General features: G+C 34.8%; 1 protein-coding gene across 6 annotated transcripts; it reads right to left on the bottom strand.

The window, feature by feature from the left end:
- Window positions 1-26361: 26361 nt before the first annotated feature.
- Window positions 26362-62856, bottom strand: RBBP6 (RB binding protein 6, ubiquitin ligase). Of its 6 annotated transcripts, XM_051967421.1 has the most exons (19): window positions 62591-62856; window positions 55100-55199; window positions 53543-53581; window positions 52610-52646; window positions 48249-48293; window positions 45977-46065; window positions 45720-45816; window positions 42790-42929; window positions 40769-40882; window positions 39493-39665; window positions 36960-37063; window positions 36490-36830; window positions 34436-34532; window positions 34245-34323; window positions 34101-34155; window positions 32640-33002; window positions 32255-32356; window positions 29585-31339; window positions 26362-28361 (listed from the first exon to the last, which is right to left on the bottom strand). In XM_051967421.1, the coding sequence occupies exons 1-19, from the start codon at window positions 62754-62756 to the stop codon at window positions 26783-26785; spliced, it is 5475 nt and encodes a 1824-aa protein (XP_051823381.1). In that variant the 5' UTR covers window positions 62757-62856; the 3' UTR covers window positions 26362-26782. The 6 variants fall into 6 exon arrangements, with proteins under 6 accessions (XP_051823381.1, XP_051823397.1, XP_051823405.1 ...); XM_051967437.1 differs by lacking the exon at window positions 32255-32356; XM_051967445.1 differs by lacking the exon at window positions 40769-40882.
- Window positions 62857-72089: the final 9233 nt, after the last annotated feature.

The raw sequence follows: 72089 nt of genomic DNA, 5'->3' as shown, positions 1-72089 counted from the left end.
AAACACCTTTATCTTGCCACCACTTCCAAACAGAAGTCATTATACTACCCTTTAATTTTGGAAATTTGTCCACAATAGTGCAAATATGAAAACAATATACAACAACCTAGTTTTGAAGAGACTACTCCTGCTCTTTTATTTTCATAGACTGTGGATTGGTTGGTTCAGAAACAAACATATATAGTACATGATTTTTTTTCTCACTTAATAGTATTTTGTTTTTTCCAATTTTATGTAAAGATAGTTTTCAACACTCACTTTTATAAGATTTTGATTTCCATTTTTTCCTTCTTTCTTTTCCCTTTCCCTCCCCAAGATGGCAAGTAATTTGATACAGCTCATACATTTACAATATATTAAAAAAAAATAAGCCTTTCCTCACTTTCAGAGATTGACATTGTCTAAAATGACTTTTAAATGTGGGTTGAAGTGGGCATAAGATATAGAAAGGAGGAGAAAGGAAAGAGGAATCAAAAGAAGATAAGGTAAAAGGAAAAGATAAAGAGAAAAAACCTCAGAGAATACCTTTCCCAGATATGTTTGCCTTTGAGTTCTATCTGTCCCTTTATGGGGTGGCTGTGGGGAGCAAGAGAGCTTTCTGAAGAAGGGGACACTGCTTTTTCCCAAAGAAGTCTCCCCTTTGGGGGATGGCCTACTTCACTCTGAAGCAATTTCATTGGTTTGGTGTCCCCCATAGATATCCTTAGACCTACTCCCTTCCTCATGTTCCCAACTAATCATAACTTCCCATATGTCCAGAGATTTTGATCAAATCTCAATATGACCCTGATACTTTAGTTTATGGGGCCATGTATATTCAGTTAGTGGGACATAGTTTCTGCTCCTGTCTTTTTGGACTGGGAATCTGAGGGTGAGTTTGGTGAATGAGTCACAGATAATGAGTCTCTACTTGGTAGCTGCATGCACTTTGCCTTTGTATCATTGATTTGTCTTTCAGAGCAGGGGCAAAATGAAAGCTGAACAGATACTAAAGACAAAACACATACTTTGGCACTATTTGCTCCGGACAGAGTTGTTAAGCTGGTTGCATTGTTACCTACTGACAAGGCTAGCTTTGGGAAAAAAAACTCCTGAATGTGGTGATAACAAAGTATCTCTTCATTAAAGAACTGGATTGGGCTATATCAGTTTTATTCCTGAGTCAAGTTAAAGGGAGGCAGTCCTTTGGGCTTTCCTGGCCCTTAAAATTTTAATATGTCTGTCAAATTATGAGGAGTGGAGGATGGGGGTGGAGGTGGAGTGGTGCTGTTATTCTTGAAGTTATTCTTTGCTGCATGACAAAGAACTAAAAATCTCCCCTTTCTCCCATTTTGACCTTGTCCTTGAAATCTCAATCCCTAGCTCTAAGCTAGGGAGAAACTTCTCAGAGCTTCCTTTGAAGCTAACCATACAGAAAATCCTGACACAATTCATAAGAATACTCTATCTCTCTCTGGCAATTGGAGTTAAATGACTTCTCTAGGGTCACATTGATAGTAAGTGGTTGAAGGCAGATTTGAACTCAGATTCTCCTGACTCTGGGCCATGCTTTAACCACTGAACCATCCAGCTATCCCTATCAGCACACTCTCTGCCCACTGCGGGTCCTTGGTGAAGATGTCACCAAAAGCAGAGACCTTTAGAACTGGAAGGAATCTTAGAGATTGCCAGGTCTAAACTCCTCATTTTACAGATGAAGAATTAAAGGCTCAGAGATGATGAGTGGTGAGGAGTAAATGGCAGCTAAGGTGATACAGTAGATAGAGTGCTGGGCTTGGAATCAGGAAGATTGATCTTCCTGAATTCAGATCTGGCCTCACAGCTTCCTAGCTGTATGACCCTCGGCGATTTACTTTACCCTATTTATCTGTTTCCTCATCTATAAAATGAGCTGGAGAAGAAAATGGTAAACCCCTCCAGCAGCTTTGCCAAGAAAACCCCAAATAGTGTCATGAAGAGTTGGACATGACAATTGAATGACAACAATTAAGTAATGTTTAAGATCTTATAGCTAAATAGTGATACAATAAAAGGTAGAGAAGGTTATTGACACCAGATCTGGGGATTCCAAGCCAAAGAAGAATAATTTCTCTTTTCTCCTTCCTGAAGAATAGAAAAAAATAGTTCTTCAATGGAAAAGGAAAAATTGGGGAAGGAAGAGGGAAAGAGATTTATGTGAAGAATTAATAGGCTCTCTGGAGCAAATCTGTACTCCCAATTCCTATTTCTTTGAGTATTTCTCATGCATTTAAATTTGTACCTATTTGCAATATAAATCTTTGAGACATAAGAGAAAACATCCTTGTTGAAATTTCCAGATGCTACCAGAGGCAACTACAACACGGGTACCATGTTGTCAGGACATTTGCTATACTGCAGTCAGAGGTACTTGGGTGTTAGTATTGGACTTGGAATCAGAAAGACTTGAATTCAAATCTTGCTTTGGTCACTTAGCTGTGACGTGGGACAAATAATATACTCTCTTTCATCCTCTCCCCATCTGCAAAATGGAATTAATAATAGACCCCATCAACTTAGATAATATTTGTAAAAGGCTTTGAGAATATTAAAGTGCTATTTTAATGATCACTTTTATTGTTATTATTATTAGGAACCCCTTCCTCTGTAACTCCTCATTACCCTGAGCTACAAAGGTGTCCCCAGAATATTCAAAGGCACATTTTAAGTTTATACCTTTTGTTTCCTTTCTTATTCCTTGCTGAGCCAACACTAATCCTGTCTTCTTGCTGCCAGTCTGGGGCCACCAACATAGTTCTCCTTTCAAGTAACTGAAGCTCTATGACAACTGCATTGACCCCACAAATTTGGAAAAGGTGGGTATGGAAAGGTGTTGTAATAGATTTTCAGCCACAAATTAATATACAAATTAATGTAGTCAATAAGCTAAGTAGGTTACTAAGCAGAGTGCCTGCCCTGGAATCAGGAGAACAGGAAGTCAAATCTAGATACTAGCTATGTGATCCAGGGCAAGTTACTTAATCTTTTTTGCCTCAGTTTCCTCATCTATAAAATCAGTTGAAGAAGGGAATGGCAAGTCACTCCAGTATCTCTGCCAAAAAAAAACCTTGAATGGGGTATGAAGAGTAGAAATTGAGTAGTCTACTCAACAACCACCACAATTCAATAATATTCACAGAATGACAGAACTGGGAAGGAACATTAGAGCCAACTTCCTCATTATATAAATAGAGAAACTGAGGCCTGAGGAAATTAAGTGAGAATAATATGGCCAGATAGTTCTCATATAGATTTTGATATTTATTACTTTTGAATGGAAGGAAATAATCATTTATATATTTTCATATTGGATCTTTAAAACAATTTTGCAAGGTTGGTGATGTGATCTCTACTTTACAGTTGAGGAAACTGAGGCAAACAGGAATGAAGTGATTTGTTGTAAGGAATCTTCAGTAAGTATCAGTCATGTCTTTTGTGTAACTTTTTGCTGAGAAAATGAGAATGTGCTTGCAGTTATCTGGTGGAATTCCTGGAAAATCATAAAGGAAGGAAGGCCATCAATGATTATCCTTTATTGCAGGCCTATGTTTATCCTGGAAACCTGTCTAGTTCTTTGAGTAAACACAATTCCCCTAAAGGAATGAACAAATATTCTCTATGGTGGGCCTCTTGTGATGGAGCATCTTATACCTGAAGGGGCTGTTTTGTCTCAAGAGTCACATATCAAATGAGAATACTTAGTATAGTTCCTTCTTTGTTGTCAGCCTATAACAACCCCTGAGTAGAAAGGGAATTTGAGGATTTGGGCTAGGAAGTCTTATACAAACTTGACTAGCAATGGCACCAACTCAAGACTCTGAATAGCTGTGACCATGAGTCCTTCCAGTCAAGGAATTCAGATGATGGTGCTTCCTTAGAGAAGTGATGATGTATGTTGTATGTTGTTGGTTTGCTTGTTTTGTTATATTGGCCACTGTGTTTGTTAATTGTATATTAGTTTTATGCTATGAGTTTCCTCTCAAGGTTCTGAGCAGTAATAAAATTGTACCTACCCTCTTTAAGACTATGCTTATTAAATGCAAATTCTGAACCTAGATTTATCTTATACTTGTTCAGGGTCACACAATTAGTTAAGTCTCTGAGACTGGATTAGAACTCAGGTCCCCTTGATTCCAGACCCATCATTCTAACCACTGATCCACCCAGAAGCCTCACAACTATGTGAATCCTCCATGTTATTTCTTTGGATATTGATTTTCTCAACTGTAAAATGAAGGGCCTAGCCCAAACATGATGGGTACTTAATAAATGTTTATTGACTGACTGATTGACTAATGCCTCTGAAATCTATTCTGCTTTTATTTAGTTCTTTCACCATTTGTAATCCTCCTAGCTCTGAGTCTATGAACTTATAATTTCTTGGTGTAAACCTTCTTGGGCTAACCATTTAGGGAAAACTAATGCAAGTAATCAACTCAAAGATAGAGACTGGAACAGATTTTTGGAATAGCTTTTTTCCTTATTCATTCTCTTAAACAAACCAGAGAATATTCAGAATATACCTTTAATCACTTATTCTTATGGAATTTTCCCTAACTCCTATTGCTGGGGGTGGGGTTCTAAATAAGACTTAAACTTAAACTTAAAAAATATAGTGATATTGATATAGTGATAATGATATTTCAATATAATTGCTTTCCTTATAAATCTACAATGATATTTTCTTCATTTATTTAAGTATTTTATTGTATTTATTTTCTAGTTTTAATTGTATTATATTTTAGATATTTTAATTACATTTTATTTTGTAAATTAGTTGTATTTCATTTTACACATTTAAAAACATGAACCCATAGGTTCATGGGTTTTTCCAAACTGTTCAAGGGGTCCACATCACATAAAAAGACCAGCAACTCCCATTTCAATCATGTTTACTTCAGGAAAGATCTTCCAAACAGAACTCCCATTTTTCTTTTGAATGTCAAAATTTACATTAGATTCCCTTTTATAAAGCTTAGTTCAAAAACATGGCATCCTCAAAAGCTGAGACATGTTTGAGTGGATGACTCTCCCCATCACCATCTAGCCAGGAATATAGAAACACAAAGGAAATAAACCCACAATACTCTCTTAGTCTTTCCTTTCACCAATCAACAGTCAGGGAGCATGACAAATAACTGTTTGCAGCTGTCATTAGCTGAAAACGAGGCGAATCTGCATATGCTTAATTGTAATTAGGCAGACTTGGCAAGGAGCCCTTGCCTGCTACCAAACAACCATCTCTCTTGCAACAGGGCAACAAAAGCAGACATATACACGTCTGTGGGGTGCGTGCATGCGCATACACATGGAGAATACAAAAATTGCCCCCAAACCGAACTGATGACAAATAACTAACCAACAAAGGAAAAGGAAGAATAGCAGGGCCAACAATAAAATAGGCTAGGAAATAAGAAAAATCAAGCAGCTATCAAGGCTGGCCAAGTTCGGCAGAGGAATACTCTATGTCTGTCCCACTGCTTTTGGTTTCTTATGGGAGATGCCTGGGCTAGTAGTGAAGGTGGGGGATGCCAACGGGAATCCTGTGTTAAGGATTTCACAGCTCTTTTGTTTCTCTTTCATATAATTAAGAGCAATGGACTTTGAGAAGACATTTGGGGTAAAGGGGAAAAGGCTTTGGTTTGGGGGTTCAAGTTTTGAAGAGAGGAATGAAAGAGAGAAATGCAGGGAATGAAATTGAATACAATATTATGCCTTTCTTCTCCTCCCCTCCCACTTTCTCAACAGGACTTATTCTTGGGCAAATATTCTGGAGTCATTTGGAGATTGGGAAAACAGTTCATTTTGCCCCATGCTGAGGGGAACAGAGAAACAAGTCTCTTGCTCTGTTCAGTCTGATCCATCTCCATTTTTTTTTTTTTTTTGCATTGGCACTAGCATGACGTCAACAGACACACAATGGAACTTGGGATGAAGCAATGTCTGATTTGACTTTTCGCCGCTTTTTACCCCTTCTGACAAAATTCAAAACCTTGTCAAAGGACATCTCCTGAGCTGCCAAGCTCTGCCCCTCCAGCCTTTTCAGTTGATTGGATGGTTAGTGAGCGGACTTGGGTTTTTTCTCTGTTAGTCCACCTAGTCACGCTCAACAAGACATGCTGTAGTTGTTAACCAGGATTTAAATAAAAGCTACAATGGCTTTGGAAGGCTGCCATTCTCTAACCACTTTGGGGCCACGACCATCTCCAAGGGCTCCCCAGGTCACATAGCATCTGGGCTTCTGGCACATGTACATCTTGCTAGCTTGCCCGACATCCCACTCCCGCCCCTTAGACTCAATCCTCTCTGTTCTCCCTTTCCTTTTACTTCATATCCAATAACACAAATACCCTGCAGCATCCCAATACCCTTAACAATGCTTATGTGTATAAAACAAAATTCTTTCTCTGAGAGCTGCATAGATGCTTATCAAAACCCAAAGAATATTCTATGCCTTACCTGGCAGCTCATAGAGTGGAGATCAGAGTGGAGCATCCGAGAGTCACAATCTCCCGCATCAAAACATATACAGCATAGACAAGGCAGGAATAACTTGTCATGGTGGAAGAAAGCCAAGAGTTGAGGTGATTTAAAATGTCAGCGTGTACTGTCTGGTTGGCCACAAATAAAGGGGGGAGGGAAGAGGAGGAGATTGGATTAGGAAGGAAAAGTGTGGCCATAGCAAAATGACATTCCACAAAGCAATGTTTCTGAAAGACCACATGGGACACAGGCAACATCAGATTACAAATGTTCTGGGTGGTGGTGGTGGAATAGAGGAGGGATGAGATAAAAGGATCATCAGAATATGGGCAACCATAAATAAACCATTACATAAAATGTGAAAATTCAGAGATGGAATGGGGAATTAAACAGCTCAGAAATATGCTAAGTCTTCATTTCAGTTGTGTGTGTGTGTGTGTGTGTGTGTGTGTGTGTGTGTGTGTGTACTTCTTTAGGAATATGGAAGGGGACACTCAATCATTTCTTTCTTTAAAAAAACAAAAACAAAAACTAAGAGATACTACATCCTATCTCGGAGACATTATATCAGTTTCCAGAAAGAAAGTATAAAAGAATAATGCAGATGTATTAATGGGATCACTTACTTGGATGCAGAGGCTGGAAAAACAAAACAAAACAAAACAAAACAAAATCTTTTTGGAAATGAATGATTAAATGAATCCTTTTTCCCCCTTTAGTTAAGCAGGAAAATTAACTTTCTTACATTTCTTTCTTTTCTTTCTTTTTTTTTTTTTGAGAACTTTTCCCCCCAATTGTGAGTATTTATTTTCTCTCACCTATTCTTATCCCTCCTTACATCCCAATCAGAAAGAGGGAAAGGAATAAAATCCTTACAACAAGCAAAAACAAATTCCCTCATTCCCCAGGTTCCCAAAAATATATGACTCCTTCTATACCTTGAAGTAGATGGGTAGTGAAGATCATCAAGAGTTCTTTAGAATAATCGTTGGTAATTGCATTGATCAAAGTTCTTCAGTCTTTCAATGGAGGGTTTTATAGTGTTGTTGTTATTGTATAAATTGTTCTCCTGGTTCTGCTTGTTTCACTCTATTTCAGTACATACCAGTCTGGAATGGTTCTTCCTAGTTCTACTAGTCTTCTCCACTCTTGCATCATTTCTTATGGTACAATAATATTCCATCACATTCATATACTATATTTTATTCAGCTATTCACCAATTGATGGGTTTTATTCCAGTTCTTTGCTACCAGAAAAAGAGCTACTACAAATATTTTTGTACATATACATTATTTTCTCTTTCTTTGGCCATTTTGGAGTGTTATTTCCCCCCTTTTAAAAATGACTAAAACAACATTATAGAAAGAGACTAAACAAATACAGGAGAATTGCTTATACTCCTGAAATAACTATCTAAAACTGCTAGCCTTAGAAGTGGGGTATTTAAAGTAGAATAATAACTCACATTTATATAGTCTTTTAAGATTGCAAAAGAACTTCATACAATCAATTTATCTCTGAACAAGGCAATACCAAGTATGTTTAACTTGGAAGTTATATCAAAATGTTACTTAAATCTTTCTTTTACAGGTAAAAATATGATCATCACAATTATCATTGTGATAACAGTTTATATTTATGTAATTTAACTTTCTAGTTATAAAGCAGTTGATGTGTGTGTGTGTGAGTGTGTGTGTGTGTTCAGGTAATCAAACCAACCAACAATTTTGTGAGGTAGGTGAAGTTTTATTATCTACATTTACAATTAAGGAAACAGAAGTTGAAAAAATGGTTACTTATCCACTTGAATGTCTTCCTTTATAAGTGAAGTTCTTGATCAGAGGAATTCCTTACTCCTTTGGAAGCACTTATAGGTCAGTGATCTGTTGGGGCATCTGATAGACATTTTGGGGGGTGATAATATACCTATCACATGCTCCCTGATATCCAAATGATCAGAAAATTTCCTTGCATTCAGCAAATGTTGTCCTTAGAAATAATCTTTATACTTTGAAGGTGCCTTCTAGAAAGAGTTAGGTGACTTCCAGAGAATAGGACAATTTAATCATTCCTTCTCTGACCTTTCTGATGGGAATGGTTTTTCAGATGCAAAGTTCTCCTATTGCATGTGGTTTATCTTTGACATGGAAGTAACTGTTACTGACTTGAAAAGAAAGAAAAGCAGCATGTGCATTCAGCTTTAAGACATGGTTATTCTACGAACACTTTCAGAAAACTTTTTTTCTTTTTTAATATCATGGGCGTATTTATTACTGAACCAATCAACTCTATTTATAAAAAGACAAAAAGGCAGGAACAGTCTCTTCAATAATAAGTTTTTGGGTTTTAAAGAAAGGTCTGTACCTTTACCAAAAGCTTCCATAATGGGAGGGCATTGGCATTTACTTATCAGAGTTTGTAATATGGTAAAGTGTTTGAACTCACTATGGAAAAAATTGGTACTTCATTATGCTGGCAGTTCTTATAAACTTAGCTTGGTTTTTGGCCTGTCCCCATTTCTTCTTTGAGTTGTAGTTGGTTTTAATGTCATGCAAATCTTATTTTGCTTTAGCTTCTCAAAAGATCTCTTGATTCTGAAAATCTTGGGGGAAGGGTGGTCATCACCACCCTTGTTTTACATTATCTAGATAAAATAAAAAGTTGGTTTTGCTTTTTTCACACAGTCCTTTTATGTGCTTTCTAAAGTCCTAGGACTCCAAGGTTGCATCAGTGGATAATAGATTTTATAAGGCCATGTGAGCAGAGAGCAAATACTAAAGGATTCTACCATGCAGAAAAATAAATGTGTGTTGAGTCTATTTCTTAAATGATTGACAGAAGTTAAAAATCTTAGAGGAAGGCCTCCAACATGTTATGTAGATCTACTGTAGAGCATTTCTAGGTGGCACATGGCCTTAGCATTAGATTGTGTTTCCTTTCTGACAGTTAAACTTGCTAAGTACAAAGAGGTTTATCACTAGTAAACTGATAGTTTGGTGATGGTTTTTTTGGCTATGGCAATCTTTGAAACAAAGAAAAATGCAAAATAACCCTTAGTAATTCCCTTTTTGTTTCTGCAAGGATGATATCAGAATGGTGAAAAAGACGACAGAAGGTATAAGAACTACCCAATTTTGATAGACTTTGACCTGGCATTGGTGCTCTAAATGCAAGATTATTGTCCAAAGACTAATAAGTAATCTATTGGAAGAACTGAATAGTATCATCTTCATATTCTTGATATAAATGAAACTAGAAGAAAGAAATAAGAGGTTGCAAGAAAATGAAAGAAAGGCACACTGGCTCTCTTCTGAGAGAAGACAGGAATTGATAAAAGTTAGTTTCTTTATCTGCCCCAAATAAGACATTTCATTACATGAAATATATGATCATCTTCAATTATGGTGCTTATAAAACAAGTATTTGCAAAAGACCTCTATGAAAATAATTTCCGCTTATGCTCCAACATTGAGTGCTAAAGATGAAAAGGTAGAAAAAATCTATGAAAAGCTTCAAAAAGCTCTCCAGTTTAAAAGAAAACAACTATGATACTTAGTGAAACCAAAGACTTATTATCATGAATAATTTTAGAAAAGAAAATCAGTAGACATTGGACAGATTGAGCTCTAAATCACATCATGAAAATGAAATCAATTCCATATATTTTGATCCATAATTGAAAAACTGATATGCATTATGTTTTTCCTCCTTTTTCATCTTCTCACTCATTGAAAAAGAAAACCATCATAAAAAATATGCACAGTTAAGCAAAACAAATGTTCACATTGGCTACGTCAAAAATATATGAATCATTCTCCATCTTGAATCCATCATCTCTGTCAAGATGTGGGTAGCAATGTTTCATCACCTGTCTAGAAATATGGTTGATAATTGCATTAATGGAGTTCTCAAATTCTTTAATAGTTGTTTGGGACTGACTAATTTCTGTAATTTTACTAAATTGATAGTCATTCCTGAAATAGCTGTTTGTGTACACTAAAACTACCAGCTTGTTGAAACAAAGATCAAAATTAGTACAAAACAAGAATAAGAGAAAAATACAGCATGTAAGAAGAACCATTATTAAAAATTATATACAAAGCTCTGTGCTAAGTGGTGGGGATACAAATAGAAAAGCAAGATATACTTTTTTCTTAAGGAGCTTACATAGGTTTCAGCTTTATGTTTGAAGGAAAAGTTCCAAGGTTCTTAGGATATAGCAGCAAAGTAGTTGATAATATCTCTTCTATAATGTTCCATTGATGGCATGACAGCAGTTTCTGATGCTGCATTATCTTATAATGCTGTGGACTTAAGTGTTAAGAACTTTCTTTTGGGGATCTTTGGTAATACTTGCAAAAGGATTTTCCAGTCTGCATCTCCACAAGGGCTACTTCCTGAATGATGGCTGTAAGGGCTGACCTAGATGTATAATTACTTCTGACGCTACTGGGCTTACCTGTTTATTAGTGATAGTTATTCAGCCATAAATGTTATTGTTTGTAAGGAAGGTGAGATTCTTCTCCACGGTGATTTTTCCTTTTATTAATGATAGCGGGGTTTGAGCTGGGATCTGGGCCCATTGTTCTTTCCTAAGTTATTGAGTTCAGGATCCTGCATCATCTTCATCAGGATTGAAAAGGATGCCACAGTCCGGGTGGTGGTGAGTTTGATTTACCTGGCATATGCTGCCTCGTCTCTCTTTTAGGATGCTTTGTTAATTCAGCTAGGATGACTTGCTACAAGTTGTTGAAAATGGCTGATTGCTTCTCCGTAGGAGTTGCTTCTCTGAATAATGGCTGTGGGGAATAGTTATGAGGGCAGAACCTGAAACAAGACTGGTGATCTGGGGCACATTACTATTCCCAAGTCAGGATCTAGGTTGTTTCCATTTAGATTTCAGAGGCAATGACAGTCAAGATGGTAGAAGTGGTTTGATTCAATTGTAGCAGCTGCTAGCTTTCTCTTAGGAAAAGAGAATAGTAATATCACATACAAGTTCAATCAAAGTAAGTCAATGGTCATAATATGATCAAAAGAGTAAAAGAATATAATTTAAGTGTACATGTAAGCCCTCAAGATTCACCTGTCAGTGTGTGCTTACAGAGAAGCTACCCAATGTTTGAGACACTACATGGGTCAGCATCTACTCAAACTGTAGTTTATAATCCTCCACTGATATGTTTCCTCTTACAAATCAGCCAGAAGATACAATATTTCAAAACAAAAGACATGTAAATCAAATAGCAAAGCAAATAAGTCATGATAACATGAAGCACATCTCCTACAAATTACCACATCATTGGTGAAAGACGCATGTACACACATAGAATGCTTGGGGCCAACATTCATATTTACAAATGTGGTGTTTTTCTTCTTTAAAAATAATATAATGGTTTTCTCTGGGGGAGCAAGCAGGTTTCTCGGGGAGTTTTTCTGGAGGCAGTCTTTGTATCAGTTAAAAGTAAATAATCACCCAAAATGCAGCCAGCTGGTAAAAATGCAAACGTTTATTTTCTCCTTCCAAAATAGCCCGGTTAGTTGAGGCCTATCTCTCTGCTTGGTTCCAAGAGCTCTTGCAGCTTTGTCCTTTGCTTCTGCCTCTGCTTTCTTCAGCCTCCAGCCAGCCAAGTGGAAAATGGAATGAATCTCTATTGCCTCCGAGAAAGGGCTTCTGGCTCCCGATCTCCCAGAGAACTCTGCGTCTGTCCCAGTGTGCTCCTCTTCAATCTAATTCAGCTGAGCTCCCTGACTGGGCTCAATGAAGCTCTATTTATGCTCCTTCTTCGAGAGAGGGATTGTAGGATGCGAGAGAGAGGGATTATGGGTTTTCTCCCATAGTGCTCTCTGGCCCTGAGAGCTTCAAGGGAAGTATGAATTCACAAAGTTACAAAGTTTACTTTGTGAAGCTCCCATACTTGTGAACTCCAATGAGTACTTAAATACTTCTTGCTTATATGAGCTCTCTAAAGATGTGAACACAAGCATTGTATCAATTAGTTCTACTTAGTACCTTGTTTCAAGTTTTGGCCCAAAACATCTCCTTGTAAGATCAGATCAATGATACTGAACCATGCTAAATTAGATAATTATTGTCTCTATCAACTCTAATGACTTAACAATTTGTAAAGATTCCAACATCTCCCGCTTTCGTTTTAGAACATAGGGTGGTCATGACCTCCCTGACTTCTCAAGGAGGTGAGAACCACCCCCAAAAAGGTAATCACGCCTTCCCTGACTGCTCAAAAAAGGAGTGAAAATACCATAAAAAGAAGGTGGTCACGCCCTCCCTGACATCTCAGGAAGGGAGATGAAAACACTAAAGGAAATAGGAAATCAAATCAGAGTAACAGGTTTCTGAAGGAGCTCACTTGAAAGAGGTACACATAAATCCATCAATATGGGAGGCATCACACAAAAAGGCATAAGCACACAGCAATATAACATAGGCTAGTAGTAATGTAATAAATAACATGAATCAACCTGAGAATTTACACATGTCCATAAGTCCTAGAAATAGTCTGAATTCTGTTCTGAATTTTCTCTATACTGACCTTCACCAGCTAGTTGGTCAAAAGCGATTTGTACATTAGCTCCTTCCTGTTTGCCGGTTGAGTTGGGCTTGAATGCTACATAATTCACAATACTCTGAAAGCCACAATAAATTTTGTCCCGGTTCTAGACATGTTCTAGCTATGGATTTCCAATCACTCGGGGTTAAGATTTCATAAGACAAGTTATCTAGTAACATTTTAACATAAGAGGATGTAGCTCCATAAAGAGTGCATCCCTTTTTCAAATCTTTAATTTTTTCCAAATTAAAAGGAGTGTATTTTCTCTCTTTTTTACCTGAAGAGTCAATCTTTTCAATCACAGGATATGCATTTATAAAATCAGATATATTTCTCCTTCCTTTTTTGCCTTAATAAATGCTTTTTCTAATTTTGTCATATTCTGCTTTACAGGAGAAGCTGACTGTGTTTCTGCCTCTCTCCCTCCCCCTTTTTCCTCCACCCAAAAAGGGTTGATGGGGGGGGGGTCTTGAGATGTGGAATGATCTAATTCCTCCTGCTGTGAAGTATCACACTCAGAATTGTACTTAACTCCATTGTTATCTGATTCTTGCTCCTTTTCACCTAGTATAGTTGGCACTTTCTTCTTTTTCTTCTTTCTAACACTTAAATAATTTCCTATAGCCAGTTGTATTAAATTGTATGTATTAAGTATGTCTTTGGAAATTGAGTTAAGTCCATTTTTATTATAGAATTGACAAAGATCCTCTCCTACTAATTTCCATTCGTCTAGATCCAATTCTTTTTCCAAAGAGAAACAAGGACATATGTTCTTTACAGTTTCTAAAAGTTCAGTGATCTGCTCCAAAATTATAACCAAACTTTGGCTTTCCATAACTTTGATAATGCTCGCTAAACATTTTCCTTGAACAGAAACAGAAGGCTGTTTTCTAAATATCTATCTCATCTTAGCTGAAATTCTACTTTAACTCTTTTAACAATATTTCTTTGTTGTATTCACCCTAATTTCTGGGTTGAGGAGACTTTTCCACTGGATCAGGATCAGAGGCTTTTCCACTGAAATCCACTGAGGGGTCTGTCAGTCCCATGTTCAGGGCGCCAAAATGTGGTGTTTTTCTTTTTTAAAATCATAATAATGGTTCTCTCTGGGAGCAGGTTTCTTGGGGAGGTTTTCTGGAGGCAGCCTTATTTTCAGTTGAAAGTAATAATCTCCCGAAATGCAGCCAGGTATTAAAAGTTCAGATCTTTTATTGCCTCCAATATAGCCCGGTTAGCTTAGAGGCCTATCTCTCTGCTTGGTTCCAAGACCTCCCTCTGAATGTCTCCAAATCCAAAGGTTTATCCTTCAGCCTCCAGCCAGCCAAGTGGAAAATGGAATGGATCTCTCTTGCCTTGGAGAGAGGGCTTGTGGGTTTCCTCCCAGAGTGCTCTTCTCCGACCCCAGTCAGTGTTCTGAAGTAACTCTCTCTAACCTGAAGTAACTAACTAACCCAAAGCTAAGAGCCTCTTTATATATGATTTCCCAAAGGTTGACTCCTCCTTCTGGAGGCACACCTAAGGGGGGTGTGAATTCACAAAGTTACAAAGTTTACTTTGTGACTCTCCCATACTTGTGAACTCCAATGAGTACTGGTGGGAACACAAGCATTGTATCAATTAGTTCTACTTAGTACCTTGTTTCAGGTTCTGGCCCAAAACATCTCCTTGTAAGATCAGATCAATAATACTGAACCATGCTAAATTAGATAATTATTGTCTCTATCAACTCTAATGACTTAACAGTTTGTAAAGATTCCAACATCGAATGAAAATGGAGAGTACAAATACTTAATACACATGGCCAGGGAATATGCATGAAGGAGCACATACCAAGAATCCATATGGCTTGAATACTTATATAGCTCCAGGAACTCACACCTTCAACATCCAAGCTCCCAGCATCTTCTGTCCATGTATTGGGCTGTTCTCTGCCAGACAGGTCACCTCTGTTGTGTGTATGGCCTCTGCTAGTTGGAGCTTGCTAAGTAGCTAAGCCACTATCATAGCTAGGATTAGCTGTTCCTCCTATTATCTTCAAGATGTATGGCTATGCGCCAAAGCTACAGTGGGTTTTTTGGTTTGTTTTTAACAGCATAATTGAAGGCTACAAGATATCACATGTGGTTAGATTACAACTGATGCTGATTCAAAGTCCATGGTCCCAGACCACAATCTTACTTCACATTAGGAACTTTCTGTATCTCTTGTTGACTCCCTGTTAGGGATTCTCAAAGACTATTTTGAGAACCCTGCTGAAGAACAATGATAATTGCACAATAGTTAGGTGAAGGCTGGAGCACCAAAGTGGACTTCTAATCATTTCTCTATTCTATCCCATATGTTCTCCTTTGAACCTTTTTGATTAGCATGTAAATAAAGTTAGATTAAGAAGCAGATTAAAGATAGTAGGGTTCTACATCCCTAAGCACTTTGGTCCCCATTTCCTTCTTTATTATGCATATCTAGCACAAACAAAACCTTCTGGTTCCCCTTTTATCAATCTCTATTCAATACCTTATAAAACAGACAATAATAAGCATGGAGGAGTTGTAGTGGAAAGAGTATAAGATTTCAGAGTCATAGAGCCTGAGTTCGAATCTCAGCTTTGCCATTTACTACTTGTATGTCTTAGGATATCCCTTGTCTTGAGCCTTAGTTTTCTCAAGTTTTTTTTTTTTTTTTTAAAGGACTGGATTTGATTTCTAGGATTTCTGCCAGGACTAAAGATAGGATGCTATGAACATTTGAGAACCATGATCCCTATGATCAAAGTCTTCTGAACATGATATCAGCCCTGTAAATCACAATTCTAACAAAAATATCTGGATACACTGGGATAGCAATATTCACCATAACTTCAGCAATTGGTCCTTATGATTAAAGGGCTAGCAAGATAGAGCTCTTGTTTTCAGAAGACCCAAACTCAAAGATTAGTGACAACTGGTTGACATAAATTAGAGTAAAAATAACTGGATATGAGTGAAACATAGAGAAAAGGGCCTTATCTAGGGAAGGGAGGGAATTGGAACACAAGATTTTGAAAGGATTAATGCTGAAAAATTATCCATGCATATATTTTGAAAATAAAAAGCTTTAGGGGCAGCTAGATGGCACTCTGGATAGAGCACCAGCCCAGAAATCAGAGGACCTGAGTTCAGATTTGGTCTCAGACACTTAACATTTCCTAGATGTATGACCCCAATTGCCTCAGGGGAAAAAAATCTTTAATTAAAGAAAAGAAAGAAAAAAAAGGAAGAGGGCCTTGTAGAGATGATTTAACAATCATTGATACAAATTAAATTTAGCCTGACGACTAGTTCATTTTCATTTCCACTCAGGATTGAAGAAATGGGATTAAGTAGAAACAAAATTAAGCTATTCACAAATGAAAAATTTTGTAATATTGAACAAGTGTGGTATATGCAGTTACCTTGATACTATTGCCTTCCATTTAGGAGATGGCTAATAAGGAACATAATTGTGCATCTTCTAAAAAAAGAAGATGGGGATGGCGTGGGGAAGTAGGATTAGCTCCAAGATCTGGTTTAAAAGCTTAGGACCTTGGGAACCAAGATGATGGAACAAAGGAAGCAACCAGATGACCTTTTGGGCCTCTCAGCCCAGAGTGATAAAGGAGTCAGACAACTGGTCAGAAAGAGATTAAAGAACCTTTGCTAGCACTGGCTGCAGCTGGCACGAATTGGCGACTTTATTGCTAAAATGCAGCTCTTGATTGCAGTTGCAGAGCAAAGAGGAGCATTTGTGCTTGCAAACTGCAAGAGGGTAGAGAACCTGGGTACAATTCTAGGTCCAAAAGGAATAGCAGTGCTTGTAACTGCAGGAGAGCAAGGACCCTTTCTTGGTAAAGGTTAAGACCAGAGTATAGACTAGGAGATCAGTGACCACACTTCTTGTTGGATCACACCACTTTGGAAGCACAGAAAACTTGTATATCTCTAGAACTAGCTCTGAAAGCAGCAGCACACAAAGGACTAAAGTTTGAGACAGTATCTTCCCACTCTCAACTAAGCAGAGCTTAACTTTAGCATACATTTCAAAGTAATGACATAGGTTGGGAAAATGAACAAACCATAAAATAACTTGATCATGAAAATCTACTTCAGTGATAGAGAAGACCAAGACACAAACTCAGAATGAAAACAGTTAAAGCAAAGCCTTAAATAAAAATGCTAACTGATCCCAAGCCCAAGAAGAATTTCTGGAAGATTTAAGGAAAGAGATAAGAATGACAGAGGACAAATTGAGAAAAGAAATGAGCAATGCAAGAAAATTCTGAAAAGAGAACTTACAGCTTGGTAAAAGAGGCATAAAGAAATATTAAAGAAAACAGGATTTAAAAAAAATAGATGTAACCTAATAAAAAGAGGCAAAAAATTCACCAAAGAAAAGAATTCCCTAAAAAGAATTGGTCTTTGGAGATTCAAGGCAATTTCAATAGATTTATGATTGCCAATTGCATTCAGAGAGAACTATGGAGACTGAATATGGATTGAAGCATAGTATTTTCATCTTTTTGTTTTTTCCTCCTTTTTTGTTCCATTTTTCTTGTACAAGAGGACAAGTATGGAAATATTTTAAAAGAACTGCACATATTTAATCAATCTTTACATGTATATGGAAAATAAAATACTATTTTTAAAAAGTGGTCAAATGAAAGAGATACACTGAAGAAAATCCTTACAAATTAGAATTGAGCATGTAAAAGTTAATGACTGACTTAAATAAAAAATAAAACAGAATCAAAAGAATGAAAAACAAATAGAAGAAAATGTGAAATATATCATTGGGAAAATAACTGAACTGGGAAAATCAATCAAGGAGTGATAATTTAAGAATTATTGGACTACTTGAAAGCCAAGATAAAAAAAAAAACCCTAGACATTGTATTTCAAGAAATTATAAAGGAAGACTGCTCCAATATTTTAGATCCAAACACTAAAATGGAAATTTAAAGAATCCACTGATCACCTCCTGTGAGGGGTCACCAAAATGAAACTCCCAGAAATATTGTAGCCATATTCCAAAGCTCCCAGGTCAAGGAGAAAATATTACAAACAGCCGGGGGGGGGGGGGGAATAAAACAATTCACAATCAGGATTACACAAGATTTAGCAACTTCCACATTAAAGAAGTAGAGGACTGGCAGTATGATATTCAAGAAGGCAAAGAAGTTAGGATTACAATCAAGAATGATCTAGTCAGCATAATTGAGCATAGTCCTTTAAGGCAAAAATGGCTATTTAATGAAATAAATGATTTTCAAGCATTTCTGATGGGAATACCTGAACTGAATATAAAGTTTGACATTTAAACAGAAAGATTCAAGAGAAGCAGGAAAAGATAAATATGAAAGAATAGTCATAAAAAATTCAATAAAGTAGAACTGTTTACATTTCTATAGGAGAAGATGAAGTTTTATCATTATTAGTGCGGTTAGGAATGTACATAGAGGGCATGAGTCAAATTATGATGAGATGATCTAAAAAAAGGGGGGGATGAGAAAAGGGATGTATTAAGAGAAAGCGGAAGGGAGAGGTGGAAGGGAGAAATTTTATTCCCTAAATAAAGCATGCAAGGAAATACTTATATGGTGAAAGAGAAAATGGGGAGTGGGGATGATATTGGGCAATGCTTGAATCTCACTCTCATTGGAATTTATTCAGAGAGTGAAGAATGCACATACATACTCTCTCTCCCTCTGATACTAGAATCTATCTTAGCCAATAGGGGAAAACGAGGGGAAGGAGATAAGGGATATTGGTGGAGGGAATGGCAAAATGGAGAGTGGGTTTAAGGGAGGTAAGAAGCAAAACAATTTTTGAGGAGGGACAGGATATAAAGAGGGAGAAAAGGATAAACAGAATAACATGGGATAGAAAAAATAAGATTATATAGTAATCATAACTAAATGGAGGGGCAGTTAAGTGGCAAAGAGGAAAGTCTCAAGCCCTAGACTTAAGAAGACCTGAATTCTTAGACCTTAGACTCTAGCTATATGACCCAGGGCAAATGCCTTACCCTGACTGCCTCCCTTCCTAAATGTGAATGGAATGAATTAAACTATAAAGCAGAAGTAGATAGCAGTATTAGAAATCAGAATTTTTTTTGTTTACAAGAATCACACTGTTTATAGTAAACACCTTTACTAGAAAGAAAGACAGAAAAGTAAAACAAAGAGCTGGAGCAGAATCTGTTATGCTTCTTTCAGTAGAAGTGAAAAATAAAGGTAACAATCATGATCTCAGACAAAGCAAAAACAAAAATAGATCTAATTAAGAAATAAAAAGGAAACCACATTTTGGTGAAAGGCACCACAAGACAATGAAGTAATATAAAAAATTTGTTCCAAGAGTATATGGTAAGCTGTCTTATAAAAGTAAGACCCATTTCCTAATAAGAAGTCAGTTTTTAAATCCAAACTGTTTATACTCAAATGAAAACATGCCCTAAATTACTGTCAATTAGAAAAATGCAAATGAAATAATTCTGAGATACCACTTCATACTTATTAGAAATGACATATGCTAGATGGGGATGAAGGAATGAATACAGGTATACTAATAAATTTGGTAGAGGTATGAACTGATCCAACCAATCTGGAGAACAACTTTAATTTTTGCTTACCATTTAGCCCAGAAATAACACCACTAGATCTTTAGTAAAGAGATCAAATAAAAAAAGGGAGGGCTATAGGTTAAAAAAAAAAAAAACCCAAAACAAAAAACATTTAGAGCAGCTCTTTTTGGGTTGGCAAAGAATTGGAAATTGAAGGGATGATTATCAACTGGGGCATGGCTAAACAAATGCCTTATGTTGTGATAGAATACTGTTATGCTGTAATAAATTATCAAGGAAGAGGTTTGGAAAAACATGTATGTAAGATATATAGGAAACTGATGCAAAACAAAGTGATAAGAACCACTTCTCTCTTCCAGAGAGAGAGAGAGAGAGAGAGAGAAACTAATGAACTGAGTGCAAATTGAAATTTAGATTTACCTTGAAGATACTATGAGTTCTGTTCAAGACCACTGCAATAAAGCACATTTTTTTGTTTCCCAGTAAAATTATGTTTACACTATATTGCAGTCTATGTGTGCAATAGTATTGTCTAAAACTCCCCCAATAAATGTATCTTAATTTAAAAAAAATTATTACTTAAAAAATGCTAACCATCACCTGAGCCTTCAGTGAGTCACAATTTTTGCTAGTCAAGCAAGAGTCTTGCCTCCATGTTGATATTTATTGAATAATCATATGATGGTTGATGAAGGTGGCAGTGACTATGGCAATTTCTTAAAATAAGACAAAAAGGAAGATGTTTATATGGATTGACATCTTTTCACTTAGAGGCCATTGTACAATTAGGTGTCCCAATTTTGATATTGTTGTGTTTAAGGGAATTTTTGAAGCCCAAGTTGAGGTATAGAGATGGGGAGCAGCTGGTTGGTAGAAGAGTCAGAACACAAAAATTTATTAAGTGCACCATCTCATGTAGACAATCACAATAGTAACAACAAAGATCACTGATCACCTTAGCAAATATAATGATAATGAAAAAGTTTTAAACATTGTAAGAATTGCCATGTGACACAATTGGAAAAATGGTGCTGATAATCTTCTTGACACAGGATTGCAACAAACCTTCAATTTGTGAGAAAGATGACATCTGCAGAGTATAATAAAGTGAAGAGCAATAAAATGAAGTCTGCCTATATAGTTTTCTCACTTTTTTTTTTTTTGCTTTTTGTGATATATTTAATATGGAAATGTTTTGCATTTCACATATATTATTGACATATGACTTTGCCTTTTCCAGTGGGTGGGAGAGGGGTTTGGGGAAGGGAGAGAATTTGGAACTTAATATTTAAAAAAGAAATATTGAGAACAAATAAATAACAAAAAAAACTCTATAAAATATCAGGACCCTTGGTTTACTTTATTGAATGTGACACAGTATACAAACTCTTTGCCCATTTCTTTTTATCTGCCTGGCAACTCATTGTAAACTCCAAACTCCAATTTTGTTATTCCCTTACCCAAGGAATAAACAACCTCCTTGACTATACAACCTTTTCCTCATTTTTAGTCCTTCATATCGACTGTACAATTCTCCTCTAGCACCACACACCAAGTCTGATGAGACCTCAGCTAGAATCATGATGGACTCCTTCCCACAAGGGAACTAAAACACACTTATTAAGGAGTTGCTGGTGGACATTGCAGATGATTTCCTCCAACCAGTCTTATAATTCTGCTAAGTTGAAGGGAGTGAATACACAAGGAGATAAAGATAAGAATCAGGGATAACAGACCTTTACAGTTGGACTGCAAAGCCATGAGGATGCAAATGCCTTACTTTCCATGGTTATCTTTGTGTTCTGCTGATACACTTCCCACTAGGAGAAGGAATCCAGGTAGTCATAACTTGTATGTATTCCCTTAATGTCTTGTGTTGCCATGTCTTTTTCCACACTAGTGGTTAGCTGCCTGGAAGTCCTAGAAAGTATAAGCACAATGTGAAAAAGGTGCTATGTTGAGAAGTTGGACAGATTTTTTTAATCAATGAGAAACTGGAATTCCCTTATCTGATCATACCCTTCCATGTCACCTCTCTTTACACTTCACTCATGTGTATCCTGGAACATGTTTGCACTGGTTCTGAGAGCTGATGATTAAATTCTCAGTATGAGCATCTTATCAATGAAATTAGCAAATACTACAAATCAGGACCTGATTATTTTGTTGACTGTATAGATATTCAAAAAGGGATGGGAGAAAATATTAGTACAGATTAAATTTACAAGAGTGCTACATTTTTGTTCCCAGAGTCAGATGTTTAAATTTTACTAGCCTACCTTGGTTCACTCCTCTTAAATCTGTTCTTCACTCTTATCAAAACTTCCAGTAATAAAATTAAAGGAACAATCATCTTAGCAAAGAGAATACTTGATTAAAAAAAATTTTTTTTTGGTGGATGCAGGGCCACTTGAGAAGTTCCCTTCAAAAGTCAAATAAGGCTTTTTTTTTGGAGTAGGGCTTTGAGACCTAAGTGAAAGAGCAGATGCTTTATAACTGGAGTTGTCTAAAAAGTTAAGTGTGACTAACACCCCAAATGCTTTCTAGCTCTACCTCATTCTAAAGAAACTAATTCTTCCTTGAAACTCAGCAAATAGAAGTGACTCCAGTGGCACTGAAACAATGGAAGTTCTGATGGAAGAGACAGGAGGTCCAAGGAGTAATAAGGCAGAGGACTTTAATTAAGGAGTTCATTTGGGACATTGTTAACGTACTTTGCTTCATTCAAGGTAGTACTGAATCTTATGAACTAAGTATACCCAGGGGATAGGATTTGTGAGTAGTGAACCACAACTTTTTTCACTATCAAATAGATGGGATAATGACAAAAAATGAGGAGGTAAAAACATTCAAATATTACTCAAGGGCAGTGAAACCAAAGAGAAATGTGGAGATATAAAAAAGCAGTACGCAGATGATTTTGAAAAACTCAAATGTACCAGACCAGAATTATAAAACAAGTGCTCTCTCGTTCAGGTCTCAAAGTCCTGCTCTACAAAACACTTTTATCTGTCTCTTGAGGGGAGCCTCTCAATTGGTCCGGTATCTACCCTTCTCCCCAAAAGTCAAATATTATTTTTACTGGCTAAGATGATTTTCATTCTAGGGTATTTTAAGAATAGACATATGTAAACACTGGGTCTGTCAGTAATTTCTAAAAGATCATGGAGAAAAGGAGATGCCACAGAATAAACTGACAAATTAATTTGGGCAAATGTCAATTTTCAATAAAGCTTGCAAACTACAAGCTAATGAGCTCAACTTTGTACTTCTGAAAGGTTGCAGTGAATGTATTACTAAAGTGGTTAACAAACATCTTAAAAAAGAACAGGTCTTGCTAAGTTAACTTCCATTTTCTTTAACAAGGTTATTAGACTGAAGATAAGGGAAATGTTATATGTAGTATTTAGATTGCAACAAAGTCTTTAACACAAGAACCTCATGCTGTTTTTGCAGTGAAGATGGGAGATAAGAGCTTGAAAATATCACAACTTAGTGGATTCAGGACTCACTGAAATCAAAACTAGTTACAGCAGAATAGTTAAAAGTATCTTGTATTTGAAGTCAAAGGATTTGAGATCAAATACCTGTAGTGTCACTAGTACTACCCATGTAAGCTCTTTGGGGTAGTATTTCCTAACCTATAAAATTAGGAATTAGATTTAAGATCCTATAAATAACCAGATCTAAAGAGTAGCAATTATTGGTATGTCAACTTGGAAGTTTGGGAGACTACTACTGTGATCTGTGCTTGGTGCTTTGATTATTTGATAAAGGGGATTCTCATTCAGGTACAAACTGAACTAAGATTGTGGGAAACAAGGTGGAAAGATCTTTTAAGGGCAATTGAAAAGATAATAAAACTTTTATAAGAAGCTATTGAAATAAGTCTGGGCATGACTGCTTAGACGAGAGTGGTAAGAAATGGAAAAAAAAGGTTGAAACAGAAGAAGAGCTAACAATTGATTGGTTTCATGAGATAAAGGAGTCAGAAATTTAAAGTTACAATCATGGGTAACTTGGAAAACAATAGTAGTATTTAAGGAGATCAAAGAGGTTTAAGGAGGAAAGCCAAATCTTATATAATCTTATGTATATGTGTGTGTACACATACACAAATATACTGATATTAAATGGACATCCAGCTCTAACTATTCAGTAGCAATTGGGTATTTATATCATTGGATACTGTTGACTTAGGTTTTAGAAGACAAGAGTACAAGTTCTGGTTGGACTTTGAAAATATCTGAGTTTCAATATGGCAACTTACTATATCTGTTGTTCAAGGATTATTCTTGCTAAATTTGGATTACAAAAAGTGTGTCTTGCAAGTGATGAATATGAAGTGCAGTGAAGGAAGCAATCCAAAAGGTACTTCTAAAACTTGGAAGGGCTAGGATCTCTAGGAAGGGAATTCCCATGGATCTTACATAATATACCTTAAGTTTCATGAGCAGGTCTCATGTTTTAAAAGTATTAAAAGGTATTAGCAGTATCACTAATTGTTAAGCTGTTAAGCACATTTACATACACATACATACATGTGTGTATACATGCACATACACATAAGCTAAAAATCATATATACACATTTCTGAATGTAAATTTATAGACTGAAAACCATACCTTTAAATTATAGTTCTTATAGGTAGCATTTACCAAGCAGTTCCTACTCCTTTACATTCAATTTTGCATATTCAATACTCTAAAAAATAAAAAAAATCTGTTCTTTCAATGGTGTGGGTATACACGACTTTTAGTAATAGACTGCAAACTTTCTAAACTTTTGAAGTTGCTAGGGTCAACAGAAATTTCTCATATGCACTTAATGTTTTGGTGATGAATCGGTTAAGATGGTTCTTGTTAGAATTAAGTCCTCAGTTTATAGCTGGGTTCATACTCAAGTATTTGTAGAATCTGGCCCATATCTTGTGCTGTGCAAGCACCTCCTTGGAGAATTCGGGCTTGGCTATAAGGTACATATTGTAAAACAGAAAAAATATTTTATGAAGTGCTAATTTATGAAAGAACCTTTTTACAATTGAAGAAATTTTTACAATATGAGAAAGGACAGATTGTAAAAATGAGGGGAAGAAGGTAGTGACAGGGAAGATGGGAGAGGTCAGATGTTTTAAAACATCACAGCATGCTCATCTTAAACCACATATCTGACACATGTTCAAATTTATTTATTGGGGATTTTCCCCTTAGCAACACTGCTACAATCATATTGAAACTTAATGGGGGGAAAATTCTTTATTAGCTTAATACGGCTACTTTAAAAACTTAAACATAACTTAGCATCTTATAGTCCTTTATTTCTTATTCTGATGTTCCAATGTACAGAGATAACTAATCCCTTAAGGCTGTATCTTAAAGAGTACAAGGTCTAATGGGTCCTACACCAAGCTTTAAGCAATACCCTGAATGTACTACTTGAGAACCAACATAGTCAAAGGCACATATTATCAGTAAATTGGTTACTAGGTTGCAAATTTTGAAAACCTAGGAAAATTTTCTTCAAGTTCTCTGAAAAATGTTTCTATTACAAACATACCTAAGATAACCCCAAATCCCAGGACTTAAAAAAAAAAAATTTTTCAAGCTGGTAGCTACGTATGACTTCTTTCCACATTTACCAGAATTCACAAGAGGGACTAAGAACTGACAGCTATGTACTTTCCTATCTACCTATCTCCTTTATAGAATCTAGCTCAAATTCCTCAATCCTAATTTCAACTCTTTTCCTTGGCATAAACCTTTTACTCTAAATTTATTTTCTTCATACTACTCTTCCCATATAGAATTTTTTTTCCCTCCTGAATTCTACCCTTTTAAATCCTCTTTGAACTAACTGTTCTACCACAATGTGAAGTAATCTCTGGGGAGTAATAATAGCTATGCCATGGACATATACTCTGGCAGATTGGAAAGATTACAGATAATGACTTTTAGAGGATGAGACTAGCTAATTGAAGGGTGGCCCACTGTCAGGGTACATTGGTTATGGCGATTCATAAAGACTACATTAGGACATAAGAGGGAAACCATCTGTTGGTGCCCATACCAAAGAAATCATGGACCTTTTGCTAAAGTACTTAAATTGTGCGCAACCAAAGAAAAAGTCAAATGACTTTTAGTGTTGTCATATTCCTATTATTAAGATTATTACAGCTCTAGGATTTCATTTCAGATAAAAATGCTATTCAATTTAAATATTAGGTGCATTTACCCTTTATCCATGGAATTACAACCTCATTACATTAAAACCATTTTTATTTTTTAATGGACAGAGAAAGGTCTGATTTCTTCACATCAGACTAAAAGGAAAAACTTGTGAATACAGCCATTTCAATGATGAAAACGTGATGACTGAATAGAGCAGTCATGTTGTCTTTATTATGATGTAAAATAGTGGTTGAAAAGCTTACTTAAATATGGCAGATGTTCTGAACTTGGAAGTCAAAACAATGCACATATTTTGGTTCAGAACTTTATTGTCCTCCTAAAAGATGGAATAAAGATTTATTTTGTTGAGTGATAAGAGGTTTTTCTTTTTCATTTGCATTTTACTACTAAAAGGACAATACATACACATTCAGGAAAAATGTTCTTGAAAATGAAAATAATCTATAGAAGGGTGTTTTTTGGGATTGGGTGGTTTTTTGTGTTTTATGCAAATACAACACAATTGAAAAGTTTACTGAAAACTTTTATTGTAATCAAAAAGTGACATAACAGGGCTGTAATGAATTCTGCAAATCATTCTGCTGATATTTTAGAACGGATACCAGCTTTTCTGCCAGGCAATTAAAAAAATTCAAATGTGAAAATTTCACAGTACAGTAAACTCCACCCAAACTAATTAATGGTGGTTAAAAATAAGATGCCCCAGGCAAAACCTCTCATGTTACATGGTCACAACTCACAATTCTGTACAAAAAGTTCGTGTTATAAAGCTCTGATGTAAAAATCAAATAATCAAGCAGCAATATTTTAAGTGCAGCACAGGGTCTTCCATGTCATTATTTACAAAGCTTGAATCTGTTTACATTATAACAAAATTTAATACAGATGACTTAGTAATTAAGTCAATTTTTTAATCTGTCATTTTATACTGTGACAGATTTAACTTTTTGGTCATCCTTTTCCTTCTCCTTTTCTTTATCTTTGCTTTTCTTGGATTTTTTCTTCTTATGCTTGTGTTTTTGGCTCTTTTCCAATTCTAATTCAGTGCCTGTGTGTTTCTTATGTTTCTTATGTTTTTTATGTTTCTTGTGCTTCTTTTTTTCCTTTTTCTTTTTCTTCTTCTTGCTGTCCTGACTTTCTGCTGAGCTAGCGCTGCTGCTGTGGCTTCGTGTTTGGCTTCCAGAAGGGCTATGACTGCGACTTCGGCTAACACTAGGACTACTTTGACTCTGACTTCTTACACCTATTTGGGCAACTACTGTTGTATCCAGGTTCTCTTTAGCTTTTTCGGCCACCTTATCTTTCAGTTCCTTAGGATTTTTCCCCAAAGTTTCTTCTTCTTTTGCAGACACATTACTCTCACTGTCACTTTCATTATAGTCTGGTACAAAAGCAGCTTCATCAGTTTCTCTTGTTAAATCAGAAGAAAGTCTAGAAGAGTGGCTTAACTGGGGTTTAGGTTTGACAACAGTCTTATCATTCTGTCCAGTAACATGCTCTTTTTCAATTTGTGTATCTGGAGAGCTATGTCTACAAAATAATTTATTTCCACTTAACTCTTTCTCCTTATTATTCTTTGTTTCTGATATATGCTTCTCTCGCTCTTTAACTGGGTTTTTGTCTACAGATTTATTGTCATCATTTGAACGTTTAGAATCATGAGCAACTTTGTGATCATATGGTCTTCTGTCCTTTGAAGGACTAGAATTGCCTCTTTTTGATTCTCCTACTCCCTTTTTAGGCAAATCTGTCCTTTCATCCTTCAGTTTATTTTTCTGACCCAATGAAGATTCTGTTTTAGTTCGAGAAGGAGAATCTTTTCTTCTTGTTAAGTCACTCCTTTCATCTCTCCGTTTGGAACCAGAGTGATCCCTGTTATCATAGTCTACTTTTTTGTCTCTATTAGGGGTAAAGTCTTTACTTGAAGATCCACGCCCAGAATCATGCTTATCTGAAGTTCTAGTGTCTTTGGATGATTGAGAAAGACTTTTAAAATTTCCTTGATCATTTATACGATCTACACTAGTATCCTTTTCTGTCTGAATGCTGCTTTTCCTTTTTTCAGAGTTGTCCTTATCTGACACAGAATGATCCCGATCTTTGGTTTTTCCTTTTTCACTGGATGAACAAGTTTTTGAACTTTTGGCCTCATGCTGTATACCTTCATGGCTTACTTCTTTTGGGGGCTTCTGAACTTTCTCTGATGGCTCGCTTTCTTTTTCAGTATGTTTAACAGGATTTGATGGCTTAGTGCTAACATTCTTTATAACACTAGCAGGCTTTCCTACAGTGGACACAGCTTGTGTAGATTTAATATCTTCTTCTTCAGATTCAAAATCATCTTTGTCCCACTTTGATTGAGGAACCTGAATCATAATAATAACATCTTCAGCAGGAGCTGTATTGTCATTATTATATTCTTCCATGGTCTTAATGACAGTTCGTTTTGTGTCTGTTTTTTCTTCAGACTTCCTTACAGGGCTGCCTCCAGTTGAGCTTGTACTAAAGGAAATTAAAACATTAATTGGTACCTAAAATTTAAACACTTTTATAGACCAGTACATTTTCTTAAAAACAAACAAAAACAAAAACAACAACACAAAAATATTTCATTTTATTCTTATGACAGCCCTGGGAATTAATTTCTAATATTATCCCCAGTTTTTAGATTAAATAAACACAAGACTATGTTAAATGTCTTCCTCAGGGTAACACAGCAAGTAAGTATCTGAAGGCTAGATTTGAATTTAGGTTTTTCTGACTTTGGATCATGCACTTATTTTTTTGAAACGATTTTGATAATTCTATTTCAATAGAATTGATTAATAGTACATTTTCTTTTAAAGATGAGCAATGAAATATTAATTTTTACTTAAAAGACTTATTTTGAGGAATATTCTGATAAAAGATACAGAAAAATTAAATATTAACTGATAATTAAATAATCCCATTTATGTTCAACTCTGGAAGTAGAGAGAATTTTTTTCTTTCTCAGTAAAGTATTTTCATTGCTTTACTCTTGTTCTGAGTAGGTGGCTGAGGCTATATCCTCATGGTTTTTATATGAATGGTATGATTCCAATTAAATGAATATCAATAGCATTTGTTTTGATGTAAGGTAACTATGGACAGACAGGCCTCAATAATGATAGAGGAGATACATAATATATTGCCCTGAACAATAAAGCTTTTACAATAACATTGATACATAATAAAGTGCTCTTATAACATCATGGAATCCTGTTTATGACAGTTTTGATACCATAATTCTTAAAGAACTAAGTAACTGTTTCCCTTTAATACTGATCCTTCTAAATTCCTAACTTTCCTGATGAGTAATCATTCAAGTTTCTGTGTAAGCAACTCCAATATTAGAGAAATTACTATTTCCTGAAATGATTTATTTTACTTTTGACCACATCCATCAACAAGCTTTACTTTATGCTAAAGTTAGGTTGGCTTCCCTATAGCTTTCACTGTTTTATTGGTCCTGGTAAGGAAAAAGCAAAAAAATCTATTCCCATAGGTAAATCACTCAAATGCTACATGGAATCAAGAAAATATTAAATTGTTCCATCAGCAAAATATTTGCATTTCCAAACCTATTTCCCAGAGATACTACACTAAAAGTGAATCAAGCCAAAATTATCAAAAGTTCTCTATTAGTGGAATTTGTACAAATGAAATTGTATTACAGAACTGCAATAATGAAAAAAAAAAATTACCTGGTATAATCCACAAGAGTCGAGCTAGATCCTTCAGTGGTTGTTACTTTTCTTCTTACTTTCCCTTTAACTTTTTCTTGTTTAATTTTACTGGAAGTTGGTTCCAATTTTTCAGTGAGTTCTTTTGCATTGGGCAGGTTTTCACCACTTCCAATTTTTTTCCCTGTTTCTCTGTTGAGTTTTATCTTTTTGGCTGGGGCAGTTAACACAGTTTTGTCTTTTTCTGGGGTCCTATCTGTTTTCTCAACATCTGGCTCAATTTTGCGCTTTGGTGATGGCTTCATCATTTCAGCAACTTCTGGTTTAGAGTTTTTCAATGACAAAGTCTCATGTTCTTTGTCTACACCCTTTTCTTCAGCTTTTCTTTTTCTTTTTTCTGGCTTGGCATCAGCTGGCTTACTTTTCTCATTAGTCTTTTTTGACTTTTCCTCCTTGTTAGCTAGTTTTTCTTGTTTGGCATCTTTTGAATATTCCTTTTTAGCTTTTTCCTCCTTGATGGATTTAGTTTCTTGATGTTCCTTTGTCATCTTGGGGTGAGCTTTTCTGGGTGTACTAATGGTCTTTTCATCTTTTTGGGAGGAGGATTTAGTATTCTCTGTCTTTGGCACCTCCTCTTTGGCTTTTTTGGATGGTGGTTCAGATCTTGGAGACTTTTCACGTTCTACGTCCACTTTTTCCTGGGATGCTTTGACAGGTTTTGCAGTGCTCTCTTTTTTGGAACTAGTAGTTCCTTCATTTTTACGTTTAGTTTTGTCACCTTTTGCTTTTGGTTTGTCTTTTTCTTTCTTTTCCTTTTCTGATACGGGTTTAAAAGTGATCGATTCTGCCTCCATTGGTTCATCTCTAACAGGAGTGGCATCATCTCTACTGGGGAGAATGAACAGGGAGTCTGTTTTAATATCTTCTCCACCTACAGGTTCTCTTTGTTTTCTAGAACTCTCTAATAACTCTGTGTTAGGAAAGCCTTCATTTTCTTCCCCCTTCCTTCTCTTTCGATGTTTCTTATGTTTGTTTCCCTTTCCATCTCCTGGAGGATTTTCACTCTCCTTCTCTTTTGATTTGGCATTATCCTTCATGGTGTGACCATCTCTTGCTGAAAGCTTTTCTGGGTAACTGCCACCTATATTGCGACTTCGATGACCCTGTACATTAGAATAATCCTCCCTGCGACCTCGAGCAAAGGGAGAATTCTCTCTTCTGTTGCCCAATGGTCCAAATCTCTCTGGAGAAAAATTCTCCCTATTTGCTGGAGGTCTAGGCTGTGCTCCAGCAGCATAACCTTTGTAATATTTTTCATACCACTCTCTGTAATTTCTTTCCCATTCTCTGTAACGTTCTTTTTCAAATGGGTCTCTAAAGTCAACATTCCTACCATAGTAAGCTTTTATATCATATGGTGGTGGAACTTCTCTGTATCTGTTGAAGTATTCACGTTCTGTTTCTCCTTGGGGTATATTTCGTTTATTAGGAGATTGCCCTCTAAAAACTGGAGGAGACCTTGATCGTGAATGGTATCGCCGATACGGGGGTGACCTTGACCTGGAGCGGTGATATCCATGAGACCTGGATCTTGAACGATAATTTCGACTTTTTCCTCTTCCTCTTCTGGGATATGGAGGTGATCGTGAATAAGAACGAGAATGTGAACGACTAAAAGATCGAGAATAGGAACGTGAACGTGAGGAACCAGATCTTGACTTAGAATAGGTATATGAACTTCTTGAATAAGAAGAGCCACTATATGGGGATTTAGATCTGAAAATAAAACAAAACCCAGGATTGAGGAATATAAATCAAATGTAGTCATTTCAACGTATAGTAACACTCTATTCAGTTTTCTGCTTTTTCTATTATCTATCTTTTTTCAGTTTATCTAAAGAGATAGTGACATCTACTGGCATGTGGAGGATAAACCACAAGAGTGGTCCACAGAAACAATTTGTTCAAGGGAGGCAAATTTCAACCAAATGGAATATATACAGTACACTAAGCAGTAAAATGCTGTGATGTACTTAGAGAAGGATATAAATTTTAGCAGCACACAAGATTGATAACTCTACTTAGCTTTACTCTCCACTTGAACCACTTGTGACAATATATAGCAATGATATAGTGTCCAATGATATAGCAAAAAGAATAAAGTACAAGATATCTAATACCTACTGCTAACTTTTAAAAACAATAAAATCACAATCAATTATAAATTTTAAATATAAAATTCCTTTAACTTAACTTCTAGGGGAATGCTAACTCTACCTTGCTAGTAATATGAAACAATTTTAAATATACTATAGCTTCATAATTACTCATGTTAATATTTCAGCAAAAAGCCAAAACTTTATGTTGAAATACTGCTCAAAGATTTAACCTACTTCACCACATATATTCAAACTTCTACAAGGAACAACTCTATGGAAGAGTTATTCAATTCCTGTAAATCTCTTATTCTGGAAAATAGGACTTACAATGATATATTTAAATGAATCAATAGATGACAAGAAATGTTAGTTTTACATTTCTATCACTCTAGACTGAATTATAAAGACAAAAGTACAATCTTGTATTCAATTATTTCCTTGAATATTCAGTCCCAGTTAAAAAAAAAATCTCCTATCTTGTGTCCTGCTAGATTACTTTTTATTCTATCATGAATGCTTACAAAACACTAACCTTGAAAATGAGCGCCTACGCTCCTTTTGAATCTTTTTGTATTCCATCAATTCCTTAGCAAAATCATTTGTAAACTCATCTAGTTTGGACTTTTTCTTTTCCCTAGTAAAATAAAGTTAAAGAGTAAACGTTAACAAAAACTGTGTAAGAACTAACAAGACAAATATAATTAGATCATGAAGCAAATGAATGAAAGTCAAGTTTTTCATTTTAAGACAGTGACTAGGAATCCCTATTAAGTTTCTTGGATGCCTTGTTTTAAATCTTTATGTGGTTTACCTTTTTTTCTAAAGAGTATACTGGAAAATGTTTTCGCAAGCACCCATTTTAATATATACTTATCATCATTAAATAAAAAAATTATAACTGTAAATTAACTACTCACTCCTCTTTTAGTCGTCTTTGCTCTCTGTAGAATTCTTCCCTGGATAAGGGTGGAGCTTGTGTTGTTGGGATAGTATTTGAATGAGCTGTTTGAACTGCAGTTGATACCCAAGGTGTTGATAAATTTGCAGGAGCTGGAGGGAAACCTGGAGGAGGGACACTGTAGCCAGCAGGTGGTGGTTGCCCAGGTGGAAACTGTGGAGGAAACTGTGGTGGAGGAACACCTGGAGGGAGAGGAAGTGTATGGGGAGGTGGTGGATACAAAGGAGGTGGTGGTACAGGTACAAAGACGGGTGTTGCTGGTAGTGACGGGCCTTGAGTCCTTTGTGAACGTTCACCATGGTGTCGTCCTCGATTTATGCTTCTAAAGAAAAAAAAATTTCTCTTAAGTCATGACTAGTTCACATTCACTTTGGGGAGCAAAATGTAAAATTCCCTATGTTTTTAGGAATGAAAAAAACCTTTAAATTTTAATTCATAGATTCCACTCAGAGTTGAACAGATTTCTTTGTTACGAATTTACTCAGCAAATCTGATTTTGTTAGTACAATTAAGATAAGAAAAATATTTAACCTAACTTGGGAAAATAAATGATTATGAAAGTGAGTTTGTCATAGTTATTCAATCAATCAATCAGTGTTTATTAAACACCTATTGGTGATACAAAGACAATAATGAAGCAGTCCCTGCCCTAAAGAAATCATTCTCTCTAGAAAGAAGGAAGTAAGTATACCTATATACAAAATATAGGAGGTATATTAAGATTACAAAGTAGTTTGAAGGGAGGTGAGAGGAAAGCTTTATCAGCTAGAAGGATCAGAAATAGCATCATGTAAGATAGCATTTGAGATTAGTCTTGAAGTAAAATAAGAACTCTAAGATGTAGATATGAAAAAGGAATTCCAGGAATGGAAGGGAGGTGCAGTCAATGGGAAGTTAACAGAGATAGGATGTTGAATTTCTTGTATAAGGAATGGTAAGAAGGCCAGTTTGTGCTGACAATGTAACCTTTGATATCTTCTAATCCAATCCCTTTATTTTATAAATGAAGCAATTGAAGCCCAAAAAGGAAAACTGATTTGATTAAGGTCATTATATCTGATTGGCAACAGCTCTGGGACTTGAACAAGGCATTTTGGCTCCAGTTCAATGTTCACTAAGGCAGCTCTTGACAAAATCTCTGTCCACATATACAGTAACAATTTGAAAATAAAACTCGATCCCTATAAGTAATAAAATTGTACATTTAACATATCCAATGACATTTTAATGACTTGGATGAAGCATTAATATATTCAAAATAAGTGAGATCTAATTAAATTAAAATTTATTTATATTAAATTTGATCAAATTAAACATTTACAACAAATAATAAATATGTAAGAAATTTTAAGTTTATATGTTCAATTACCTAACCTAAAATGTATTTATTTCATGACAATTTCCTTGCAAATATACTTACGGTTCCCAACCAGGCCTACCACCAGCAGAACGAGCAGCATTTATTCTTACTGGACCTTTGAACAGATAAATAACAAAGTGCAAATTAAGTGAAGCCACAAATAGATGTTCAAAAATGGTTTTAAACTAATGTTACGTTACTCACCAGTTGTAGGTATCAACTGTCCATGCAAAAGGGACTGTCCAAGCAAAGAAGGTGTTCCAAGTACAGGCACCTGATAGCCCTTGTGAAAAATCAATAAGGGGACAGAACAGCATAAAACAAAAACAAAATTGTCAAATATTACTGAAAAAATCCTAATAGCTTTAAAAATTCTTTTACTCAAACAAATTTACCTTTTCTTCCATTAGTGCACTAATTGCTATTGATGAAGAAGCTTTAGGATGGTCTGATACTAAGGCTGCAGCAGGTATAATTTTATTATCAGGATCACTGGAAAACATAAGATTATTTGTGACAACATAAAGATTAATAGTAATGATTTAGGTAACAATTGGTGAAATGTTTTAAGCTATCAAAATGTGAAATAATTTTTTTTTGTCATATCAATCTGTATTTCTATAAGTACACTGACAGAAGTTTCAGAGTTACTTGAAACTCTCAGAATTAACTAAATGGTCTAAAATTAATTACTACAGGGCAGCTAGGTGACGCAGTGGATAGAACACCAGCCCTGAAGTCAGGAGGACCTGAGTTCAAATCTGGTCTCAGACATGTACCACTTTCTAGCTGTGTGACCCTAGGCAAGTCACTTAACCTCAATTGCCTCAGCTAAAAAAAAAAAAAAAAAAAGATTAATATATTTATTGGCAATAATTTCAGGTAATATAGTACACTGAACTGATATTCATCACATTATGCTCAATATAATTTCTATCTTCACTATTATCAAATTTAAGAAAGAACAATGTTGCATGTAATATTACCAATGTTATTATGCAAAAAAAATCAACTATGGACTTGTGTTATAAAATTTTAAGTAGTTTTATGTGTTCCTGTAAATACTATTTGCTCAGGAAAGGATGTTTTCCAGAAGTTATGTCAAAAAATGTAAAAGGCTGAAATCATAAATGTTAAGATTATTTAAAAACAAAATAAAATTTTCTAGAAAATGAGGATGTCTTTCCATCTTAAATCAACAATTAGTACTGTGCAGAATAGTATATATCAGGTAAGGGTATCTGAAAGAGACTGACATCACTATTGTAGATAGCAACAACAAGTAGGAGGAAAAAAATTGGTTTGAGAATCAGAAGAACTGAATTCTAGTCATGATTTTTTTGTCTAGTACTAGTTATATGACTTTAGACAAAGTTAATTTCTCCTGGTCTGTTCACTTATTTACATAAAACGCAGGTGTTTAGGTGATCCTAAAGTCCTTTTTATTTGAAAAAAATCTACTTTTTAATAGTAACTAACAAAAATATATTTAAGTACAATATACTAAATAAAAATACTCCTTGCAAAAGCTAGAGGTCATTTGGGATAGTGGGACTTAGATTAGATAGATTTACTTAGACTGGTTCATTTGAAAATTACTAATGTAGACAAAAATATTTGACGGTGGGAAGAGAAACATGGATATATTTAAGAAATAGAGACTTGGAAATGGGGAGAAGAAAGTAAACAATGATTCAAAAATTCCTAATCTGATAGATAAGTAAAAGGATAGATGTCATTTCTCAACAATGGTGGAAAATCTAAATTGGAAAAATTTTCAAGAAGGGATGTAAGAAGTTTGAGACTCATTTCTTGCTTTCCAGGAACTTACAAATCTAATAAACATGAATGCAAATATACATGATGGTGAAAAAAGAAAGAGACAGGGTTATATTTCAACTTCATATGAAAAGATTATTCCCGCCCCCCCAAAAAAAATCCAAGGCTAGAACAGAAAAATTGGATGGAATGACACTGAGGAGTAATTACAGCTCTCCAACCCTGTCTTAAGAGAGAAGAAAAGCACTAGATGAGAATCCAAGACATTTCCTCATTACTCCATTCTATTGTTCTCATTGCTTTTCTAAGTCCATCAGGGAGAAGTTCAAGCTCTGAAATATACTTCCTTAAGTACTTCAACTATATATGTAACTTCAACCTTTTCTGAATTTCCACAGCATTTATTATCCACACAATTAGCTTGTTTATCATTAACTAAGGAATTGTAAGTTCTTTTCACGTCTTGCTGTTTTATGGCTGTGTGCTCCCTGTTGGGTTGGACAAATTCTCACATTTCCTTTTGACTTCATTAGCAGTGTCTACACATATCAAAAAATAATAGTGAGCAATGTGCAGCTCAACAAGGCAAGCAGAAACAAAAGCAAAGAAAAATAATCACATTAACTTTTTTTAGTTGTTTCCTAATATATATTAAAACACAAACATTTACCGGAAAGGTCCGTCAGGTTTTTCTGAATGGACAGATATAGACACTGTGGCAGTTATATCAGGAACTGGTGCTGGAGTAGAAGGCTGATTTATAGGTACAGCAGATGATAGGGAAGACTGATTAGGAGTCATGGATGATGATATAGAAGTAGCAGCATGAGTAGATGCAGATGTCACTGGAATCATTAAAGGGTCCTGTTGTCTTGAAATTGGAGGTCTCATTAGAGGTTGTAGGTTCCGCTGAATCAGTGGTCTTGGAGGTGGAATTGGAGGTGGTGGTGGTGGTATCTGCTTTCGAAGTCTTTTAGTATAGCCAGTTTCATTCTTGAAGTTATTAACAGCCTATAGAAACCAAAAAGTTCATGTTAAAAAACAGAATTTAGTCCAGATTAAAACAAGCAGAATTTTCTTAGTAGTCAATGGAAAGATGTCCTTTTACACTGAAGAGAATACATAAGACAATATATTTACCTGGCGTAAAAATTTGTTGGCAATTAAAGCATCAGGAGATACATCATTCTGATGACAAGTTGGACATGTATGTTCATCTGATTCTAGCAATGCTGTTCTTATACCTGTATTTCAAGACAATTCGAGTTATAGAAAGGATAACTGGTCTTAGGTTCATGATTATACCACTGACCTTACAAAGATACTTATCAAACAAACCCTTTTTACAAATTCTATGTTGATAACTTCTTTATATAATAATCATATACAAGAGTGCTAAATCAGTTTCTCCCTTTAGATTTTGTACTCCAAACTCTTCATTCTAGAATTCAGGATGTCAAATATTTCAGAAGTAGAGTTGATACTAACCATTAGTGAAGATGGATGAATAAATGAAAGAGTAAAGAAACAATAGGGTTGACAATACAATTGATTAGTGCACTGCATAATTCTATAAGGCTGTCCACAGCGACAACTTTTTTTGGGAGGTGGAGCGGAATCACATTTACTATAAATAAATGGATAGGCTAAAATTACAAAACTTTTAAAACACTAATCCCTGATATAACTATTAAAACATTCACTATTTGAGAATACTGACAAAGGTACTAGGATAATAACTTAGGATTTAGTGCTGGAAGGGATATCTCAAGAGGTCATCCAGTTCTGACTCCCAAATTTTATAAACAAGGAAACTAAAGCCAAAAGAGGTCAAATGTCTAAAATTACATAGAGAATAAATGGTAGAACTGGAATTCAAACGCATATCTTCTGACACCAAATATTTTATTATCTTAGAAAATTACTTTCTTTATCTATAGGATAAACAAAAAGAGACTATCATGAAGAAGAAATCCTGCAAAATAAGATAAAATTCTGCCCCTCTGGGGTAAAGAATAAAACAAGCAAGGAAATAATGGTGGGACACAACATGGTTGTGAACTATTAAGAAAAAACATGGACAAAAAGGAATCTGGGGATTACCTTGCAAAAAATTTTAAGAGGTTAAAATCTGCTAAAGAGAGGAAACCAACCAGACAATTAGGCATATTTGTTACAATTATAAGAGAAATATAGGAATTGAAGATAATAATAGTGCATTCAACTTTCCTGAGAAAAACATTAATGAGATTCCTACTTGCAAAATGTATTCTAAAATAAACTTCAATGGTTTTTGGAAATCACAGGATATTCTAGATCTAATCCAGAAATTAATTGTTAGTGAATAGAATTAGGTAATATTTACTCAAGACTTTCAAAATGACTCTAGGGTGAAAATGGAATCATAGGTTAACTGTTCTCTGTTTCTTTGGCCACTGTGCTAGAAAACTGGCAGATTGCCACAATTCTTAAGCTGAAGAGAAAATGAATTAATTATATAGACCAAGAAGTGTTTTTTCCTTATTGGATGAGTCAAAAGAAAAGGATCACAAAGCATATAATTTCTGAACAGTACTGGGCAAATAAGTCTATAGGGAAGGGGGAGCAAAAATCATGTTTTTTTACGGAAATCTCATCTAATTAATCTGCTAAAATACTTCAAGAAAGCAAATTAGCTTTCTGATTAGAAAGAAGCAACTACATACAATTTAAAAACCCTCTTATTTCGAAGAAAACACTGAATCATCCTAATATAGGGATACTGTTTTTATTACAGACAAAAAATGGTTTAAGAGACGGTTAAAGCATAGGGAATATATAGGTACCTTCTGACTTATGAAACCTAATTTATATCATTTTCCAGGTAGCATTGAGACTAAATCATAAATGGCACTATGGTATTTGGATAATGAAATTACAGGAAGACACTTACAGAAGGGATGAGTGATGGAAAACAGTCTATGTTATAAACAGTAGGTAGTAGGTATTTCTTCATTATGGTGTGGAGTAATGGTAGAAGGAAAAAAGAGGTCTATATGAGATATCTCATCATAGGAAAAAGGTATTTTGGGATTAAAAATGAAGTAAGTTAAAAATAAAGTACTGTTATAAATAACATAGGTAAAAGAATTACCATCTCTGAAAACTTAATTCAATTAATATTGATGTGACTTGCAAGCTACTAAAAAGAAAACCAGGATGATATATCATCACTTTTCCCTAACTTTTTAAAGTTGATACCAAGAATAACCTACCAGGAAATACCTACAATATTGTCCAAGAATGGGTAGGACTAGCTGAAACAAATGATAGGTTTGACATATAAATTATTCTTACAAACCAGAATTCCCACTCATTATAATTAAATCCGAAATGTTTTAGGCAAAACGGTGATAATTATAACTGGTTCAATATTATCACCACTGCAAAATATACAAAAAGAAAACAGAAATCCAAACGAATATAGTTAATACTCATGAAAGTAGATTTTACTTTGCCGAACACTTATCCACTTAACACAATTTCTTACCTTTGATAAAGGCCAATATTTCACATTTCCTCATTTTTAGTTAACATATTCACTTGAAAAATCTGGGATATATAAAATGGCATGGGCACATCCCAATGAGACTATTTTGAAATATATACCACTTCTAGGTTTAACTGAACTTACATTCATCACAATAACTGTTTCCACAGCAAGGTATGACAACTGCATCAGTCATTATATCTTTGCAGATTAGACATAACAATTCATCTGGTATAGGGTCATCCTCTTCTGATGAAGAGGATGGTTCCTCTGGTAGGAAAGGTGGCTTTTCTTTCTTCCCTATGGCATATGCCTCTCTGAAATAAAAGAATTTAGACCCTTAAAAAGACTTTTGTCAGTAAGTTATAGCATTTCCCTAAAACATGCCACAAATTCCATTACAAAATGGAGAGCAAATGTAATACCAAGCAATGAATTATAGCCACTTGAGTCATTCAACAAAAGAGCAAGTTGGACAAATACCATATGTTCAAAATGATCAGAGAAGCAATTTCTTTAAGTAGCTCTTTGTAAAATATGCAAATGTTCTGGGGCAGTGATTAATGCTAGGTAAATCAAAATCATAATTTTTTTGGGGGGAGGAAGAAAAACAATGACAATGACTTCAAAAGCCTCTAGTAATTTTCACAAATGAGTTAACTAAAGTCCAGAGATATTAAATTCCCATAAAGTTGTCAGTAATAAAATTTAGATTAAGTCAAATCTCTGGAAACATAATCCAATCTATCATATTGTCAGACTAATTTTTATTTATTTTCTTTGAATTTTTTTCTATAGCCTTTACCACGGCACCAATACCAGTCTTTGTCAAGTTAACGCAAATAAAATAAAAACTACAATTAGTATTTATATCACAATACACAAGAAGAGACAGTTTTAAGGGAAATATTTATATCATCACCATGCATATCTATTCATAGTAAGCAGCAGCAGATTTAAAGACAGGTCTACATTATGATCAGTGTTGAAAGAATGTATTCATCTATTCATAGTCAACATTATGGAATATTATTGCCTTATAATTGACTAAATGACTGGGATTTTGAACATGTGCTACAAAGAGATGAAATGACACTCCACCAGACATTCCTTGACAGTCTCATCTGGGTGTACAATGTGTTTAGTAGAAATGTATTATATTTAAATGTGCTACAGAAATGAAAACCCTTATGGTAAATTTTAAATGATCACCAAAAAGCCATTAGATTCCAAACATTGCTATTCCCTCCCCTGAAACCACCCTTCTTTTCCCTTGCACAAATCTAGCAAATTTGTAGAACAGGAATGTCAGGCCTTAAGTTTTTTAAAGAAATGCCTTTCCATTTCATTAAGGAACAGTGTGTAGCTCTCAATGCGGAAAATGAAAGAATCTGAGCTGTACGTATTGGTAGTAGGGTACCTTAGGTGTGTTATTTGTGTTGCAGCTGCTCCATAGACATCACCACGATTCCAGAAATAAGTATCAATTTGCTTATGCCCCATTGTTCCCAATTTGTGAAAGAGGAGTCTCCCACTGCCCAAGAGAGAGAAAAAAAAAAGAAAAAAAAAAGAAGAGAAGAGGAGGAGAGGATAGAAAAAAGAAAGAAACAGAAGAGTCTGAGTTGCTTACCAGCGGTGTTAGTGGAGAGGGTGAAGGTTTCATTTAAAAATATTTTGGTCTCCCATCTCTCCCCAATATATCTGTGGTGTGTTTGGCACAAAGGGGTTTTGTATTTCAGCATTCAAGAGGGGTTTCAAAAGCAGAGGTTAATTATTAGTTGGGGTTCACAGGCAATGTTAATTTTTCCACCACAACTTATATTCTTTTAACCCATTTAAGTAAAATATAACTGAATCGGTCTGCTCTTAAAATATAGTGTCTGGGCTGAAATAGCAATTTCAGCTTAAATTTGTTTGGAAATTTCTATATAATGTCTTTGAAGTAGAGACAGTATATGCTCAAGCTGCTTTGATATGAAACCACAAAAACACAGGACAGTGATTGATATAAAGTGGATGGTATGGGTAAGTGAGCAGGGTACAAGTGGGAATGGTGGGGGGGTGAATTTGACGAGGGGGGAAAAAAAAACCCAACCCCCCCCAACTTCATTTAAAGCTCTACACAATCTAATTCTTATCTGTGGACTAAAACAAAACAATATTATTTTCAATGTTTTCTTTACTATGTTAGGTTTTTTACTCCATTTTAAATATGTACATCATTTTCAATATCCTTTATTAGCTCACTTATTGAATTCTCATAACAACTATTTATTAAATATAATATATTAAGAAGTGTTTTTGTTTCTATATATTAGCACCTCTCCCCCGCCAAAAAATATCTCGATAAAAGATTAACTGCATTCTATATTTCTCTTATAATACATAATCTTTTACAGCCTTTGAGAGTTGTAAGATAGCAAATTAAGGTCAGCCTCAATCTGATCTTTAAATTCCTTCTCCAACATCCTTGATAAGGGAAGTCATCAAACCTTTATTTCAATCTCTCCAAAGATGGTAAATTTACTAACTCTCAGTAAATCCAGTTGGCCAAAACACTTAAGTATTAGGCAATATTTCTTTGTATCTCACTTGTCTATATCTCCCTATAGAAGCCTCTGTCTTTTAGGGCAAAGCAGAATAAATCTAAATCATTTTATACATGTGATAATTCAGATGCCAAATGGAATTTAAAAAACGAATAAAATAACCCATTAACCACTGGAAAAAATATTTGAGATTACGAGATGACTAAATTTTATGGATTTTGATAATAACTGTCTTCCTCTAACTTCTTAAGAGTACATGACACTAAAACAAAGTAATTATCAATAAACTTTTGAAAAAACAACCCATTTCACCTAATACCTAAATTTCCTGAAGCTAAGATTTTACTTATTAATATATTTAATCTATACCTAACATGAAATCTCCACATTCTAGCTTTTGGTATTCAGCATATTTATCTTCTAATCCATAATACATAACTTCGTTTCAAACTCATTAGAACTAAAATAATTACCTCCGATTTCAAGATGATTTGTAAAATTTCCTCTCTCTCTCAAAAAAAAAAAAAAAAAAAACTTCCTAGAACAAAAATAAATCTAGGGGAACATGTGCAAGTATGTATGTGAATGAGGAAGAAGGGCAGGGAATGCCAGGAAAAGAAAAATTAGAAGACTACAAGGGAAGGGGCACCCACATGGACAATTTTTACAAAATCCCAAAACCCACTTAAAATTTGCTTAAAATGGAGCAGACTGCAGCCTCTCATCCTTATATAGAAATGCAACTTGTGGAGACCAGAGGTCTTAGCATACAATGTTCCCTAAGGGGGTCTATATAGCCAACTTACAAGCAACAAAACAACAGCATTGCACCCTGGGACCTATAATCTCCACAGGTTACATTTTTTGCCCCACCTCTAACTTGAGTACTTACGCATCTATAGTTGGGATTGCATATTTTCCAGTGTTGGTAAGCATGGCACCTTTCATGTTAGGGTCTTTCACCTCCATCATAAAACTTCTAGGAATTCCAGTACTCTTTTTAATCCTGGGAACTGATTCAAAGTTTTTATCCTAGTTTAAAAAAAAAAAAAACACACACACACACACCACACACACACAAATGTTTTCATTTGTTAATACAAATTATATAAGCAGCCAAACTTACTTTGCTAATGATGATCACTAAACATTTATACAATGCTTTATGCCATAACACTTTAAAGGTAGGAAGTGTAAGTTATCACTTAAACTTAAGTTTAAGTGCTCAAACTCACAAAGCTGGTTAAAACTGAAAGGCAAATTCGAATCTTTTGACTCTCAAAATGAAACTATAACATGTTTTTACCCTAGTGAAAAATATTTTCATTTTTCAAATGTTAAAGTTCCTTGCACAGTATTTTGGGCTAAGCAAAAAATTGTCAATGTGATAATGCTAGTACTTCTCTAGTTAGAAATAAAGTAGTGTTAAGATATTTCTGACTATAATATTCTTTAATGGTCAATTATCTTATGAAGTTCTTGAATTACTCAAGTTTAAAAGACTTCTTTACTGGTCTTTATATAATCTTATTTAAAAACACACTCACAAATATAAACTGACTTCAGAGTAAACATATTGCCTCTGAAAATTAAGATTCTGAATAGGAGAGATCCTCTTGTCCAAGTTCTTAATTTTACAGATGAAGAAACTGAGACCCAGAAAGGTAAATTACTTGGCTCAAGGTCACACAAGTGTCAACATATAATCAGGATGCTCAATCCAGTGCTTTTTTTGGTTATCAAATGCCTCCTTAGCATATCAATTTCAGTTAAATCACTATAGAATTAAAATTAATGTTGATTACAATTTTATCTTCTTTTTACTGAAATATTAATTCAAATAATATGAAAAACTAGAAGCTATGCATTATTTATACATTTCAACGTCCTCACTAGGAAATATAAAGGAAAACACCAGTATTTAAATAAAAAACTCACAGGTCAGTAAAAAGGGTTGTAATCTGATGAGATTTACTAGGGGTAATATAACATAGTGAAGAGAGCATAGGATTTGGGAATTGAAAAGACATGGGGTTCAAATCCTGCCTCTCATACTCTAACTGGGCAATTCTGTTAACTCTTTTTGAGACATCTGAAGTTAATTTCCTTAACAAGGCCGTCAAAACGACCAAGTGAAATGATATATGTAAAGCCTTGTAAAAATATGAGAATACTATTGCAAGACCAGTTATTGTTATGTGATAAGGTATGAAAATAAGAACAGAATTAAGAATTTGAGGGCATGGGATTATTACTGAATTTTACTATTCATGTTTTTTCCCCCCACGTAACTTGATTTCTTACAAAGTTTTAAAAAATAAAAATGTATGATAAAAGCAATCTTCTATTTCTTTCAATATAGCTCAAGTAAGGTTATTCTTTAAAAAGGTAAAATTTGAAATGATAAAAATACAGAGCCATATTAAATATATGTCTGTGTACTACTATGAATGGAAAGCAATTAACTCTAATTTACTGACTTTAAAAAACATAGACCACTGACCTTACTAGGGCAGCTAGGTGATGCAGTAGATAAGGGTGTTGGGCTCACCTTCCTGAATTCAAATCTGGCCTCAGATACTTCCTAACTGTGTGGCTCTGGTTAAGTCAATTAACCCTGTTTGCCTCAGTTTCCTCATCTGTAAAATGAGCTAGAGAAAGAAGTGGCAAACCACTCCAGTATCTTTGCTAAGAAAACCTCAAATAGTCCAGGAAAAGTCAGACCCAAATGAAAATGCCTGAACAACAACCTTATTGCCTCTCACTATATGCTGGTGGATTACTTTGGGTTAACCACATGCCAAGTAAGTAAAACTGAGGCAAGTGAAGAAGTTTAGAATTTCCAATTAATTATTGGATTTGTGGGATGTACAAAATCTTATCAGAGCTAAAATACCAACAAATGTTTTCAGTGAAGAGGCAACATGGTAAAAGAGAAAGAGTAGTACTACATTAGAAAACTTATCTAGTTAGCCTGGACATGTCACATAATCTCTGACTCTCATACTTTTTCTCATCAAGAAAATCAGGGAGTCAGATAAGAGTAAAATGTTATAGCATTCACAACTCTATTAATGCCACTCCCCCCCCCCAAAAAAAAAATAATCGAAATTCTTTAAATTATTTTAAGTTTTCTGCATTTAAATATAATTTAGAAGACTAAAAACAAAAAGGCACGAGTTTATGAAAAACTACCTTGGATTAAAAATTTTGACCAATTTTTTCCCCCACTAGGAAAAATAATACACAAAAATGCAATTTCAATTGTAGTAAGAGCTACCATGCTACCATAATTGCACTCATATTTGGCTACATACAGTTCCAAGGAAGTTTATCTAATACTCAATGAAGACAAGGTTCACCAAGGAGGGTGATTTTGAATCCCACTCTGTCACTTAACTATTCCCTATGTGACCTTGAGACAGTAATTTCTCTTCTCTGGGCTCCTGTTCTTATCTGTAAATGGAAGAGACTACACTAGATGAGTTTAGATTTCCTACAACTTTAAGACTATGATACTATGATCTGTAAATCCAGATAATAGATATCTTTAGACCTTTTATTTTGCTTGTTAGTGATTATATTGGGTTTAACATATTCATTCTCATTGTTAGTTGTAAAAATTAAGACACTGATTTTTTTAAGTCATTTGAATTACCGAAATTTTTAGTAGTTATTCATTACCCTACACTGGGAACTATTTCATTTTATTATTCATGTATGATAAACGGCAATACTAATTAGTTTTCATACTACAGTAACATTTTTAGATTTTAAAAGATTGTTTATAAAATTAATATTTGTATGAGTTACAGGACTTACCCCATTTGTTGGGCAATTCTTTATGTAATGACCAGGTTTACCACAACGGAAACAGGTATAAGATGGTGGAGGAGGACCCAGAGGTTTCTTCATGTAACTGAAAGTTAAAAAATAAGATATATAGACACACAGATGTATGTTTTCTTACACACACACACTCTCTCTCTCTCTCTACATTAAGCTTGACTACTTTCCCCCTTTCAATGCAAAGAAAATCACCGCCCATTCTATTGCAAAGAATCAACTTATAAACTTACTTGATTGGATCATATTCGTGGCCAGACTGTGACATCATTGCTTTAATTTTATCTTCTTCAGAAGCATTGGCTTCAGCCAGATTGGCAGTCTGTTTAACAGGTAATTATTTGACACACACATTAGAAATACATTTAAGTCCACACAGCCAAAGACAACACCACTCATCCAATCCTGTAAAGAGCAGCATCTAACTAAAGTTGCACCAAAAAAGCTTCTTATATATACTCCTGAAGATGCTCTGGGGAGTTCCTTAAGCCATTACATGATGTTTGGGTGTCTGTTTACTTGAGAAATACTTCTTGGGGGCACTCAAAAACCTTAGGCCCTGTTTGTACTTTATAATAAGACTTGTGTATCTTCTCTAAAACTTATGACTGATGTAAGGTGCAGAAATAAAAAAACCCCACTCTTTTGGATGTTCTAATCTTTAGATGAAGTCTCAAATTCCATGTTATGACTATAATTAAATGGATTATAGCTTCAAAATAGAAATCTAAGTTGTAGAAGGAACTAGAAATTTATAATTATGATTTTACATGGCTACAAGTTATGAGACAAATGATTATTCATAATTTTAATTTGTCTAAAACATGTCAAGCTACCTTTTCAAATATTAAAAATGCTTAATTTAGATTTACCATGTTAATTATTCATTATACACTAGTCCAGATACAAGCAGGGTCTAAGAGAGTGACTCCTAATCATTTGAATCTTCAAACATTTACTATCATTCAGATCAGCCATTCATTGGGTTTTACCTTATTACATTCATTCACAAAACAAGCAACCAGTTTCAATGTTTTATTGTCAATTTCATATACAATACTTTTCTTAACATTAACATAGCTTAGAACAACATTAACATTTACAGAAAATTTGATTACAGATGTTTAACAACTAATTTGTTTGAACCCAAACATTAGTTTACAAACAATAAAAAAAAAAAAAAGAAAGAAAAAGAAAAATGAAAAAACAAAAAATCCTCCCAACCTTCCCCTGGCAAAACATTAGTAGGAATAAACCAAAACTCAAATATGGCATTTATAATACATAAGAATAAAACAGTAAACTGTTAAAGACATTGCCTCTATGCTAAACCACACTGCATTAAGAGGTTAAAGTAAGTAACAGTTTTAACCTGCTTTATGTTATGAGGTTATATGAATATTTATTATTAAAAAACAATAACTTAAAAGATGTTCACTATTAGGACAGTTTTCACATTTTTTTTGGAAAAAAAAAATGGACACAAGCTAAAACAAAACCAAGGACAGGATAGGGACAAGCACTAATGGAAAATTCATCTTTTCACTTCACTTTCATGTTAATTTTGGTTTGCCAAAAGCATTAAGATTGTGAAAATTCTTGATAGTTGGAGGGGCCTTGTGTTGAGAGAAGGGGAGAAGCTACAAGCTGGAAAACTTCTGATGTTACCTTCAAAGAAAACATCTGTCTACTCTGAAATGAGTTTTACTTATTGAAAAGTTGATAACTATTTATCCAGTGTAGTCAAGTCACTAGTGCTTTCCCAAACAAAAGATACACATTATTGAGCAGAATATGCAAGCAATCTTATAGCAAAACATGGCATATACAACATTTTCAAGAGTGACATTTTTGCCCATATGCCAAACATATACATTGGTATATTCCTATAAACAATTAAATACACTTACACAATTTACATAGTCTGTGTTCAAACAAATTAGGTTGTTTAACTTGTCTACTGCAGACAGACTACAAGTCTATAATCAAAAAACCAAACCTCCCTCCTCCTCCCCGCCAAAACCCTCTCCCCAAAACAAAGAAATCAAGCAACTGAAACATTTGAAATATTGGCCATCAGGTCAATTCAGAAATCCAAGAAATAATCATGTGATTGTCCATGTATTAAGGAAAAGCTTCTATTTTGGCTGTTTAAATAAGTCCACATAACATACAGCCAAACAGGAAATTGCTCCAGAACTTTCTTAAGTTTCCAATGTAAAATTAAAAAAAAAAAATGCATGAGGAAAAAACTGCTAAATGTAGCTTCATGTGCTTCTTCTTTCTGTCTTGAAGATGAGCAATACTCCAACATTATGTTGAGGCTGATAAGGTACTCCCCTATCTTCCCAAAATTGGAACTACTCTTTACAGGATAGTAAAAAATAAATGTACATTTTTTTTCAAATAAAATTAAGAATTCTCCCCCATTAAAAAAATATTGCACCAAATACAAAATTATTCATAATACAAGTGGTTCAAGAATATATATATATGTATATATACCTTTGTAAGCTGGGCCAGAGAAATAGACGCAGAAGAGTCATCAATCTGTTCATAAAAAATTAAACACACATTCAAGTTCCACACTGAAAACATCTGCAAGTGATAATTAAGCCCCTAAATGCTGTTTAAAATCATGTAATGGGCATTTCCTTAAAGTTTTCTTAAGAGCATGTTTTCTATTATATGCCATGTGAAATTAAAGTGTAATTGATCCTATTTTATCCCTCTCATAAATGTGTCTATATATCCATGTAGATATATATCTTACAAAAGATAACATGTGAGGGTTTTAGTTACAGTATAGAGATTGGGGATAGGAAAGAATATCAAATAGAAAAGTTTATAAAAAAAAAAGTACCAGAAAAATCCCACACCTTTCAATCTTCTATCTTTAATTGGTGATGTTCATGATTGATCGACTGCACACATCTTTATGTGTAAGTGCATACTTTTACACTGTCACAACTGACAGTTTAAAAATAAAAGAACTGTTTTTAATATTTCAAGATTGTTCCCATTTAAATGTCCCTGAATTGTGAATACATGTGCCTATTCTCCTGAGAGTCTAACAATAGCTTCTTGCTTTAAAAAGAAAAAAAAAATTAAGGAAAAAAAAAAAAAGCAAAGCTATGTTAAGGCAAAGATTCCAAATGAAATGTGCGGGCAGAAGAGGGAGGAAAAATAAGGCATCCTGTAGAGAGGTGAGGAAAATAGTCACCATGAGGCATGAACCTTTTCATTTTCACCCTTGGAGGAAAGTCAGTCATTAAGATTTTTACTCTATCTCTAAGAAAGTTACCATAGTGGCCAAATGGAATTAAGGGACCTTTACTCTAATGTAATTAAAAAAAAAAAAACAACAAAACCCTTCAATATTCAACTACCTAAAGTGAGACTTTTAGTATCAAAATAGGAGGAAACACATCTTCATGATATATGCTAAAGTTAACCTTGATATATGCTCACTATAAGAATATGTATAAAATGATTTGCTTATGTGTAAAATATTATATAACTAAATTTCAGAGTAATTGATTTAAGATGCCAAAAAAAAAAAAAGAACTATAAAAGTTATCTGCCTAAAATAAATATTCCAATGAGAAAATAGGATTAAATAGTTCTTTATTAAATGTCTTGCTTATATATTTTTTCAAAATATTAAGTTTAGACCTATTTCACCTCGATATTTAAAGTGGTCAAAATCTAAAAACTTTCAAATCTGACATCAGTTTTGGAGGAAATTTTAAGCATGAAAGGAACATTGTTAACCCCTACATTCCATTTCTAATGGGAAAGTTTAAAAAAAAATGAAAAAAAGAAAAAAGGACAGCTTTTAAAAAATTGGTTCATATTGATCTGATTGGACCTATGCTGGCAAGATAAAATTTTGTGGATACTAACCTGATTTCCTTGGGAGGGAGGAAGGTTGTAAGGAATAATAATTTTCTTACCTCCAGAGGTTGTAAATAAAATGAGTGACTACTAATTTTAAGAATTAATATCTTGGTGTATTTCCTACCCCCAATACATCTGAAGATAATGACTATCTTCTCCCTTTTATATCATAGCTCACCTTCATTCTAGTTTCCATTTTAGCCTCCCATTGAACACTACTAGGCATATGAAACTGTCTTCTCAATGAATTAGATAGGGTCTGGTTTATATGAAAAGAAACCCAAATTATTAAACAATGATTTATTTTAATGGAGGTGTTGTGACACCTAAAGTAGACTGTAATCCACAAAAGCCAAATTTATCATAAATTAAATACTTGGAACTTTAAAAAAACAAAAACAAAAACAAAAAACCCAACTTAGTTTTCCACATACTTCAGAGGCTTTAAGAGTGGAAAATAGAAAAGTGATTAAAAAAAATTAGATAACAAATCAAGTAGCTACTGTCAAAGTATTTGAGTTAATGAAGACTATTGCTTAAAGTCCCCCCAAAAGTGACAATGATTCATGTTATAACCTCATTCTTGCTTTATATGTAAACTTCTGCTGAAATGAAAAGAACCCATCCGCTTTGCATCTAATCAGTGTCCTTGATTCTGTGAGCATGGGTTTAAAATTAGAGTATACACACCATTTTACTGGTTTGAGGAGACATTTGTTCTCAATTTTCAAGCCCTATAAAACTCATTTCTCACTGTTTAATATCAGCATAGACACAACTGTTTTTCATTATTAACATGGAAAGATGACTAAACAAAATAAAGGCAAGTTAGACAATTATCTCAAGAGAACTGGCTTATAAAGCATAAAGATGATATATTTGGTTTTCACCAACTAAATGGACAAAGTCAGTCTATGCTACTTATGCCTTAAATTTTGTGTGTGTCTTCCATCCATGTAATTCTTAGTCTAAGAAAGTTAGGCAGAAACTTTTAATAGCTGTGCCCAATGAATACATACTTATGTACTATCTATGGTCCAAACTAGTTAAGCTTTAACATCAGAAAGTATACATCAAGTATACAATGGGGATGAAAAAGTTACCTACTCCATTTTTAGGTCACTTTTACTTATTGTTAAATGGCTATTCCTTAAAGAATGCTGCTTTTTTAATAAAACAAATGAAAACCTAAAAAATTGCTCAAAATAAACTACTTAAAAGTGTAATACAGACATGCCAGGGAACACACGAGGCTAAAAGAATGTTAACTTTATTTATGAACATGTGATTGTGTTTATACACATGCTAGTAAACAAAAAAAGGAAAAGAATTCTGTTTTCAAGAAATAAAAGTTTCATCTGAATTAGTTCATTTACTGTAAATGTGGTTTATACAAATGCATTACATTAACTACTACAGTCACCGGGACAGTTAAGCTAATTTGTGCTAGCATTTGGATACACACTGATGCATTAAAAATCAATTTTAAACCAATCACCAGCAAAAACAGAAATTTGGACAGTTTTACAGATTTATGCTTCAAAATAAAAAACCAAAAAAAGAAAAAAAAGTAAAGAACCCTGAATATAGGCATTGTGAGCTTAGAATAAATATATTTAGTTCCATGAGAACTAAAGGCTATATTCTTTATAGAATACAAGCCCAAAGCTCATAAACCTTTAAGTTAAAATATATTGAGAACACAATGATATAGGGTTAGTGTAATGACTCATACACCATTCTAGATGAAAATCAGTAGTCCTTAAAATGGATAAATAAAATAGCAAGGAACCTGTTCTGTACAATGAATATGAGAAGTAGAACATCTAGAGAACCAATTACTATAGCCTTGTATTTTGTTTGAATCAGATCAAGTTACTTTTCACAACTCAAAAGAATATTGCTGCCTTTTTTACCCAAGCTGTTGTCAAACTGGTGGCATAAACTTAAGTAAAATTTAACCTGTGATATAGCTGACCTAAAAAATGTTAACCAGGTTAAGAAAAACCACTGCTGACAAAATTACTACAGCTGGGAATCCCATCTACAATTATGTAGCACCTTAATGTCTTACACCTTTTCAAACCTCTATCCCCACCCCTCATTCCCCATCAAAAAAAGTGACAGATTTTCAAAATCTGGATATGTAAATCTACTTGCTTAGTTCAGTGGGAGATCCAAATAATTAAAACTTCAGAAAACTACTTTGCATACCCAGTAAAACCATTAACCATTTCAAGACCTCTTTGAACTAGGGGCACAATTTCAAGGTTTATTTCATAGCACAGTTTTAAACAAAGAAAAAGAGCTCAAATTTCCAAATGCAGAAGATGAATAATTTAACTGCATCAAATGCTCCTGGAGAGCTCTTTTGCATGAGTGTTTAAGTTCTAGATTAGGAAGAAACATCAAACTTTTAACAATATTAAACTTCACAGAAGTTTCTATCGCATTTTTTCAAGCCATTTGGCAGGCAGAAAAAAAATCTAACAAAAACTAAGTGATACAACGTGAAAATGGCAAGGTATACACTCCAAACATTTTTTATTGCAAAAAACAAGAAGCACACAACAGCCTATACATACATACAAAATACTAACTATAGACAGACAGATGTAGAACATGGGCATCATGTTCATTAGTGCAAACCTTAAACCTACATGATCTAAAAAGGATCATACATTATCTGTACAACACAGAGTCATACAGGAAGTAAATCTATCATATTCAATATGAAATACAGTGCTTTTCCTGGCACAAGTTATCAATTTCTACAATAGAAGTGTGCAACTTATGGTATAAATATAATATCAACTAAACTGTAAGCAAATACATTGTATTTACAAGATGTACTGCAGTGGGAAAAATGAAAAGTTCTAAAACGGATTCACATTTCACTGCTACATTAAATGTTTTAAAGTTAAATGCAATGTGTAGAAAAAGTGTGAGATTGTGTTTTTACATACTGCTTTTGAGGTTCCACTCACTGGTTCAGTTCGACTTCTAAAAAACAAAACAAGCCCTGTTAGATATCCAATGGATTTTTTTTTCAATGTTACAATTTCATGAATATCTGTGCTGATAAAATCTTAAAATATATATATATATATAAATATAAATATTGCACATATTCAAAATAAAAGTTCTCCTATGATGCTATGAGTAATATTCACCTAATAAACTTTGCAGTTACAAATACACCATCTAATTTGATTAGGTGTCTTCAACCTTTGTGAAATTAAAGTATGAATTAAATGTAAAGAAAAAAGTCTTGCTTTGAAATTATAATGCAGTTGTACCTTGCTTTAAAATTTTTTTATTGTACATAGAAGACTATAATTCCAATACTGTTTTTAAAACTATAATAAAAATTTGCTATAGTATGGAAGCCTGTGTTTGACTCTTTAATACATTGAAGAATCCAGTATTAGTTTTTGTTTAGTTTTTCCTAAATAAAGCTTGATTTTCAAAAAAACATTTTTTTTTTAAAGCAGGGCACACCTGTAAAGATTTGGGTTTGGGTCCCTGAGGAACTGCTAATGCTGCACATATTCTTAAATTGGCAACAAGCATTCAGGCCCATACTTGTTTCCTGTTTAATTTCCCAAAACAGTGACCAAGGAATAAGTAAAAAGCTAAATTAAGCTAAAATTCTAATCTAGAAATGAGAGCATACACAGTTGGACAAAGTATTTCAGTTAAAAAGAATGCGTAAAATGTGCTTTACTGAGAGCTGGATAGAACACTGGAAGAGAGATCAAGAGTACGCATAAGCCCAAGCAGAAATTCCTTTAAAGAAGCCCACACACCAGGGGGTATATTAAACATAAACCTTACATGTTCAGTCTTATTTTAAAAATTTAAGCTATGTTGACTATAAAGTAGTGTTAGAATATCACCTGAAAGGAGTTTCTAGGATTGTGCGCGATTTGGAAGTCCTGTGACAAAAGAAAGTTTTCATTTTCCAATATTTGCTTAACAAAAAAATTCAGAAGCATTTTTACAGATGTTAGAATTTTTACTACAAATGAAATCTTATGTTCCATAAAAATTGTTTTGCATGTTATATTTAGTGAATTGACATGCAAGTTTTAGTTTTAAAGGTATTTGCTCGTTTGCCAAGCACCTCCTTTTAAAAGTTTCCCTGAGGGTTGTTGTAGACTGCATTATTTACTCAGAAACAATGTTCTTTCTTCTGGGAGAAGGAAAAAAAAAATCAAATAAATCCTGAAAGTCATTGGTCATTTATACCATACATTACAGTATGGTAATTAGTTTTCTACCTGCAGTCTCTCAAAAAATGCTTTTTTGCCACCAAAAAGGATCAAAATAGATAATATCTATGAGGTACTTGGCAAGCTTTAAATCACTAGCCATGTGTCAGTTTATCATCAGGCAACATACTAATGTACAATGCTAAGTCCTTAACACTTTTGGACTGTGCTTGGTTGCTATAAATATAAGATAGTGTCATGCCTTTTATTCTAAAATGATCTCCAATTGTAAAAGATCTGGAAATGTAATTAGATTATGTGTTATAGCTGTAAAAATGTTTTTATTTGCTTTGCCTTACTCTTGCTCATTGTCAGTGTCTTATTTCCAAAATTATCAAGTTTGACTGAGTTTATTTCACTGAAACATTTTGGTCAACAATTTAAAACAAAACAAAAAGCACTCCACTTTCAGAGTAGAAACCCTTATTTGCCATTCATGTATTTTTGAATTCTTTCTAGGTCATCATCATTCTGTTGCCAGTTATGCAAACAGCACCAAATTACCCAATGCCTATTCTGCTCTCTGTTCTGAATTTTGTGATTCTAAACTGTTGTTCCCATGTTTTATTTACTCCATCTAACCATAGCCCTTACTGGTATGGGGAGTAAGGAATGAAACAAATGCTTGGGACTGTTAGCAATTTATATTGCTTAAATACTCTTGATGCTGATATAATAATTACCAGCATAAATCTCTTGAACTTTTCCATGTTATTGGGAAAATCCTACTTTTTAACTGTGAAAGCAGAAAACATGTAGCTATAACACATAGGGCCTGTGATTCCAATGAGTCTTATGACAAAGACAGTTATGAATCAATAGTAGGGGGAAAAGGAGTTAGTACATACATGGGAACACAAAGCAAAATGGATGTGGGGGAGAAAAAGACAATTTTCATTAAAATCGGGGAAAAATCTTTCTTAAAATTTAAACCAGTAATCTTTAGAGGGTTTGAACAAAATTTCCTATAGTTATTAAATAGTAATTAGGACCAAAAAAAGGGCAACCTATTTAACAAGGGGGGAAAAACCCTTGGAAATTGGTACTAACTTATCTGTATAGTAATGGGACAGTAAGAAAGGAAAACTACTATTATTTAACATAAGGTATGCTCTCTCTCAACCCCATGACACTAGCAAAATATTCTATTATGTAAATATACAAGATCTGATAGCTACTTACATAACATATGTCTTGCTTGTAGACTTAACACCTCCAATAGGAATTCTTCTTACAATAACTGATGAATTCTTGGGAATCAGGGCATTGTCATCTGTGTATTCTGAAAACAAAATAGGAATTTTTTTAAAACCCCATTTTTTGACTTTGAGATTTTGACATATCATGAACCATTCGGCCAAAAAAATAAAAAAGAAAGCACTCTTTATTATTCAAAGGTTTTAAAATCTGATTTACCTAGTATATAGGTAATGAATGAAAATTATTCTATGCCTCAAAATCTTAATACATTCTCAATGCTGGGTATGGTGGCTTTATATTTGTAGTCCCTACTACTAGGATGGCTGAGGCTTGGTGAATAACTTTTACTCAGGAATTCTGGGATACAGTAAGGTTAAATTATGCCTATAGGGGTGGGGTGAGCCATTAGACTGCCTGAGGAAAAGCTTGAGTTGTCAAAGTTCTATGTTGATCAGCAGGGAGACCAAACTATGATCTGCTAGCAGCTGTTCTAATTCCAGCTTGGTGAGACCTACTTTTCTTTCTTTGCGTTTAAATCTTAATTATTCTCTACATTATCAAATATTTAAAAACTAAATGATTGTTTCTTTTGACTTAAGACAAACTACCTTGTATGCCAAGATCTGTGAAACTGTTTCACAAACATATATGTCTGTGTCTCTCTGTGTGTGTTTGTATATGTGCATTATGGATATGATATGTCTATATGCATGCTCTTTAAGAGCTAACCAGAGATTCCTATATCAGAGTGTCAGCTTTTGTTTCTTGACTGGCAGTTTCACATGTGTGGTAGTCTAGTTAGGATCTTTATCTGAGGGAGGTAATATGTCTCCCAATTTCTAATCCAGATTATTAATATTGAACATACTGGAGTTTCTGAAACATGTAATTTACAAGAACTGCACCCATCTTTCTAATTATTACAAAGTGCTACTTACAACTTTGGTATGATTGATGCTTAAGCCTGAAAATATTTTAAATTATTTTTTCTAGTTTAAAAAAATCAAAGATGCTATCCAATCAAGTCAATATACAGATTTTAAAATCTAAAAATTAGATTATCAAGATACTAAACATCTAAATTATGTGTTTTCCATTGTTTATTTGTTTATTGTTTTATTTGTCCTACTAAATATAGGAAATTGACTCAAAACAGTTCTTTTGGCTACTTAAGCAACTAGTTAGCTATAATGAAAGATTTGAGGAGGAGGCAGGAGATATATAAAGCAATTTTTAAAACCAAATTTCAGGACATTGATTTGTATACTTCCCCTTAAGTCCATGATCAATTCAACTAACATTTCTGAGTGTCTACTATATGTAAAAAGTTCCTTGCCAAAGGACACAAAGACAAAAACGAAAGTCACTGTTCCCAAGGCACATAATTAAGCTCTACTGATCAAAAAGTAAATATAGGGTGACTTTAAATGTTTAGGTTTACTTAGAATCACTTAAATTCATTATGTAGACCTATTTAGGAATATTAAGATAAGTGAATAAGAAAGTGAATTTAATTTTACTTATGTTAGCTGCCATAAATATATAGTTCTAATCTGAGAAACCACACCACTTCCCTAATTAACTTAGTAACTTGATATTTAAATAATATTTTACTCAATGCTTTAAACAGAAATTTAATAACTAAAATTTGTCAATTAACTTTGAACATGGGTAGAAATATATTGAGTCTCAATCTTAAAGGTGAAGTAACAAGTCTAGCCACATGATCGACTATCTTTCACTTCTAGGATTGGACTTGGCATATATTCATATATCCTAAAGTCCCTGCAAAGGGAAGTCTGAGGCAGAGTTAGAAAAGTGATGGCAAAAACTGATTAAAGCTTTGGCACTTCCAATAAGAGATTTTATAGTAACAATTTCTCTCTTTCTTCCCCAAATCTTACACCTGAATTTTATTATAGTAACTCTCATATTAGCCTATAAAAGATTTAATATTGTGTTCATACTGATCATGTGACATAGTTATAGGAATCTGCCATAAAGAATAGGAACTATAATTTCATGTCAATTCCAGGCAAAGGTTATATAGTTAACTTCAGTCATGCTTGAAGACATCCAGATGGGTTATTTTCCATTAAGAAATGTCATATTGGGGAGATTGAACAAGGAGAACCACAAGCTAATAATTTCACTAACAACTTTAGTCACTGATCATCACAATGAACTCTCCTTATCTCTGTTCCCATTCTATTCAATGTAGACTTTAGGGTTTGTAATAGAGAGCTTAACTTGCAAAAATCACTATTATAATAACAACTGGAATGAGAAAATTCTTTCTTGAAGGTCAGTGTTATCATAAGAATCCTAAGCTTAATGTTAAGAGAACCAGATTTAAATTCTATCTGTTATTTTGAGCAAAGAATTTGCTTTTTCACTGGATCTCAGTTTTCTGATTTTTAAAATGAGGACTTAACTAAATATCTAAGGTCTTTTCTAATACTAATATTCTATTAATTTTCTAGTTTCATACAGTTAAAATTATATTACTAAATTTCATTATGATTTCAACTATTGTTTGAAATCTACCGAAATTTTTTTTTGGAGGTGGGATAAGGGAAGAGGAATCCTAAAAATAGACGTTAGTATCAACACATCTGGCAGGAAGTTCCTGGATGCTTCCCTCATCACTCAGTTGTTCTCCTAATTGAAGTCCAAGTCAAAGTGTAAATTTGAATGGCATAGTATTATGTAATAGACTATGCAAGCTTACACCAAAATTAAATATCTAATTGTGTCTAAATTACTAGTACTTCAAAGAATTGATGATATATTTATATGTAAAACTTTAAACATTATATGCCTATTCTGTGCTTGTAACTTTAGGCGGTTGGTTTCACACTTGACATTTTAGTAACAAGGATCAATTTAAAAATTGACTATTTCAAAACTAGAACTGAGTTTTATTTTAGATCTAGAAAAGATCTAGACTTAAGTAGCTACTTTGCCTCAGAGCAAAAATATTAATTTCATGAGTTTATAACTTTTTTTTTTCTCTCCAAGGAGCAGTGAGGGGAGCAAGGGAAAGAGAACAGAAAGCAAAATTTTCAAATGTGCCCATGTATATGTTGTTTGTTTCTTAAGCCTTTTTTCCCTTTAGAGCTCACAGGTTCTCAAAATAGCTTTGTTTGGATTCTAGGTCATTACACAGGAAGCACTATTACCTTGGTCAAGCCATCATTCTTATGTTTGCCACAATTTCCTTATTTGCAAAATAAGAAGCTTGCACTAACTGAATTAAGGTTGTTTATAGTTTTTTCTAATTTTCTTATAGAAATACAGTGGCTTCCAATGCCCTGCACTTTCTTAAACAACATCTCCAAAGGAAAAAAGTATATCTTTTCCAGGATTATTTTTTATTAACTGAGGTAAACAACATTTTAATATGCATTCTCTCTTTCAATGAGTAAACAGCTCCACAATTCTGAAACTGTTTTAAACACATGACTGATTGATCCAGAAAACAATATAATTCATTAAAAAAAAAAAATTCCACCAATGGTAAACATTTTAAAAGCATAATTTGTATTGCTGCTCAAAATTTTCTTTTGAAGGCTGTATATAACCACTTATTGATAAACAGTGAAAAAAGCAATTGACCACAATTTTTCTACTTTCCTGATGAAAGTTGCTAAATAGATATAAGCCTTTAAGAACTTTTCAACATGGGGATAGAGGGTGAGGAAGGAGACTCTCTATCCCTTGAAGAGTTTAAAACAGAAACTAAATTGTTTCATAGGACATGATTTTCCCACATGATTCAGATCTCTTTTCTTGGGAAAAGTAACCTAGATGAAGTAAAAAATACATTGAACAAAAAGTCCATCCAAAACTTACTATTCTGTAATGACCAAGGATGAATTATAGTTCTTAAGAGTTTGTGATTTTGGTTTTTTAAAAATTATTTGATGACTAGGTTTGTCATTGGTTTTCTTTGTAATACAATGTATTTTATGCATTTAAAAACTTTTTTTGGGGGGAGGGGAAGGTCCATCCATGATAGGCTCCTCAAGTTTATCTGTAAAATGGGGATAAAAATACTTACCTCACATCACTGTTGTGAGGAAAGCACCTTGCAAACCTTAAAAGTGCTAATAAAAATGCAAGTTATTAGGAACTATTTACAAAATCTAACTAATATTAAAAAAAAAAAAATGCTTCAAAGACCAATTAGGCAGCCACATGGCTAAGTGGATAGAGTGCTAGGCCTGGAGTCAGGAAGACCCAAATTCAAATCAGACCTCATACTCTTAATAGCTGTGACCCTAGGAAAGTCACTTAATTTTGTTTGCCTTCATCTGTTGAAGGAAAAGACAACCCATTTCCAGTATCTTTGTTGAGAGAAGTCCTTGGACAGTCCACAGGGTCACCATGGGTCAGACATGACTTAACCACAACAAATACTAATTGGGCATCTAGTCTGTTGGACAAGAATAGTTGTTTCAAACTGTGTGCTATTTTCAATGCTATCTTTAAGGTGCTGCTTACACAAATACCCTTTAACAAAAAGTATTGAAAATAAATTCAAAATTTGTGATGGGTGACTAAATAAATGAAGTTTCATCTTATCAACCCAAATAAGAAAAAGTTAAATTGTGAATTTAAGATTTAATTTTCTAAATTAATTTTGAATTAATTGGTCTTATCAGCATTATCTGGATTACCCATGCCTTCTGAACTATTCTTAATTCTTTCAAAAGCACTCGTTTGAATGTTTGTATATTATTTTAAAAAAAATAATTCATTATGAAATATAACTTTACTTTTGCTTTGTCTTCAAGCAAACCAGAGATGTAGATTTTATTTCTATACAAAATATGCATGGCACACTGTTTTGCTAATTGACAGACCCATGGCATTCTGTTCTGCAAACTTAAAAAGCCAAATATCACTAATTCACTTATTTAAGTGGGTTCCCAAAGTACATTTAACAATTGCACTAGCCTTGGTGAATTATTACTTAGTAATATGTTAAAAATATTACTTAAGATTAAACAACAATAAAACACCAACTCTTAGAGGCATAGCAAATATGCCAAATGAGGGAGATACTCAGTGTAATCCAGTGTAACTTAGTGTGGATTTTAAACAAACGACAGTCCTTATGGATTCTCTACATGTTGGAAGTTATATATTTTAGCTTTGAAACCCGTTTTGACTGTTCCAGTTAAAAATGGAACTCTACTTTTAGCACTAAAGAACTCGAGGTGAGATATTATCAGTGTACTGGTTTTACAGAAAGTCAGTATTTAGAACCTAATTAGAGTCTCAAGATTAAATTGGCACAATTCTCTTTTCATTAATTTTCTTTAACTTATAAGGTTCACAAAGAAAGCCACTGTTTTTTATGTTAAAAGACCTTTTAGCAAATTTACATTGCTGTTAAAATAATTTGGGATACTATTAGGTTAAATCTATATCCAAAGAGTTTGAATACCCAAAATAGAGTTTTGCGAACTATGTAATAGAATGGGCTATTATAACTTACCAATGTGAGAATTTGTCAAATGCCTTGTATACTATCTTCCTACAAATAAATATTCATTTAAGCATGCTACATCCAAATATTTATCCCAATGAAACAATACAAGGAACACACGGGAAGTTATGAAACTTAAAAGTTAGGAAACTTAAGGTTCTCAAGGGCTATTTGTAAAGGTTAAGATTACAAACCACTTTCAAATTGTATTCTCATTTGCTTCTTTTTGAGTTGTTCAAATTGATGGCCAGAATAAGGATTTTGGATCTGTGAGCTTTAATTATCTGTATCTAGTAACCAAAATAAAATTAATTTGATTATAGTTATATCCACAGTGCCTGCCACATAGGAGGTACTTAACAAATGATTGGTGACATTTAATTTTATGAAGAAATCACAAATATAAGGGCTTTCAAAACTTTACAATAACTCCTCATACAACTTGTTCACATCAGTATAGTGATAGAAGACAAACTTTCTTTTCCTATTGAATACTCTAAATCTTGCTTAATATGGTGACTGATATTATGAACTGCAAGCAATCAAAAACAAAATTAAACCTTAAAGCAGAGTAGTTTTGGATAAGACAATCAAAAAACAAAATCATCTTTTTTTTTTTTTTTAAAGTATAAAAATACCTATGTTTTGCAATGGGACAAAATTTTCCTTTACTTAAAAGCATTCTGATTGTAACCATTGCAAAGTTGAGCTGTTAACTAAATAAGATTGTCACTGGTATTGATGTTTAAGAAAGCAACAGATACATTTAGAAAGATGAAACCTACCGTATTACAATTAAGATCAACTAAAATATATTTTGAAAGAAATGAATTTGGCAACATTTCTCAGGATAACGATATTTTAAAATTAACATAGAAAAATTTATTTTCAGCATCTTTACCCAGAAAATCCCAACAAAAAGATTACTTTGATGTAGAAAAACTTTTAGAAATTAAAAAATATGAAAGAATTGATTATACAAGGAAACTCAAAACACCTTAAAAAAAAATCTTCCCACATTAAATGTGACTTAAAACAAAACAAACATCTTTTCATCTTCTTTGACTCTATTATCATTTAAGTTAATAATTATTTTAAAACTTTCAAACTGTCCATTCAAGCTAAAAGCTTTCAAAAAGGAAGAATTCTTTAATTTATGCCAATATGGAAACTTCTGGCTGCTTTGTAGCAAGTTCAAAAATCACAAAAAGCCACTTAAATCTACTGAGTAATTTCAAAAGCAGCACTCAGAATTCTGATTATCAAATTTTAAGGAGAATTGTATAAAACTTAACACCTTGTGATCATTGAATAGGGATTCTTAAAACACATAAAAACACAAATATTTTCAATTCCAGTACTGAAGAATGGGTGGAAGAAATTCCTAAAAGTCAGTTAATAAGGAGAACCTAGCTAACAGAGCATACAATTATTTTGGGAGATGGGGTTGCGGAAGAGATAAAATCAGTTTACCAAAAAAAACAAAAAAACAAACCCCAAACTGAGGAACCCTATCATCTTATTAATAAGAGGGAACCTGAAGCAATTGGTCATCAAAAAACAAAACAAAACAAAAAACCTTTAACAGAACTTGCTGTTAAAGCAGTTTTCACCAAGACTTAAGGTCTCCCCCCCCCCCCCCCACTTTGTGCAAGTGTTAAGGAGCGCCAAATGGCCAAGAGGCAGCAGATATCCTAAAAGGACAGATCCCCAAAGCAACAAGTTGTATGACAACACAGGAGCTAACCTATCATTCATTTATTTCAGTTAATCTGCAAGAAGAGGAAATAAAGAGATCCACAACTAGATTAACCTAATATTTTCTAGTCATATTTTACTTTAAGCGATTCTAAAATTTTAAGGCTTACAAAAAATAACTTTCACAATACATAAACCCTCTGCAAAACAAAATTACAGATAAAAGTTCCCTCCCCAAATCGAAAACAAATATTTAATGGACGCCTGCGGGCTCATACCTTCTTTCGTTTGTGCATTGGTGATCTGTAGATCGCAGTCAGCAGCCTTGAGTTTCTCTCTCCCCATGATTTGCTTCTTCAAATCACACAGGGAGATGTGCAGTCCATCAAAGGTAACGGTATCATAGTTGAGTTTGGAGGAAAATTTATAATGCACACAGGACATGGTGCCAAAAGTTCCCTAAGGCTCAGCGATGAGACGTGACACTCTGAATTATATGTATATTTATAAACTTAAGAGATATGTACACACACAAAAACACTCAGAAACTGAGGGAACCTTAGGCCTTATTGCCCCCCCGACCACGAGTGGGGTTCTGAACCAAGAACCCCCCCCACCCCAAATACTCAAATCACTTCATGGATAGACGGGAGCGGGAGGGTATGGGGGAAGGGAATTTGGAGGGAGGGCCTGGGTGGGGAGGAGGGAGAGGAGGGAAAGGAGAGGAAAGGGATCCAACGGGTATAAGCCGTACAATGTCACCCAGCGGGGCCCCCCTCGCTCATGCTAAGGGATTGCAGGAGACAGGCAAGCGGGCGGCGCAATCAGCAGCAGTCCAGGGAAACAGTTCGAGTCCCCCCAGAGGGATCAGGGGTCCATCGCGCCGCCACCTCCCCTCTGTCTCTTTCCGACAACGAGGGCGACCCCAGGCCCCGGGAGGAGGGGAGGACGGGGCAGAGTCCGCCAAGGCCACAGGCCTCCTGTTTGCCTGCCTGTCTGTCTGTCTCCTCCTGGGGCGGCCGCCTGGCCGAGCTCGGCTCCCGGCGACTGCAGCTTTCTTCCCGATCGGCGTCAGGTCCCGGGCCCGGGCCCCCGCCCCGGTCCCCTTTCCCCCCTCCTCCTCCCCGTACACGGAGTCCCGCTGGGAGGAGACACGAGCACCCCGCAAACCTAGGGGAAGCGGGGCAGAGAGGCCTCCCTGACGGGGTCGCCGCCGCCTCCGGCTCCTTCTCCCCCTCGGCCGCGGAGACCGCCGCCGCCTCCTCACAGACAAAGCTGGGACTAGGCCGCACTAGGCCCGGGGCCTCGCCTCACCCCAGCCCCGAGCCAGCACAGGGACGCTGTGCGGGCCCCCGGCCGCCGCGGCCACCTTCCTCCTCTTCCTCTTCCGCTTCCCTGGGCCGGGAACGCCAGAAACCTCGGGCTCCGAAATCGACGATGGCGACGTCTCCTTCCTCAGCCGGTTAGCCCTTCAGCAGCGACAACTCCGGCCAGTCACTATGGCGGCCGCTGCTCTACTCAGCCTGAGCGCCCCAGTGCGGGGTCTCTTAAGCAGGGGCTGCACGGGCTCCGCGCGGAAGGCGGGGACAGGGAAAGGGGGCGGAGCTTCGTCGCGTCACAAAGCTCGCTGTCCCCTGCCACGTGACCCGGCGCATTATGACAAGCGAGGGCAGAACCTGTTTGGAAAAAGGAAGAGACCATCTGGCTTGGAGTGGGGTGGGAAAGGGGGAAGAGGGAGTGGCTCATTTGCGGGAAAGGGGGGTGTTGGGGAAGTGAAAGAGAAAGATACGTTCATTGGTGGACTGGAACAAAACCCGAGGGGCTTCTAGCGGCCACCCTGGTCGGAAAGGACTGATTGCAGTTACGGCTGCGCAATCTATCAACAAGCTTTTCAATGCTTGCTGTTCATTTGTGTCCAACTCATCCTGAACCTATGGGTCATGCTCTCCATGGGGTTTTCTTGAGGAAGATCACTGCAGTGGTTTGCCATTTCCTTCTGCAGTAGTTTAAGGCAGACAGCACTTAAGTGACTCCCAGTCTCACACAGCTAAGTGCCTCACGTCGGATCTGAACGCAAGTCCCCAAGATGCCCGCTATTTAAGTTGTTTTAAGTTTAGTTTAAGATGCTAATTTGGGGATAGAAAGAAAAAACAAACCAAACCAGCAAATTAAAAAACAGACAATTCCTTTCTTCAAGGCAGTTATATTCTATAGAATAATTTCTGGAGTTAAGACGACCTGAGGAACTTGACTAAGCTGTGTGACCCTGGAAAGGTCACTTAACTTCAATTTCCTCATCTGTAAAATGGGTATATTAGCCTTCCAAGGTTGTTTTGAAGAAGAGATTGTCTTTATCAAGCTGCAGTGCTCTTTGGTTTGCAAAGTGCTTTACAAATATCTTCTCATTTTGTCCCTGAAAACTTCATGCTATTTTTACTCCTATTTTACAAAATGAGGAATTGATTTTAGAGGGGTTAATTAAACAGTTTTGCCTAGGATGACACTAATAGTACAGCTCCATTCTCACTCGGTTCAGACTGAGTAAAACAAAAAGGACTCTTATCCAGTAAAGGCTCCAGAGTCAAATGGAGTGGTTTCAAGTTTCACCCTTAAATTAGGTCTATACAGTTCAGATGCAGAAATTGAAACTATTTCTAGTCATATGAAAGAGTGTTCCAAATCATTATTGATCTGAAAAATGCAAATTAAGACAATTCTGAGATACCACTACACACCTATCAAATTGGCTAAGATGGCAGGAAAAAATAATTATAAATGTTGGAGGGAGTGTGGGAAAACTGGGACACTAATACATTATTGGTGGAATTGTGAATACATCCAGCCATTCTGGAGAGCGATTTGGAACTATGCTCAAAAAGTTGTCAAACTTTGCATACCCTTTGATCCAGCAGTGTTTCTATTGAGTTTATACCCCAAAGAGATACTAAAGAAGGGAAAGGGACCTGTATGTGCTAAAATGTTTGTGGCAGCCCTGTTTGTAGTGGCTAGAAACTGGAAAATGAATGGATGCCCATCAATTGGATTAGGTAAATTGTGGTATATGAATGTTATGGAATATTATTGTTCTGTAAGAAACAATCAGCAGGATGAATACTGAGAGATTTGGAGAGACTTACATGAACTGATGCTGAGTGAAATGAGCAGGACCAGGAGATCATTATACATGGCAACAACAAGACTATACGACAATCAATTCTGATGGATGTGGCCCTCTTCAACAATGAAATGATTCAAATCATTTCCAACTGTTCAGTAATGAAGAGAGTCAGTTACACCCAGAGAACTATGGGAAATGAGTGTGGACCACAACATAGCATTTTCACTCTTTCTGTTATTATTTGCTTGTATTTTTGTTTTCCTTCTTAGGTTTTTTCTTTCTTTCTAGATCTGATTTTTCTTGTGCAGCAATAACAGTATAAATACATATACATAAATTGGATTTAATATATACTTTAACATATTTAACATATATTGGACTACCTACTATCTAGGGGAAGGGGTAGGGGAAGGAGGGGAAAATTTGGAACAGAAGATTTTGCAAGGATCAATGTTGAAAAATTACCCATGCATATGTTTTGTAAATAAAAAGCTATAAATAAAAAATAAATAAATAAACAAATAAACAAACAAATAAATAAATAAGGTCTGTAATCTTTTTTATCCTCTTAACTCGTTGTTCTCCCAACCCATTTACCTAATCTTTGCCAGATCTTGACACTCGACATTTTTCAATAATACTCTCACATCAGTCCTCATCTTGAATCATTGCATCAAAGAAGTATCAAGAATGACTCTCAGCATGAAGATCTGGGGCACCAAGAGGTTGAAGGCACTTTTTTATAGAAATAGGGGAATTTAGAGAAAGTACATTTTGAGCATTTGAGGTTCAGAAGGCAGTGGAACATCAATGTGGAGATGAATAGCAGGGCATTCAGAACTGAAGGCTATACAAATTTTTGGAGTCAAGTATATGGGGATGATAATTGAACTAATTGGAGTGAAAGAATCTAGTAAAAGAATGTCTTGAGGGGAGAGGTTACAGATAGACTCATGGGATAAAAGATAAAGGATGATATAGTGGAGGAAATTGAGAAGATATGGGCAGACAGATTGGAAGAGAAACAGGGGAGAACAATGCCACAAAAGACAAGGAAGGACCTAGGAGGAGAGGATGGATCACATTAAAGAACCAAGAAAAATCCATGAATTTAATAATTAAAAATGGTTAATAACTTTGGAGAGAGAGATTTTAATCAGTGGTAGGGTTGGAAGCATATTACAAGAAGTTTAAAATGAAAATGAAGTAGGGACAATAAAAGTGGATTGTCACTCACTTTCTAGGAGAAGAGAGATTGTTCAAGGTGGGGGGGGGGGAGATAATAGTAGTATGGCCTACTAGGAGTTGTTATTGTTAATTTTTAAGGATAGAGGAGAGTCATAACTCTTGTAGCCAAGTGCTACAGATAAGGACAGGTTAACTGATGAAAAGGAATTATCAAACATATAGAATTTCAGAACACATTAGAACGCTTGTCCTTAACAAGACAGAGGACCATGTCTTCCTCAGAGAATGTAATAAGGGAGAAGAAAATTGGGGTGATATAATAGAATTCTGAGATGTACAGAAAAAGAGAGAGCTCATGAGATGGCCTTGACTTCTTCAGTAAAACAGGAGGCAAGATTCTCTGCTAAGAGGAAATGACCTGGAGATAGATGAGATGATTTGGCATATGAACCAAAGAATATAATAGGAAAAAAAATAAAAGGATTCCTGTGCCAAAATAAGAGCCCCGTTGAGATTAAATAATATAAACTTTTGGTGAGATTACATGATATAAACTTTATATTGCATAAAAAAACTTTTCTCCAGTTCTTCAAATAGCATGGGATTGGGTGGATAGGATGTTGGGTAATCCAGATTTTATATTTGGTGAGGAATTGAACTGATCAATTGTTGGATGGTGACAGCAAAGAAAGGAAAGGGAGGTCAAAGCAGGAGAGGTGGAATAAAAGAAAAAAAACAACAATGATTTAGGGGTGAGTAGATGACCATAACAAAGATTTTCTAGCTCTTGACTACTTAGCAAATTACTTGGAGTTACTTGGGGCCTGGAGAAATTGGGTAATCTGTCCAAAGTGACTCAGCCTAGAGCTGCCAGACATGAGACTTGACCCCAGGTCTTCTTGACTCCAAGGCTGACTCTGCAGCCATTATGCCATACACACAAATGTAGTCTTAGAATCCAGGATCATCCATGCCATAATGAGTCACTGGAGTAAAACTTTTGAGGAACTTTTTCTTGATCCCCAAACTAGATAAAGTTGTGGGATGAAGTTGTTCTAAAGAGGAAGAAAGTTTGCATTTTCTTTTTTTAAAAGCTTACAAAAACCATAAAAATGATATATCAGAGCCAATAAATACTTACAAAGTGTCCACAATACACCAGATACCATGTTAAGCCTTGGTATAACTTTCTTTTTTTTTTTTTTTCTTTCTTTCTTTCTTTCTTTCTTTTTTTTTTCTTTTTTCTTTTTTTTTTTTTTTTTTGCTATGACTTTCTTAAGAAAGTCATAAGTCAGTCTCTGCCTTCAAGGAACTCACAATTTAAAAGGAGAAGACAGCATATAAAAAGAAGCTGAAAGGGCTAAGTGGGTGGTAGTATGGATGGGCATGATGAAGTCTTGCAGCCAAGGTGGGAAATGGTCTGAGGAGCTGTGAATCCTCTTGAAGGATTGTGAGTTTTTGGAGAACAGCCAGATGGGAAATTGTATATATTCAAATTTCCCTTTTTATATTATAGTGTGAAATATTCTTGCACATGAAATCATAGCTCTAGAGAAAGAATCCCAGAGACCATCTAGTTCTACTCCTTAATTTTATAGTTGAAGCTCAGAGGAAGGAAGTTAGGTAATTTGCTTGGGTCACACAGTTAATGAATATCATTCAGTCAGTCAATAAGCATTTATCAAGTACCTACTATTTTCTAGTGCTAGGGATACAAAAAAAGGCAAAAGACAATTTTTGTTCCCAAGAAACTCAGAGTTTAGTTAGGGAGGCAACAAGCAAACAAATATGAAAAAAGTTACATATATAGAATAAATAGGAGATAATTAATAGAGGGGGGCCAATTATGGAGTCATTATGGGAAATCCGTGTAAAGCTAACCTCCAAGGCCATAGTCACCAGCCCAAGTTCTCCATCCAACTGCCTTCCCTCCTCAAACTTCAGTTTGAGTCATCAGTTTAGGGAATTTGGCTATTGGAATGTCCCCATCCAGCTTTGTGGAAACAGTTCAACCTTGGTGAGGAGTTCAGTGACATGCTACTGAGAGGTTGATTTGTGTGTGTGTGTGTGTGTGTGTGTGTGTGTGTGTGTTGTGTGTGTGTGTGTGTGTGTGTTTTGTTGGGACTGGGGGGGAGGAAAGCTTCAACATGAGTTATAGGCTATAATTATGCAATATGATTCCTTAGTAATTATTACTTAAATTATTTAAATGTACATGCGGTATGTAGAATGATTAGGGAGAATGGCATTTTGGAAATAAACAATTACAGTCCAAGGTGTTCCAGCCTAAGGGACCTACTGAAGCCAGAATACCCCATTTTAACAAAAGCCCATCAAAAAGTATTTAGTATGTTTTATCATCCTGTCTCTACCTACCACTGTTTTCTTTCAGTGCTATCCTATGTTTTTCTAATGTTATATGACCTGCCTTTTTTTTTTAATAATTATAACTTTTTATTGACAGAACCCATGCCTGGGTAATTTTTTACAACATTATCCCATGCACTCATGTCTGTTCCAACTTTCCCCCTCCATCCCTCCATCCCCTCCCCAAGATGGCAAGCAGTCCTATACATGTTAAATATGTCATAGTATATCCTAGATACAATATATGTGTGCAGAACGGAACAGTTCTCTTGTTGTACAGGAAGAATTGGATTCAGAAGGTAAAAATAACCCGGGAAGAAAAACAAAAATGCAAGCAGTTTACATCCATTTCCCAGTGTTCTTTCTTTGGGTGTAGCTGCTTCTGTCCATCATTGATCAATTGAAACTGAGTTAGATCTTCTCTTTGTTGAAGAAATCCACTTCCATCAGAATACATCCTCATACAGTACCATTGTTGAAGTATATAATGATGATCTGCCTTTTAAAAAAAAATTATCATTCACTTTCCTAAATGTGGTTGTTCCGTTGTGTCCAATTCTTTGTGACCCCATGGATAATATGCCCACTTTTTCTGTCCTCCAGTATTTCTTGAAGTCTGTGCAAGTTCATGTTCAGTGTTTCCATGGCACTAGCTATCCATCTTATCCTTGGTCATCCCCTATTCTTTTTGTCTTCAATCTTTCCTAATTTCAGGTTTTTTTCAAGTGAATCCCATCTTCTCATCATGTAGCTAAAGAATTTAAGCTTTAGTTTCAGTATCTGACCTTTTAGTGAATAGCCTAAATTTGAATATTGGATTGACTTGGTCTTCTTGCTGTCCAAGGGACTCTTTTTTATTTTTTAATTTTTACTTATTTTTTTGTATTATAATAATAGCCTTTTATTTTTCAAAATACATGCAAAGATAGTTTTTAACATTTACCCTTGCAAAACCTGTTCCAAAATTTTCTCCCTTTCTTCCTTCCTTCCTCCTTCCTTTCCCCTCTCTAGACAGGAAATAATCAGCAAAAAGCAATATATATATATATATATATATATATATGTTAAACATGTGTGATTCTTCTAAACATTTCCACATTTGTCATACTGCACAAGAAAAATCAGAAAGGGGAAAACATAAGAAAGAAAAAAACCAAGCTAGCAACAACAACAATAAAGGTAAAAATATTATATTGTGATCCACATTCAATTCACATAGTTCTCTCTCTGGATGTAGATGGCTCTCTTCATCATAAGACTATTGGAATTGCCCAAGGGACTCTCAAAAATCTTCCCCAGCACCACAATTTAAAAGCATTGATTCCATGGCACTCAGCTTTTCTTATAGTCCAACTCTCACACTCCATAAAAACACCATAGCTTTTATTATACTGATCTTTGTCAGCAATGTGATTTCTTTGCTTTTTAATGTGCTGTCCAGATTTGCCATAGCTTTCCATAGCTTGTTCCAGGAACAAGGATCTTTTAATTTCATGGCTTTAGTTTTTATCTGCAATCATCTTTGAGCCCAAGAATATAAAATTGACACTGCTTCTATTTCTTCCCGTTCTATTTTTCCAGTAAATTGCCAAAATCTTAGTGCTTTTGATGTTAAACTTCAAGCCAGCTTTTACTCTTTCCTTTTACTCTCAACAAGTGGCTTCTTTACTTCCTCTTCACTTTCTGCCATCAAAATGGTCTCCTCTGCATATCTGAGATTGTTGATGGTTTCTTCCAGCAACCTTAATACTAGCTTTTGATTCATGTAACCTGACATTCAAATGATGTATTGTGCATATGAATTAAATAAACAATGGGACAACATAAAGCCTTGTTGTACTCCTTTTCCAATCTTAAGCCAATCAGTTGTTTCATGTTTGGTTTTAACTGTTGCTTCTTGGCCCAAATACAAGTTCCTCAAAATGATGATCTGGTATTATCTTCTTTGAGGACTTGCCACATTTTGCTGTGATCCACGTAATCAAAAGCTTTAGTGTAGTCAATAAAGCAGACATTTTCTTGGAACTCTTTGCTTTTCCATAATACAGAAGATGTTGGCAATTTGGTCTTTAATTCTTCTGTCTTTTTGAAAACTAGCCTGCTCTACTGTTCACATATTGCTGAAGCATACTTTGCAGAGTCTTAACCTCACTGACGTGTAAAATGTCTTCTTGCTGTAATTGTTTATTAATTTGAACAATTATTGGCATTGACCTTCTTTAGAACCGATAATAAACTGATCTTTTCCAATCCAGTGGCCGCTATTGAATTTTTCAAATTTGTCGGCATATTGCGTGCAGTACATCAAATCCTTTTAGGATTTTAAATAGCTCTGCTGGAATTCTATCACCTCCATTACCCTAATATTAATTCTTCCTAATTAGCAATACTTCCTAAGGCCCATTTGATCTTCATTCTCCAGGATATCTGATTCTAGATCAGTCCCCACACCATTGTGGTTATTGATGATGCTAAAATCTTTTTTTGTATAGTTCTTTTTGTATTCTGTCACCTTTCTTAATCTCTTTTTCTTCTAAGTCACTACCATTTTTGTTTTTTATTATGCCCATTTTTGCATAAAATTTTCCTTGATATCTCTAATTTTCCTGAAAAGATCTCTTGTCTTTCCCATTCTATTATTTTATTCTAGGTTTTTTTTTTTTTTTTTTTTTTTTGCATTGCTCAAGAGAGAAAACCTTAATTTTCCTTGCTATTCTTTACCTTTTCTTCCTTCCTCAGCTATGTGTAAAGTCTCATTAGTCATTTTGCTTTTTTGTGCTTCCATTTCTTTGGTGTTTTTGTTGTTATTATTGTTGTTATTGTTGCTTCCTCTTATACAATTTCTGTGCATAGCTCTTCAGGTACTCTACCGATATAATTTCTTAAATCTATTTCCATCTTTACTTCATATTTTTTGACTTTATTCATTGTCATATCTATAAGATCTGATGGTTTTCACTACTTTCTTCAATTTAAATCTGAATTTTGTAATAAGAAACTCATGGTCTAAGGCATGTTATCTTCAGTTCTTGTTTTAATTGATCACATAGAGCTTCTCTGCTCTTTGCTGCAAAATGTATAATCAATCTGATTTCGATATTGAT

This window comes from Antechinus flavipes, chromosome 1, assembly GCF_016432865.1.
Source record: "Antechinus flavipes isolate AdamAnt ecotype Samford, QLD, Australia chromosome 1, AdamAnt_v2, whole genome shotgun sequence".
NCBI classification, from domain to species: Eukaryota; Metazoa; Chordata; class Mammalia; order Dasyuromorphia; family Dasyuridae; genus Antechinus; species Antechinus flavipes.
The sequence above is the reverse complement of the archived record's forward strand: the minus strand, read 5'-3'. Positions and strand labels throughout refer to the sequence as shown.

What these genes read in the sequence shown, in the direction of transcription:
- RBBP6 (XM_051967421.1), bottom strand. Translation starts at nt 62,756, where the DNA reads ATGTCCTGTGTGCATTATAAATTTTCCTCCAAACTCAACTATGATACC. An exon ending in AGAATTGCCCAACAAATGGG is followed by an intron (nt 42,930 to 45,719) that starts GTAAGTCCTGTA and finishes TTTTTAAACTAG; the next exon opens with GATAAAAACTTTGAATCAGT. An exon ending in GTGCACTAATGGAAGAAAAG is followed by an intron (nt 34,324 to 34,435) that starts GTAAATTTGTTT and finishes ATTTTTCACAAG; the next exon opens with GGCTATCAGGTGCCTGTACT.